The sequence below is a fragment of the Aquarana catesbeiana genome, linkage group LG09, assembly GCF_042186555.1.
Source record: "Aquarana catesbeiana isolate 2022-GZ linkage group LG09, ASM4218655v1, whole genome shotgun sequence".
In the NCBI taxonomy this organism is placed as follows: domain Eukaryota; kingdom Metazoa; phylum Chordata; class Amphibia; order Anura; family Ranidae; genus Aquarana; species Aquarana catesbeiana.
The window spans coordinates 33,285,680-33,357,768 of record NC_133332.1 but is presented as its reverse complement, the minus strand read 5'-3'; the positions used below and the strand labels follow the sequence as shown (position 1 = coordinate 33,357,768).

At 45.0% G+C, this 72,089-nt stretch overlaps 1 long non-coding RNA gene and 1 pseudogene across 1 annotated transcript; both read left to right on the top strand.

Annotated features, from left to right (window-relative positions):
• Window positions 1-24,347: 24,347 nt before the first annotated feature.
• Window positions 24,348-47,033, top strand: LOC141108897 (HLA class II histocompatibility antigen, DQ alpha 2 chain-like; annotated as a pseudogene).
• A 12,527-nt stretch (window positions 47,034-59,560) lies between these two features.
• On the top strand, window positions 59,561-60,736 carry LOC141107148 (uncharacterized). Its single transcript, XR_012235798.1, has 3 exons — window positions 59,561-60,192; window positions 60,299-60,423; window positions 60,557-60,736. It is a non-coding gene; the product is annotated as an uncharacterized lncRNA (long non-coding RNA).
• Window positions 60,737-72,089: the final 11,353 nt, after the last annotated feature.

Sequence of the window (72,089 nt, the reverse complement as noted above, 5' to 3'; positions counted from 1 at the left end):
TGATAATAGATGTATCCTTACCAGACACGTTGGACCTCCTTTTATAGCAAGGTCTTAGAAGCATGCAGATTTAGCCCTCTGCAGGGACAGTAGATGTCAGCTCACCACACAGCTGGAGATGGTTCCGACACTTCCGCATTGATGTAAACACTCCCTCGTTTGGACTCGTAGGTAAAGAAGGGGAGAAAGAAAAAACTCCAATGGTATAGTATGTAAAAAATGGGGGAATTTTATTGCCTCAGACAAACAATCTTTAAAACATAAAAACATAAAAGCCGGCAAAATATAAAAACAACAGAGACGCCCGTGCTAGGTTACATGGGGCTCTATGGCGATCTGGCGTACACTGCGTAGCCACACCACCAATTTTCTTCAGGTAGCTTTAGGTGCACACTGTGCAGAGGACACAGTACACTAACTGTAAATACTGCAGCTGCCTGCCTGTGGTACTAATAGGATCAGAACAACAGAAATTGTCTTCAGGTAGCTTTAGGTGCATACTGTGCAGAGGACACAGTACACTAACTGTAAATACTGCAGCTGCCTGTAAAAACGCCTGCCTGTCAGTAGGAAGAGAATAACAGGAATGGATCTAGCTAAACTGAATACAGTGTATATATATGCACCTAGGATGCATATATATACACAATACACTGTAAGTGCAGCTAACTGACTCGCCTGCCTACTCTATCTAACTTAATTAAAATAACACTGTCTCTTTGTCTATCTCTCCGCCGCCTCAACAGACTACGCAAGGCCGCAATGCAGGCGGCCTTATATAGTGTGGGGCGTGTACTACACCTCCTGAGCCATAATTGGCCAAAGCCACCCTGGCTGTGGCCAATTACGGCTCTCTGTACAGACGGCGCTGTGATTGGCCAAGCATGCGGGTCATAGTGCATTCTTGGCCAATCATCAGCCAGCAATGCATTGTGATGCCGCAGTGAATTATGGGCTGTAACGCGCCACTCAAATTTGGCGCGAACGGCCCATAACGTTCGCAATTCGACGAACAGATGAACAGGCGATGTTCGAGTCCAACATGGGTTCGAATCGAACTTGAAGTTCATCCCTAGTCCAAAGTACAAACACGAATGCTCAAAAGCAAGGGCGAGCCAGAAGCGGTCGGTCTTGTAAACTAGCGTTCGTAATGCAGAATTAACATTTGTGACGTGGCAAATTATGAAATCTCGAAATGCAGCGCACAATTCTCTTCTTCTTTAATGGGATAATAATGAAGCTGCTTTGCTGGTCATACTGATGGAGTTCTGCCAAAGGTACTTTAAAAGGCTTTTATTTTCTAGTAATATCAACAATAATATTATTATGCTTGTTTTTTTTTTTTTTTGGTTACCACAACACCATTATCCCGTAGTTTTTAAGATCAAAGATACAACTATGTTGGTGTCCCTTGTTAATTTTACATTGTATTTTTTTAATGTAAATGCCTACTCCCAAACTGTCATTTGAAGTAAAACACGCATCCAAATATTATTCTCCTCCACAATTTTTTTATTGTGCATTAAAAAAAGAAAACAAATAAAATTAGACATGCTATCTGCCAATATAACTTAAAAAGTGCATTCTATGCATCCAAAATTATAGAAAATATACCAAATCAAATCATTATTCAACCAAAAAATAAAATAAAAGCCTCATGCATGTGTCCTGCTTCCTAATATAGGGGGTCAGCAATGCCAAGAATTGGTGAAAACAGGGGTCAGTCATCTGGAGATAATTCCAAAAATCATCTGGAATATTCTCCTGGAGCTCCCGCAGCAAAGGCATATGACATAATTGATCACGATTAATAAAGCAACCAATTTTTGGTCCAAGAAATCCTCCTCTCCTGTTCCTGGACTGGACTTGGGTCAAAGCAATAACTCCAAGGCCAATAATAAATAACATGTTATCTCCTCCGATTCCGCAACATGGCCGGTTGACGAACGGCCATTCAGAAACGAACTGAAAAGCATAAAATGCGCGGAGCAACACTCACCAAACTTCTACTAACAGGAAATTAGCAGAAGGAGCCCAAAGGGTGGTGCCTGACAATAAAACTTCCTCTTTTTCGGCTCGTAGTACGTCTAGTATGTCACTATGTTCGTGTTTGTTGGCCGACAATTGGGTACCGTTTGTATGCAAGACAAAATCCAGGCACACACCTTCGGAGAAAAGTCCAAGGTTTTGTCTGTGGAAAATCCGATCGTGTGTACGAGGCTTTAGGCTTAATGTACACAGGACATTTTACAACCTCTCCTGAACAAATTAACTTGACAGATAGTAACCGACATTTAAAAAAGTCAGTTTTGCCGCGTTTACATGCCGTGTTTAGCCGCGTTTAGCTGCGTTTGCGCTTAGAAGTTTTTTTCCTCAAATAGTCAAAATTTTAAAACGCCTGTAAACAAAAAACACGGCTAAACGCGAGTTACCGCATTTACAAGCTGTTACAGGCATTTGGTGTTTCAAATGCCTCTGAACATCCGTCCTGAATGCATTTTTTTGCTTTCCAAAAAATGCTTCTAAACTCAACTGCCTAGAAATTACTATAAACAACCCTGTGTACATGTACTGATAAGCTAACATAGAGGAGAGTACAGGGGCAGCTGAAAAAAAAAAACGCTCCTAAATGTCCATTTACCAGCAGCAGTGTACATGAGGCATACAGTATAGCTCTTCTTCATTGTTATGTTTAATTGCTGACTTTGTCCCCATTGGAGAGATTATCCCTAATTTTCTTTCACATCATCAATATTATCACTAGGATAGGAAGTAAGGGGAAATTTATCCAACAAGGTCACAGATGGCAATAAAAAGCTGAAGGGTTCTAACCCTTCTACACCTTATTCCAAATGTAAAAATAGTTTTGGCTTCAATTACACTTAAAGTGAAACTTCATCCGGCAATTAGACTTTAGGTCCATGACTCTAATGCCCCGTACACACGGTCGGACTTTGTTCGGACATTCCGACAACAAAATCCTAGGATTTTTTCCGACGGATGTTGGCTCAAACTTGTTTTGCGTACACACGGTCGCACAAAGTTGTCGGAATTTCCGATCGCCAACAACGCGGTGACGTCAAGCACGTACGACGAGACTAGAAAAGGCCAGTTCAGAACCAAGCGCGGCACCCTTTGGGCTCCTTTTGCTAATCTCGTGTTAGTAAAAGTTTGGTGAGAGACGATTCGCGCTTTTTCAGACTCGTGGCTTTCAGATCGTTTTCTGCCGTTCAGTTTGTGCTTGTGAGTTTGTATCTGCTCTTCAGTGCGTGCAAGCAAGTTCCGCGTGACTTTAATTAGTCATTGTATTCTTGTTTGTTCGTTACTGTTTTTCAGGTCGCTCTTCACAGGCCTTGCTGTTTTTCAGTGCGTTCTGTTACTTCGTTCTGAGCCGCCGACCATTTTCTAGCCATGTTGCGTATGCGTACTCCTCGTAGAGTTCGTGCTGTGCGGGGGCTTGGTGTTGGGGTCCTGACCTTGACACAAGTTCAGTCCATGAACAGGGTGGGGAGGAGTTCATGGACCAAGAATTGGTTGCTTCAGCGTGACCAGTTCTCTCATATGCCTTTGCTCCGTGAGATCCGTGAGAATAATCCTGATGATTTCAGGAACTTCCTCAGGATGACGGACCCCGTGTTTCACCGTCTGTTGGCTTTGCTGACCCCTTATATTAGCAGGCAGGATACCTGCATGAGGCAAGCCATCACTCCGGAGCAGAGGTTGGTCGCTACCCTGCGGTATTTGGCGACAGGGAGAAGCCTGCAGGACTTGAAGTTCTCGACAGGCATCTCCCCCCAGGCTCTGGGGATCATTATCCCAGAGACCTGTTCTGCCATCATCCAGGTCCTGCAGAAGGAGTATATGAAGGTAAGATTATTATCCTTTAATATCACATTTTATTGTATTTAATGTGTGCTAATATATTGTATTTCTTTCCTCATTCCCTAATTACCATGATTGGAATATGCTGTGAATGTCCCCTTTGTCCTCATGCAAGCTGGATTTTTATGTAATTATTTTTTTAGGTCCTTCATACAGATTGTCCTTCAATAACCTCCCCAGCATGTTCTCTCCTGGCCCTATATTCACCTCATGTAGTCACTTAACAATGTATTTTATCAGCTCCATAGTAGTGCTTTACCCCAAACACCCCCTAAAATGTTTAGAAATGTTATTTTAGCTTTAAATTCTGGCAGAGTGGCAGAGGCTTATTTTTTGTGGTGTCCCCAAATCATTTTAAGTAACCCTCCCTCCCCCAACTGCTAAGTCAGCTGATCCCAATTCTCTATCTATCCTCAATCATCTATCTGCTGACTTTGCCAAACCCATACACACTATACCCATCTCTTTTGTGCTCTGATTTATGGATGAATTCCCCAAAGCATGTAGTGCAACGGCCTGCCTGTGTACTTTCTAATGGTACTGTTCAAAGTTTTTGTATCCTATTATTATCTTGACAGGTAATAGCAGAATGTCCAAATGTCCAAATGTGTACAATGTGTATTTATATCTTTGTATTATGACACTTCTTACCTGTCCAGTGGGCTGCCAATAGTGTAACTAAGGAGGGGCTGTTCCAAGTAATACCCTGTATTTAGGCATTCATCTCTCAATGAAGTGAAGAGGGTTACCTGTCCAAGATTTCCACACACCCCATAATGTTAGAAATGGCCCATGAGAGGGGGGGGGATATGATAGGTGTACCTTATACTTTGGTGTTAAATTCCCCTTAATAAATGCTATCTGGAGGTTGCCCAGAATGTTTGTGTATAATCTGCTTGCCATGTTTATGTGCAAAAATAGTAAATTTTGTTTTTTTTCCTCTACAGTTTCCTTCCACGCCACAGGAATGGCAGACTGTGGCCTCCCACTTTGCCCAGCGGTGGGACTTTCCTAACTGCGGAGGGGCAATTGATGGGAAACACGTCCACATCGTCCCACCACCCAACTCAGGGTCGTACTATTTCAACTATAAGGGGTTCAATAGTATAGTGATGTTGGCGGTGGTGTCGGCTAATTACGACTTCTTGTATGTGGATGTGGGGAAGAATGGCCGGATGTCCGATGGTGGAGTCATCGCCCAGATGGAGTTCTACAGGCGTCTCCAGAATGGCAGCTTGGACTTGCCAGCTCCAGAGGACAATGTGGAAGGACTCCCATTCGTGTTCGTTGCTGATGAAGCGTTTGCGCTGGGGGACCACCTGATGCGGCCATTCCCGATGAGGACACTCACCCCGGAACAGAGGGTTTTTAATTACTGGCTGGCCAGAGCCCGAAGAGTGGTGGGGAACACATTTGGAATCCTGGCCAGCCGGTTCCGCCTATTTCTGACACCTATCCATATGGCGGAGTATAAACTGAACCATATTATACTAGCGTGCTGTATTCTCCATAACTTTTTAAGGAAACATTCGGCCAACTATGCTGGCTCAGTTGGGCCTGAGGCCGGAATGATACATGAAACCACACTAACGGCGATTGAAAGCGGCCGTCCTGGCATGCCCTCCCTGAGTGCCCGTGATGTCCGGTTACGATACCCCCATTTTCTCTGAAAACAGCAATGACATCACCCCAAAAGTGTTGTAGCGTTGAGACAATAATCCACACATTCTTGATGAACAATCTTTTTAATACCTGCACAATCACATGTGCATTTAGTAAAGGTTTTTCCAACAAACCAACATGTTTGTTGTATAACAATTTTTGGGGTAGCATTATCAAAAATAGAAATATCCATTTACGATAAAACAGGCATGTGTAAAACCAACAAGAAAGACACAAATCTTGAACTTACAAAGTTCACATTTGGTTGAACTTGAAGGCAATATCAGACATGAGTATTTAGGAACTGTGTTTGATATTGCGTTCAGATGGGGTGAAGTCACCCCTTGAAAAGCCAAATTTGGAAGATGCACAGCAATTTACGAATTTCAACATGTGCAACCTGCCATCGCGGGGGATCAAGGGACGTGTTTGGGATGAGAAGCCCCTTCCTCTCAGCTACTTTATTATTGAGGAAGGGGTTGCACCCCCAAAACGCATCCATTGATCTCCCGTGATGGCAGATAGCACATGTTGACACACTGTGTGCATCCTCCAAATTTGGCTTTGTGAAAAATCACAAAAACATTTTGCACATTGTAGCACACCAAAAAACAAAGGGATTTGGAGGGGGCTTTAAACTCGCCCCAAAACATCAATGATGTTTTTATTTTTTGGAATAACATCATTGATGTTTTTCTTGATGTTTTCCAATTGTAAATTACACCCCATGATCTCCCCGATCAGGATCTGGGCACTTTCTGATGTGAAAGGATCTGGATCCACAACATCACGATCACCTAAAAAGAGAGGAACCCCCCAAAAAAATTAGGTGTCAAAAATATGCCGCCATCCATTTCTTACCTGAGCCTGTGGTCGCAGACACTCACCTGTTGTGGTGACTAGTTCCACCACGTCTTCTTCCTCCTGCTCAGCTTGTGTTGGGGGGATTTCCCCTTCTTCCAGAGGGGTGTGGGCTCTGGTCTCCTCGGATGAGGGGTGTCCTCCGAGTCTTTTCTCCCCTATGTAAAACAAAAAGGTATTATTAGCACACAGATATTTGATGGCAGAACTATAAATAGGAAACATTGCTTGGAAGTGGGGTACAATTGGCAATTTTAGCAGAGTTCCAAAATGTAGCATTTTCAGTGTCCTTTGTCAACCTGCAATACTTTACCTGTTTGGTACAAGCTTCACAGATGTAGCCCCCCTATAGTATACACTGGAGCACCTGTGTGGCCCCCTAATAAAAATGGTGTTCTTGTGTCTCACACTAGTGCTCCAGCGTCCAGATGTGTAAACAGCTGCTGAGTGTCCTCTCCTTACACAGAATCTAGTTTGCATTTCATTCTAGTAACAAAGCCATCTACACAACCAAATTCTTTTAAGACAAGTATAGGGCGTAAAAATGGTGGCCAAATGCATATGGCCTAAACAATGGTATTTTATAGTCCGAAAGAAAAATGTTTGATACGAACGAATATTGTGCCCATGAACATGAAAGTTGCCATTTTAAATTGTACAACAGTTCCTAAAAGCACATGGAGCAGCACGAACGTAATAAACATCAAAAGAATAGTAACACAGCACAACTACTTACTTTTTTGCAGCACTCTCCGGATCTTCCTGTACTGCTCATGTTCTCTTAATTTGAGGTCCAACCACCGCTTCCTGAGCTGATCTTTCGATCGTCGTACCCCAAAATTCCGGTGCAGACTCCTGACCACTTTCGCCATGATCTTGGCCTTTCTGACATTGGGGTTGGGGTAAGGTCCATACTTTCCATCATAGTCGGCCTTCTTCAGGATGTCCACCATCTCCAACATCTCCCCAAAGGACATATTTGAGGCCTTAAATCTCCTTCTGGATCGGGACGTTTCCGGATCCGTGCTTTCCTCCTCCTCCTCCTCCTCCTCGTTGCTACAATTATCACGATCCTGCTGTGTATCTGCCATTTGCATAAAGCGTAACACGCGTGCGTCTTACGTACGATCTGTGAGCGGAGGAAGGAGCATCGGAAGCGCCGATCCTGATAACGAAGGTAGGATCTAAACTTGGGCCTATACTGCTTCGAAATGGAAGCCTATATTGTAACAAGATTAGGGGAGTTTGGCCTGAGATTAGGGTTTGTCTTGTGTTGTGTCTTGCAGAGAAAATGGATGGGTTCAACAACCACAATTTCCTCCTCCTGTTCATAGACAAGTACAGGGAGCTGCCCTGTCTGTGGCAGGTGAGACATCCACATTACAATAATAAACAGAAGAGGCAGGCAGCGCTGGAGAAACTGCTGGAGTTGGTGAAGCCGGTGGTCCCCACAGCAACCATCCCCTATTTAAAAACCTGGTGGCCTGAGGAGCACTTATCTTAGGGAGCGCAAGAAGGTCACAGATTCCCAGAGGTCCAGAGCTGCAGCAGATGACATTTATGTCCCCAGGCTGTGGTACTATGAGAGACTGCGATTTCTGTCAGACCACACTGAAGTCAGGGAATCCCTCTCCACTCTTCCTTCCACTCTTCCTTCCATCCCAGCTGAGGCTTCCGATGTCCAACCTGGGCCTTCCAGCCAGGAAGAAGTGGAGGAGCCCAGCTTGAGTCAGGTATAGCATTCTTCTACAGATTTCTGGGCAATAAATAAATTATGTTTATTAGATGTTATTATTGATCACTAATTGCTGATTGTAAAAAGTGTTTTACATATCAATAGACAGTAGTGGGCACCCAAAATTGGGACAAGAATGAAAAATGCTGGGCTCAGAATGATAGTCTGTTATATTTGTTAACATTCAATTTGCAACAGTCAGGAGGTGAAAATTGTGTGTGATTGATGACTAAAAAACTAAAACTATGTCCCTTTTTCATACACAGGAAGACCTCAGCCAGGAGGAGGTTGTGGAATGTGGCAGTCAGGAGGAGGCGGGGATTAGTGGCAGCCAGGAGGAGGCGGGGCTAAGTGTCAGCCAGGAGAAGCCTGGGACCAGTCGCAGCCTGACTGAATCTCAGGTTCCTCCCCGCCGCCTTCCATATAAAAGAGCCAGGAAGACGACTCCTGTGCATGATTCTGCGCTCAGGCTGATTCAGGAGGCTTCTGCGTCCCTCCGAGCCTTCCCCAGTCCTGAAGAGGCCTTTGCCTGCATGGCTGCCACAAAACTGCAGGGCATGCAGGAGGGTCAACGCAGGCTCTGTGAGGACCTTCTGTATAAAGTCCTACGTAAGGGGGTGAGTGGGGAACTAACACCCAAGACCGACGTCATTGAGTTGGACCATCCTCCTCCTCCTGCTGCCATAACTCCACCACCAGAGCCACCGCGTGGAAGGAAGCGTGGAAGGAAGACCAGAGAGTGATGGCCCTGGGTTCAGTCTGGTCTGACAAAAGATGCAGTCTCTCGTATGACCACAGCCTGGGGACACAGATGTCATCTGCTGCTTTCCGGATCTCTGGGACTTCTGGACCAGACTGCCCTCCCTTAGATAAGGACTCCTCAGGCCACCAATTTTGCTTTAAAATTATTGATGTCTGCCCTGGGGGTCTAAGGCTTCAACCACTTCTGCTGTTTCTCCAGCGTTGCCTCCCTCTTTGTTTAGTTGTGAGCCCTTAATAAAATTTATTTTGGGAAAATTCTACTCTCCTGTGTGTGTTTGAATCCAAAAAGGACAGTTTGTTGGTGACGATTCAGGTACATTTCTAAAATACAATGTAAAATTAACAAGGGACAACAACACCAAACAATCTCCTACAGATTAAATAGAACATCATATCAATGGTGTTGTGGTAACTTGACACAAAAAACACACACAAACATTTTCGGGAGTACAAATAAAAATCCAAAAAAAAAAAATAACACCCTTCAAAAAAATACAAACACAAAAAAAGAATCTACATTAAAGCCAAAAAAAATACAACTAAATTATGCTGTCAGATGTGAGAAATCAAAATATATTGAGGGAATCCCGATAAATAGTAACGAAATAAGTTTGTGAGAAGTGTGTGTGAATATGAGCAGCAAAACTACTTTATTCTTGTCACATTATAAAGAAGAAGAGAGTGCGCTGTATTAAACCATTTTTAACATTGCAGCGTGTCGAAAGTGCTGTATCCATTGCGAACGCTAAGTTTACCAGAACGAGCTGTTCCGTGTCGGAATTTCTTCTGAGCATGCGTGGCACTTTGTGCGTCGGAACAGGCCACACACGGTCGGAATTGACGCGATCGAATTTTGTTGTCGGAAAATTTTATCTCCTGCTCTCCAACTTTGTGTGTCGGAAAATCCGATGGAAAATGTCTGATGGAGCCCACACACGGTCGGAATTTCCGACAACACGCTCCGATCGGACATTTTCCATCGGAAAATCCAACCGTGTGTACGGGGCATAAGCCCTTCCACAATAATAGCATTTATAGCAATCTTTTTTTTTTTTTTTTTTTAGAGACCAATTTTTTTCCTAGCAGCTCTGCCCTCACCATTCTCGCCTAACTGAGAATTACAGCATCTCACAAAAGTGAGTATGCCCCTCACATTTTTAAAATTATTTTATTATATAATTTGTGACAACATTGAAGAAATGACACTTTGCTACAATGTAAAGTAATGACAGTGTGGCACTGGAGGGTGGGAGGAAGCAGAATAGCAGTTCTACTTTTGGGTGGAACTCTGTTTTAAGGTAAAAAATGTTTAGGCTTTACAAGCACTTTAATCAGTGTTAATAAACCACAATGCTCCAGACACAATTATACAAATATACAAAGTTACATATTGCTACTTTTGTATCTTTCTGTTTATTCATCTGCAGATCAAAGGGATGAACTTAGACTTGCAAATTATGTCAGTTAAAGCAACCTGACATGTAAAAAAAGTTTTTTGTTTTTTTTTAACCCTCTGTTGTTATAGTTTACTATAATCAGTGCTAATTAACTCCCTAGTCTCCTCCTTGTTTCAATTAGTATTTTCCTGCTGACTTTTTTGCTTGTTCCTATTTTATTAACTATTCATATTTAAACTTTTTTCGATTTTGTTTTGTTTGTTAATATATTTACACATTTAAGATATATTTACACATTTCCCATTTAAAAAAGTGAAAAATTAAAAAAAAAAAATTAATTTATGAATAACTTTGCAATGCTTCGTACTAGAGGCATACTTTTATTGTGTTTTTAAACAGGACAAGTTACAGAATAAAATGTGCACATTTTATGTGCAGTAACACTATTTTTATACTAATACTGCTAAAAAAAATGTGTTTTGTTTAGTTTTGTTGTGTTTTTTATTGTCTAAGGATTGTGGGGAAAAAAATCATTGTTGCATCATGATATCATGAAAAGAAAGCCTTGTTTGTCCTTAAAAAGAAAAAATACTACGGGGTTCTTTACATAAGGCAAATCCACTTTGCACTAAAAGTGCACTGAAAGTGCACTTGGAAGTGCAGTCGCTCTAAATCTAAGGGGTAGATCTGAAATGAGTGGAAGCTCTGCTGATTTTATCATCCAATCATGTGCAAGCTAAAATGCTGTTTTTTATTTTCTTTGCATGTCCCCCTCGGATCTACAGCGACTGCACCTTCAAGTGCGCTTGCAGTGCAAAGTGGATTTTCCTTTAGTAAATAACCCCCTATATGTATTACCCTTGTTACCTTTAGTAATGACGAAGTTATTGCTGAAAAAACAGGGGAAGTGGTTAAAGGGAGCATGCTGGAAATAATTGAAAGATTATGTGGAAATAAATATATATGATTTAAAATTTTGACCATAGATACACTTTAAAAATTACAGCAGAGAGTACATTGTTCTGTGTTTTGGTATTAGTAGTAGTTTTAGCGATATCATCCATAATGGTGCTAAATTATTGCTTTCATGGATAAGCAGTACAAATGCAGTTTAAGAAAAAGAAGCTTTACCTAGTAACAGTGAAAAGTATTTTTTTTTTGTCTGATTGGCTGGTAAAGAGTCATTTTAGTTTCTACCTTTCCCTATTGTCAACAGAAAGACAGAACTAGCAAGATACTAAGATACTTACTCAATACTTATTTGCATCTCATTAACTGGATTGCTTTGGATGAGAAGCGTTTGCTCCGTGACCAGTGGACCGGTCACAGAGCAAACGCTCTGTGAACTGAAAAATTCAGAAGAAAACCCATCAATTGCAGCCTCACTGTGCCATCAAACGCAGCCACTGTGCCATCCATTGCAGCCACTGTGCCCATCAATTGCAGCCACTGTGCCCATCAAACGCAGCCACTGTGCCCATCAAACGCTGCCACTGTGCCCATCAAACGCTGCCACTGTGCCCATCAAGCGCTGCCACTGTGCCCATCAAATTCAGCCACTGTGCCCATCAAATTCAGCCACTGTGCCCATCAAATTCAGCCACTGTGCCCATCAAATGCTGCCACTGTGCCCATCAAATGCTGCCACTGTGCCATCAAATGCTGCCACTGTGCCATCAAATGCTGCCACTGTGCCCATCGAATGCCGCCACTGTGACATCAAATGCTGCCACTGTGTTTATCGAATGCCACCACTGTGCCCGTCGAATGCCGCCACTGTGCCATCAAATGCTGCCACTGTGCTATTGAATGCCGCCACTGTGACCCCCCCCATGGCAGCAAGCAGTGTTCTCCATGCATCTCCTCCCCTCCTCTGCTCCCGTCCTCTCCTCCTGATAGGTGTCCAATCAGAGCGCCTGTCATTTCAGCCAATCAGGTGATAGGTAACAGACCCATGCACCTGATTGGTGGAGAGGCGGTTCAGATTTTAGGAACACACCTGGTTGGACTGCGAGCACCAAGCATGGCGCTCGCAGGTCACCTTTTTTGACGCCTATTAGAGCCCATTGGTCATAGAGGGGGGTGGCTGGAGGGGGGGTGGCGCCCATGCGCCCTTATGGACACACTGCCACTGTCTGTGACCATGATTGTCCTGTGTTTGTCCAGTTTGCTGTTGGTTGATAGGATTAAGCTGTCAATCAGTTGAAGGTAGTGTGCATTTTTATTCATAATAAATGTAGTAATGAAGTAGGAACGGGGGTCAGTTTATATGGCCATAGTTATGTGTGTAGTAAGACTGATTTAGAATTTCAGCTAAGAATCATATTTCTTGTATTTCATGTTGAAGCTATTTGTGACTTCCCCATTACAGGAATCTGCTACATTCCTCTTTCTGTGCAAAAAGCTTGCTTGCTGACATCATTTAGGACAGATGAAGGAACCGCAATAGCATATTGCAGAGAGACGAGTTTTGTATAAAGCTAAAAATATATATGGTTTTGCGGAACTTATCTGGTTTTAGGATGCATAGGTTGATTTTTAAAAGGTTAGAATGTCTGTTAAAACAGAAGTGTACCTCCTGTTTGCTTGTGACGCAATATGCTGAAAATATATATCTACACTGTATTCACTGTATCTGACATTCTTGACGTGTAGACACGAGTCGGGTCAGGAGTGTCCATTCTTTTCTGGCCATAAAGATGGAATAAAATCTCCCATACCAGAGTTCTTTGTCCAACTGTCATTTACCGATATTCTGCTACTTTATTTGGTGCATTTGGCCGTGAGGGGGGAATATCGGTGTGACCTGTTGAGGCAGGTGGCACTGTTTTCCACCAGACCTACAAGGAGTGGTCCGAGAGGCCAGCCCTGCGGGCTATATCGTAGTCTCAAAAGGCCCCTTCTAGAACTGTTATCTAGGAGACTGCGCTGTGTCCCATTTGGTGGCCTGCTGTGGACGACCTTGGTAGCGTCAAAAGGACCTGGGAATCTGAGAAATAGATAGCTGGAGCTCCAACGGGAACAGGTGAGAGTCTTTTTACTTCTGTTTTTGGATAACAGTCAGACAGCCAGCCAGCCTCTCGACGGATCGAGAGAAGGGAAGCCTGATCACCTTCCAAGAGAGACGTCCATTCAGATGATTGTGCATCTTTCGGATGAATCCTCAGTCAATCAGTAATTTTTGGGTGGGATTGTCTGGTATGATTGATGTGTGTATGAGACATCACTTTGTGGTGAGGTGACCGTGGTCCTCTTCTAAGTGCGTTTCCTGGCTGGGAGACCGCGCCCAGGCCACTGACCGAGGGAAGCGTTGTCTATTGTCCCTACTTGTGTCGAGGATTCAGACCCCTTACTGAATTCTCATCATTTACCCTACCCTCTGTGTCTGTCTTGGTGTCTTTTAGGTTATAAGTATGGGTGGGAAATATAGTGTTGAATCTCCCCTACAATCCATGATCTCCAATTTTAGGAAGGGATTTGCTAAGAACTGCAATTTAAAACTTAGCCCTGAGAAATTGATAACATTGTTTGAGAAAGATTGGCCCCGCTATGGAGCGCAGTGGCCCCCACAGGGAACCCTTGACTTAGAGACCATTGACTGATTATTTGAGAATATTATGTCAGACTCACAGAAACATGACCAAGACGCACCTTCCAGGAGGACTGTTCGTTCGGATGATTGTGCATCCCTTGAATAAATCCTCAGCCGGTCAGGAGGAATATCCGTCCAGATGATTGTGCACCTCTCGGATAAATCCTCAGCCAGTCAGTCAGGAGGAATGTTCGTCTAGATGATTGTGCATCTTTCGGACAAATCCTCAGTCAGTCAGCTAGGGGAAAACATCCGTCTGGATGATTGTGCATCCTTTGGACAAATGGGAGATAAAGACCTGCAGTGGATAGAAGCCACAAAAAGAGGAACAGTGTAGAATTATGGTTATGACAAGAGTAGTACCACTAACAAAACAAACAAAACACATATATTCTCAACCCGAAGAGACAGATCAGCCTCCCCCCGTATGTAGATGAACGGACCTCAGATAGAGACAGGTCAGAGCCATGTCCAAATGCCCCGTCCAGTAAACAAGGGGACTCAAGTTGTTGTCCACCTACATCAGATTCAGCAAGTTTGTCAATGCCAAATCTCAATAAATATACTCCGAACCGTAACACTCTGTGTATAGGCAGGACAGAAATAGGGAACTCAGTAGTAGTCAATGGGCTCCCCAATCAAGTGTCCAATTCCACTCCGAGAAAGCCTGATGCAAGCAGCCGGACCCTTGCCCCGTCTTTCAACATACCTCTGCAAATGCCCCTAAGAAAACAGGCGGTGGAGGAACATCGGACTCTAGTTTACACCCCTTTTTACCACAACAGATTTACTGAACTGGAAGATTCATAACCCTGCCTACTCTGAGAAGCCCCAAGCCATCACAGATTTGCTCCGGTCAATAACTCAGACCCATAACCCCACTTGTTCGGACTGCCAGCAACTTTTAATGACACTTTTTAATACTGAGGAGAGACACAGAATTAACCAAGCAGTGCAGAAGTATAAAGGCAAAAGACCCTTCCTATTAGAAAGACTGTAGTTTTGGGGGGGCATCAAGTCCAACATCAGTTCCTGTACATGCTGGATTCCCCTATTCCCTTGCTGGGCAGAGACTTACTTGCTAAACTCAGAGCATACATATACTTCCAATCTGACGGACAGGCTATCCTAAAATTGCCCCATCCCTTTGAAGCCCGCATACTGCAAGACATCCCGGGACTATGGGCAGAAGACAACCCACCAGGATTAGCCAGACACATTTCCCCAATCCTTATTGAATTAAAATCAGGAGCCACTCCAGTCAGCCTGAAACAGTACCCAGTCCCTTTAAAAGCCCTAGTAGGAATACAAAAGTAGTTAAACGAATTCCTATACTATGGAATTCTAAAACCCTGTCAGTCTCCCTGGAATACACATCTACTCCCAGTACAGAAACCCGAAACAGCTCACTGTCGTCCTGTTCAAGACCTCAGAGCGGTCAGTCAGGCTGTAATGACCATGCACCCAGCGGTCACTAATTAACTGTTACAATTACTGTGGGAGGCAGGTTATAAGGTGTCCCGGAGAAAGGTGCAATTGTGACAAGAGACTGTAAAGTACCTGGGATTCAGAGTATCACAAGGACAGAGACAATTGGGAGAAGGCAGGAAAGAAGCTGTTTGTCAGATTCCCACCCCGACTACCAGACGGCAAGTACGTGAATTCCTGGGGGTGGCAGGTTTCTGCTGAATCTGGATACCGGACTTTGCCACAAAAGCCAGACCCCTCTATGAATCCACAAAGGGGGGGAGAAAAGGAACCCTTTCAATGGGGACAACAACAAAACAGAGCATTAAGACATTAAGGTCTCCCTAATGCAGGCTCCTGCACTAGGCTTGCCAGATAGCCAAAAAGTCCTCTATTTATATGTCAGTGAAAAACAAGGAATGGCAGTAGGAGTCCTGACACAATACTCTGGGTCTTGGCAGCGCCCTGTAGCATACCTTTCAAAACAACTGGACACTGTAGCTGAGGGATGGTCATCCTGCCTGCGGGCCATCGCAGCAACAGCCCTCCTTGTGGCCGAAGCTGACAAGTTGTCATTAGGTCAGGAGACTTATGTCCGAGTCCCACACCAAGTACAGGCATTAATGGATTACAAGGGAAATCACTGGTTTACTAACAGTCAAATGGTTAAATATCAAGCTATGCTGTGTGAAAATCCTCGTATCCACTTAGAGATTGTAAACACTTTAAACCCAGCCACTCTGCTCCCAACCTCACAGGAACCCCTAACTCATGACAGTCTCCAGGTAATGGATATGCAAGCCGACCAGACTTGAAAGACAGCCCCTTGGAAAATCCAAACGTTGAGTACTTTACTGACGGAAGCAGTTTTGTAAAAGATGTTTATCCCCAGATATAGGCTCAGACAATGGCCCTGCTTTTGTCCACAAGTGCCTCCAGGAATTAGCAACAGCCTTTAAGACTACTTGGAAACTACACACTGCATATAGGCCCCAAAGCTCTGGAAAAGTTGAATGAATGAACCGCACGCTCAAGTCACAACTGGCCAAGCTCTGTCAGGAAACCCAAATGAAATGGACCTTGATGTTGCCCATTGCTTTACTGAGAATTCGGAGTACCCCAACAAAGAGGACAAATCTGTCCCCTTTAAGGTACTGTATGGTAGGCCCCCACCCATCATTAGAGGGATAAGAGGAGACTTGCATCAGATAGGAGGGGTAGTTAACCGTGAACTGATATAGGGACTTGGGGAGAGTAAGCAAGATATAGGGAAATGGGTTCAAGAGAAACTTCTCATAAGCTTGTCGAACCCAGTACACCCCTTCAAACCAGGAGACACAGTGTGGGTAAAGGAGTGGAACTTAACCCCACTAGGGCCAAAATGGAGAGGTCCTTACACTGTTCTGCTATCTACCCCAACAGTCATTAAGGCAGCTGAGGTGACACCCTGGATACACCACTCCAGGGTAAAACGAGCTGCTGACCTCACAGACTCCTGGCACAGTACAGTAGATCCCCAAGATCCTTTGAGACTGAGATTGACCAGAGAAATCAGAAGGAGAAGTGGCTGAATTTGATCAGCACACTCCTGGAAGCTGCTGAATTTACGCACGGCAGAAGATAGACAGACTGCAGCCCTGCGGCCAACACACTCCTGGAAGCTGCTGGCTCAACGCACGGCGGAAGATAAAGGATATCTACTAAGCTCTGCTCCAACCACACCCCGGACGCTGGTTGGTCTACGCACAAGCTGAAGCCTGAGGATATTAATCGGTGTAATGTTTACTAAAATCTTTATAACGAGACTGTTGATAGTCATAGCAGTGATACTGGCCGAGCTAAAAAGGGGGAGGGTAATTCATGTGACCCTTGTATAAGGACCACCAGAGTAGGATCCATAGCTACCAAGATGTTACTGTGGCACTCTCATTATCAATGCAAGGGCACAGAGACTGGTACTTGCATACATAATGGGACTACCTATTCAATGTGCTCCGTTGAAAATCAGATGCTTCATATAAAACTTGGCTAACCATTCAGAGCTTTAGCTCCACAGGTAAGCTGGTAAACCATACCCTGATCACCAACTCAAGTATTGCAGAGACAAGTTTTAATTATTTTCTGATTCTCCATATAGTGTATGGAGTGCTAATATTTTTACTCTTTTTGCATTCTTATTGTTACCATGGGCCAAGGGTCACTATCCCAGTGTTTTATAAGTTAATGAGAGACCCGGCTGGAACCGACAATGGGGAATAATCTCGGTAGAAGAATGTTTTGTGCCTGCTAGAGAGGTCACCATAGAAAAGAAAAAAAAACAAAACTGTATGTTATCTAGTAATGCTTAATCTCGCTCATATTAATCGCTATGATTATGATCAAAGGGGGGAATGAAGTAGGAACGGGGGTCAGTTTATATGGCCATAGTTATGTGTGTAGTAAGACTGATTTAGAATTTCAGCTAAGAATCATATTTCTTGTATTTCATGTTGAAGCTATTTGTGACTTCCCCATTACAGGAATCTGCTACATTCCTCTTTCTGTGCAAAAAGCTTGCTTGCTGACATCATTTAGGACAAATGAAGGAACCGCAATAGCATATTGCAGAGAGACGAGTTTTGTATAAAGCTAAAAATATATATGGTTTTGCGGAACTTATCTGGTTTTAGGATGCATAGGTTGATTTTTAAAAGGTTAGAATGTCTGTTAAAACAGAAGTGTACCGCCTGTTCGCTTGTGACGCAATATGCTGAAAATATATATCTACACTGTATTCACTGTATCTGACACTCTTGACGTGTAGACACTAGTCGGGTCAGGAGCTTCCATTCTTTTCTGGCCAGAAAGATGGAATAAAATCTCCCATACCAGAGTTCTTTGTCCAACTGTCATTTACCGATATTTTGCTACTTTAGTAACATCATTTAGCCAGATCTGATACTTTAACCACTTAAGGACAGAGCTTCGTCTGAGATTTGGTGTTTACAAGTTAAAATCATTTTTATTGCTAGAAAACTACTTAGAACTCCCAAACATATTTTTTTTTCAGACACCCTAGAGAATAAAATTGCGGTCATTGCAATACTTTATGTCACACTGTATTTGCGCAACGGTCTTACAAGCGTAATTTTTTGGGGGAAAGAATACACTTTTTTAAATAAAAAATAAGAGAACAGTAAAGTTAGCCCAATTTTTTTCTATATTGTGAAAGATAATGTTACACCAAGTAAATTGATATCCAACATGTCACGCTTCAAAATTGTGCCCAGTCGTGGAATGGCGACAAACTTTGGCACTTCACTTAAAAGTCTCCATTGGCGACGTTTAAAAATGTCTACAGTTTACCAGTTTTAAATTACGGAGGGGATCTAGTGGTAGAATTATTGCTGTCGTGCTACCGATCGTGGTAATACTGCACGTGTGGTTTAAACACCGCTTTCATATGCGGGCGCGACTGCGTGCAAGCTCTTTGGGATGGGGCACTTTAATTTTTTTTTTATACTTATTTCGTTTTACTTTTTTTTTTTCACACTGTCCTTAAAATAAAAAAAAATTGGGTCACTTTTATTCCTATTACAAGAAATGTAAACATCCCTTGTAATAGAAAGAAGCATGACAGGACCACTTAAATGTAAGATTTGGGGTCAAAAAGACCTCAAATCTCATATTTACACTAAAATGCAATAAAAAAAAAATGTCATTTTTATTTTTGAAAAAAAAAAAAAAAAATTCCCTTTAAGACCATTGGGCGGAAGTGACGTTTGACATCGCTTCTGCCATCTAATGTTATGGAGTCGAGTGGGGGCCATCTTTCCCTCACTCGGCATCCAGACTCAGAGGGGAAAGGGTGCGATCGTCTCCGCTGCTACTGACGGCTCTGGTAAGCGGCAGAGTTGACCGGAGCGAGGCGGGAGGAGGGCTTCACTCGCCCCCAATAAAAGTGATCTCGCGGCGAATCCACCGTAGAGACTACTTTTATCATAAAGAGAACCGCACGCCGTTTCTGAAAATACAGTTAGTGTCAAAGTACCGACGTACAGATACAGCGACTTGCGTGAAGTGGTTAATTGAATAAGCTGAAGTTAGAAGCTGAATTGCCACCATGCACAGTTGCACCAAATTTTGCACTCTCTTTAGTTTTAGTAAATCAACCCCTGTGTTAATTAGATTGCGACAATCTGTGCTGGAAGCTCCGAGTCTCAAACTAACGGTTGGGGAATGTGAAAACCCACCAAAAGCTGTTTCTTGTCTGTGTTGGCGAAAAGTTACATTGTAAATTTTTCTCCTTATTAGAGGAGAAGGTTGTGAATAAAATCTATTGAAATAATAAATAGATCAGGGCTTGATCTAGTTTAGTGAGTCAGTTAGTGTCAGTGGCAGTAACAGGGTAAGTGTGTTTTAGGTAGGAAAAAAAAGTTTTTCTCATTTAGTGTTTTAAGACTGAAAAAAAGCAACATGCATACTATTGTTAGACCAAAAAACACATGCAGCATCTCACAAAAGTGAGTCCATCCCTCACATTTTTGTAAATATTTTATTCTTTCATTTCATGTGACAACACTGAAGAAATTACACTTTGCTACAATGTAAAGTAGTGAGTGTACAGCTTGTATAACAGTGTAAATTTGCTGTCCCCTCAAAATAACTCAACACACAGCCATTAATGTCTAAACCGCTTGCAACAGAAGTGAGTACACCCCTAAGTGAAAATGTCCAAATTGGGCCCAAAGTGTCAATATTTTGTGTGGCCACCATTATTTTCCAGCACTACCTTAACCCTCTTCCACCTTCCGTTTGAGGATGCCTCACAGGTTCTCAATAGGGTTTAGGTCTGGGGACATGCTTGGCCAGTCCATCACCTTTACCCTCACCTTCTTTAGCAAGGCAGTGGTCGTCCTGGAGGTGTGTTTGGGGTCATTATCATGTTGGAATACTGCCCTGCGGCCCAGTCTCTGAAGGGAGGGGATCATGCTCTGCTTCAGTATGTCACAGTACATGTTGGCATTCATGGTTCCCTCAATGGCCTGTAGCTCCCCAATGCCGGCAGCACTCATGCAGCCCCAGACCATGACACTCCCACCACCATGCTTGACTTTAGGCAAGACACACTTGTCTTTGTACTCCTCACCTGGTTGCCGCCACACACGCTTGACACCATCTGAACTAAATAAGTTTATATTGGTCTAATCAGACCACAGGACATGGTTCCAGCAATCCATGTCCTTAGTCTGCTTGTCTTCAGCACACTGTTTACGGGACTTCTTGTGCATCATCTTTCGAAAAGGCTTCCCTTTGGGACAACAGCCTTGCAGACCAATTTGATGCAGTGTGCAGCGTATGGTCTGAACACTGACGGGCTGACCCCCCCACCCCTTCAACCTCTGCAGCAATTCTGTTATACATGTTTTCTATGGATAACCCCACTATTGGGAAAATTGTTAGGGCTTGGGGGTTCTCTTTTTTTTTGGGGGGGGGGGATGTTGGTTTATTTTTGGGAACCCTATAAAACTTTTAATAAAAACTGATCCAAACAAATATTGTAGGGTAGGAACACAGGAGTAGGAGGTGTTTGGTGTAGTTCTCCAAATTGGCCACTACATGTGACCATATATAAGGCTGTGAGTAGACAGTATACAGTAAGTTCCTAGGTAACCGCTAGGGATGAGCTTTGAGTTCGAGTTGAACTCATGTTCGACTCGAACATCGGCTGTTTGCCAGTTTGCCGAACAGCGAACATTTTGGGGTGTTCGCGGCAAATTCTAAAGCCGCGGAACACCCTTTAAAAGTCTATGGGAGAAATCAAAAGTGCTAATTTTAAAGGCTTATATGCATGGTATTGTCATAAAAAGTGTTTGGGGACCTGGGTCCTGCCCCAGGGGACATGGATCAATGCAAAAAAAAGTTTTAAAAACGGCAGTTTTTTCGGGAGCAGTGATTTTAATAATGCTTAAAGTAAAACAATAAAAGTGTAATATTCCTTTAAATTTCATACCTGGGGGGTGTCTATAGTATGCCTGTAAAGGGGCACATGTTTCCCGTGTTTAGAACAGTCTGACAGCAAAATGACATTTCAAAGGAAAAAATGTCATTTAAAACTACTCGCGGCTATTAACGCATTGCCGGTCCGACAATACACATAGAAGTTCATTGATAAAAACAGCATGGGAATTTCCCACAGGGGAACCCCGAACCAAAATTAAAAAAAAAATGACGTGGGGGTCCCCCTAAGTTCCATACCAGGCCCTTCAGGTCTGGTATGGATTTTAAGGGGAACCCCGTGCCAAAAAAAAAAAATGGCATGGGGTCCCCCCAAAAATCCATACCAGACCCTTATCTGAGCACACAACCTGGCAGGCCACAGGAAAAGAGGGGGGGACGAGAGAGCGCCCCCCCTCCTGAACCGTACCAGGCCACATGCCCTCAACATTGGGAGGGTGCTTTGGGGTAGCCCCCCAAAGCACCTTGTCCCCATGTTGATAGGGACAAGGGCCTCATCCCCACAACCCTTACCCGGTGGTTGTGGGGGTCTGCGGGTGGGGGGCTTATCGGAATCTGGAAGCCACCTTTAACAAGGGGACCCCCATATCCTGCCCCCCCTGTATGAAATGGTAAGGGGGTACCCCTACCATTTCACAAAAAAACTGTCAAAAATGTCAAAAATGACAAGAGACAGTTTTTGACAATTCCTTTATTTAAAGTTTTCTTTTCCATCTTATTTCTTCTATCTTCTTTCTTCTATGTTCCTTTGGTTTCTTCCTCCATCTTCTTCTTCCTCTGGTTCTTCCTCCGATCCTCTGCTTCTTGCTCCGGTGTTCTCGTCTTTCTCCGCGGCGTCTTCTTCCCTTCTTCGTTCTCAGGCCACTCCGCATCCATGATGGGAGGCTCCAGCTGTGTGACGCTTCTCGTCTTCTGACGGTTCTTAAATAAAGGATAAATTACATAACGGGTGACCCCCCTCTGACGTCACAGGGAATGCCACAGGGAAGTCCCCATCAAGTCTCCGTGCTTGAGAGGGGGGCGGGGTCACCGGGTGGCACCGCCCTCTGTAATTTAAGAAGTGTCAGAAGACGAGAAGTGCCACACAGTGGGAGCCTCCCATCATGGATGCGGAGCAGCCCCAGAACGAAGAAGGGAAGAAGACGCCTCGGAGGAAGATGCCGGACGAGAACACCGGAGCAAGAAGCAGAGGATCGGAGGAAGAACCAGAGGAAGAAGAAGATGGAGGAAGAAACCGAAGGAACATAGAAGAAAGAAGACAGAAGAAATAAGATGGAAAAGAAGAAGACTTCTGTACAGAATGCTCTGCAAAATATGAAAGTAGGAAGCCACAACTTGGATATAAAGGAATTGTCAAAAACTGTCTCTTGTCATTTTTGACAGTTTTTCTGTGGAGGAAGAAACCAAAGGAACATAGAAGAAAGATGATAGAAGAAATAAGATAGAAAAGAAGAAGACTTTAAATAAAGGAATTGTCAAAAACTGTCTCTTGTCATTTTTAACATTTTTGACAGTTTTTTTGTGAAATGGGGCAAAGGGTTGTGGGTATGAGGCTCTTGTACCCATCAACATGGGGACAAGGTGCTTTGGGGGGCTACCCCAAAGCACCCTCCCAATGTTGAGGGCATGTGGCCTGGTATGGTTCAGGAGGGGGGCGCTCTCTCGTCCCCCCTCTTTTCCTGCAGCCTGCCAGGTTGCGTGCTCGGATAAGGGTCTGGTGTGGATTTTTGGGGGACCTGAAGGGTCTGGTATAGATTTTGAGGGGGACCCCCACGCCATTTTTTTTATAAATTTTGGCCGGGGTTCCCTTTAATATCCATACCAGACCTGAAGGGCCTGGTATGGAATTTAGGGGGACCCCCACGCCATTTTTTTTTTAAATTTTGGTTTGGGGTTCCCCTGTGGGGAATTCCCATGCTGTTTTTATCAATTAACTTTTATGTGTTTTGTCGGACCAGCAATTCATTAATAGCCACGAGTAGTTTTAAATGACTTTTTTCCTTTGAAATGTAATTTTGCTGTCAGACTGTTCTAAACACGGGAAACATGCGCCCCTTTACAGGCATAATATAGACACCACCCAGGTATGAAATTTAAAGGAATATTACACTTTTATTGTTTTACTTTAAGCATTATTAAAATCACTGCTCCCGAAAAAACTGCCGTTTTTAAAACTTTTTTTGCATTGATCCATGTCCCCTGGGGCAGGACCCAGGTCACCAAACACTTTTTATGACAATAACTTGCATATAAGCCTTTAAAATTAGCACTTTTGATTATTCATGTTCGAGTCCCATAGACTTTAATGGTGTTCGCATGTTCTGGTACAAACCGAACATGTGGGGTGTTCGGCTCATCCCTAGTAACTGCTAGAGGTCCCACTAGTAGTAAGTGGGATGTACCATAGATATATAGGAAGGGCCAGCCCTGCCCCTGCCAGTGTGGGGCAATTTAGATAAGAGGGCTCTATTTACTGTGTGTAGTCAGGTGTGAGTCTGCCCTGGGTAGAGTTGGTCATGGGAAGCAGTGCAAGGAAGGTTCGCATAGGATTAGTGCACAGATCCTAAATAAATACACAAAGCATGCTGAGTTGCAGGTACATTCTTCTTATATTTAGACAATATCAGTGAGTCTTGCAGGTTGGGTGTTTAGATCATGCATAGGTGTGTGACATGCCTAAGGAAGAAGGACAGAGGAGAGCAGCCAGGCAAGCCCGGCACCATCCTAATCGCAGGAGGAGTTTGGCAGAGTAGGCACAAAATCCAATGTGGTGGATCACTTAATTCCCAAGGAAAGGTCATTGGCGGTGTCTACTCCAACTCATAGGCATGATGATTTTTATCGGTTTGGTACTCCATAGGAGTATGCATATATATATATATATATATATATATATATATATATATATATATATATATATATACTCATGGGAGTATAGTTTGTTGGTGAATGCCTTACTTTTCATGTCTCATGTATTTCTGTTGTTTCTCTTTCAGTGGATTACTTTGAATTTGCTGCCCTCATGGTCCAGACTCAGAAGCCAACAGGGGAATATGTATTTGATTACAGTGGCAATGAGCTGTACCATGTGGATCTGAATAGTAAGCAGGTAGTATGGACTCTCCCTGGCTAAGAGAAATGCATGACATATGATGTACAGAATGCTCTGCAAAATATGAAAGTAGGAAGCCACAACTTGGATATAATAATGGTGCGCTCAAACCACACGCCAGCAATCAGCGGCAAGGACTGCTTTTTTTGCAATTTTCAGCAAATATTTGGAATGTTCTCCTTTTTTTTATTACAAGTATTTATATAGTGCCGACAATTTATGTAGTGATTTACATATATATTGTACATTCACATCAGTCCCTGCCCTCAAGGAGCCTAAGGATACCTCACATTCATACATACACATCAGTGGCGGCTGGTGTCTTTTTTTTTTTGGAGGGACAGCAAACAACCACCCCCCTCGGTCGGTCGGTGGCACCCCCCCATGCTCGGGTCACCCCCCGGGGGTCTTGTGGTCGGTCGGTCAGTCGGTCACCCAGCACTTACCCCATCTAGGTTCCGGGTGGGCAGCGCCTACATTTGACAGGCGGGCGCCTCCTCCTCCTCTGCATCATGACGGCTTTCCCTCCTCCTCCTAGGTGTCCAATAGGATCACCTGTCCTTTCAGCCAACCCAGTGACGGGTCTCACGACACACTTCCTGATTGGCCCGGGAGGAGGATCAGTGTGAGAATAGTGAATATTTATTTGCTATGGTCACACAACTGGGTGGGCTCAGAGTGCTCCTTTTTTGAAGCCTATTAGAGTCTCTGACTCTAATCACATGCTTCAAAACCCCCCCATTGGAGTCCATGTATCCGGTACCCCGAATGTAGATTAGGGGGCCAGAGGCATGGATAGGGGGCGGCGCCCTTGCGCCCCTAATGGGCGGGGCACCACTGATACACATACTAGGGCCAGTTTAGACAGAAGCCAGAGGAAATTGTAGTACCCGGAGGAAACCCACACAGGCACAGGGAGAACATGCAATCTCCGGGCAAGTAGTGTCCTCCTGGTTGGGATTTGAACCGATGACCTCAGTGCTGCCAGGCTGAAGCGCCCCTCTGACTTGTGCATAATATTGTGTTTGTCATTGTTTGCTTTGTATGTGTGGTTTACCTAGAAATTATCACCAAATAATAAACAAAAAGAATACTAATGGGGTTAGGATTTGAAATATACAGTATTTATGGGTATTAAACAAAATAACTGTACAGTCTACATAAATTATGTAATCACCTTCACTAAAATGTCCCAGATCTAAATTCAGTCCTAACTGTGTTATTGTATATAAAATATGACTTTTTTTGTCGCCAAACTAAATTATCAGTAAGATGCATCTCAGATGCATTTATGAAAAGTTTATACATTTATAAAAATTACTTTTTATGTAATTATTTTTTTTCCAGAACATCGTTATTTTACAAATACACTTTTCATCCAGGATGTATTTGGGACACTTAATTTGCAAAGCATGATGGGCTTTCTGGTAAGGAAGCTCAGCACTGCCTGCATACATGTTGTCAATCTGTGTATAACTGACTAATTCAGATCTCTTCTAGGAGAGAGGTTGGGGGGGGTCCCCCCCTCCGTATCTAACTGCAGTCTATGTAATATTATATCTTCTCCAATTTACACCTGTTTCACAGGAGGCTGTATTATGGACTTACAGAAAGTTGATCTTCTGAGCTCACCACAAGTGCCAAATAGGGAATATTGATAGACCTTCACCTGACTGAAAATAACATACACATATCTCATTTAAACTGTCATTTTAGAGGGAAACCCAGGAAAGCTCCCCCATAGATCCCTGGATAATGGAGAATTAAACATGATAATAATCTAAAACCTGTAACCAGCATACTGAGCTTGGAGCAATGCCAGTATGTACTGTATATACGGTAAGTCATATCATATAAGGATTGTATTTTAAAATAAACGAGTAACATTGCAGATTACTTTTTTTTTCATTAACCACATCCCTCCTGGCCATTGTATATAGTTGGCAGGAACTTTTTTGACCTATCAGGATGTACATACGTTCCACCACGGGGCGCAAGGGCATGACCTGCGATCACCGTGTCCCTTGGAAATTAGGGTACAGAGCCAACAAAAATTGGCTCTGTACCATGTGATCACTGTGACCAATCACAGTGATCACAGAGCTAAACAAAGGTTGTGTGTTGCGGCAATCAGCTCTCCTTCCTCTCAAACAGAGAGCATGTATGAGAGGAAGAGGAGCCGATCTGTGAGAGTACTGTGATTTTGCACTTAAAATACCAGTGTCACACACAAGTGCAGCCATCTACAGTGCTCTGATTGCTATCCGCACCAGTGTAACCTGCCACATACCAGTGCAACCATCCACTGTGTCCCTGATTGCTAGCCACAGCTGTACCAGTGTCACCAGTGCAACCATCAACATCTGTACCTCATCATCATCACATTAGTAACCTATCAACATCACACTGGTACAGTGTCGTCTGTGCAGCCATCAAAATCTGTACCTGAACATCATCACACCAGTCATTAATCACCTTCACACCAGTACAGTGTCACCAGTGCAACCAGCAACATCTGTGCCTGATCTCCTTCACACCAGTACAGTGTCACCAGTGCATCCAGCAACATCTGTGCCTGATCACCTTCACACCAGTACAGTGTCACCAGTGCAACCAGCAACATCTGTGCCTGATCACCTTCACACCAGTACAGTGTCACCAGTGCATCCAGCAACATCTGTGCCTGATCACCTTCACACCAGTACAGTGTCACCAGTGCAACCAGCAACATCTGTACCAGTGTCACCAGTGAAGCCAGCAACATCTGTACCAGATTATTGCCACACCAATACTTTATATAACCACCACGCCAGTACATTTTTACTGGTGCAGCCAGCAACATCTGTACCATGGTCACCAGTGCATCCAGCAACATCTGTACCAGATTACTGCCGCACCAGTACCTGATAACCACCACACCAGTACAGTGTCACTGGTGCAGCCAGAAACAGCTGTACCATTGTCGTCAGCAACATCTTTACCTGATCACTGACACACCAGTACAGTGACACCATGCAGCCAGGAACATCTGTACCAGTGTGACCAGTGCAGCCAGTAACATCTGTACCGGATTGCTGCCACACCAGTACCTGATAACCACCAGTACAGTGTCACTGGTGCAGCCAGCAACCACCACACCAGTACAGTGTCACTGGTGCAGCCAGAAACATCTATATCATTGTCACCAGTGCAGCCAGCAACATCTTTACCTGATCACTGACACACCAGTACCTGATCACTGTCACACCAGTACAGTGTCATCATTGCAGCCAGCAACATCTGTACCAGTGTCACCATTGCAGCAAGCCACATCTGTACTAGTGCAGCAAGCAACATCTGTACCAGTATCAGACCAGTGTACAACAGCAACTGTGCTACCATTATGGATACCATCTCTGTGGACAATTTCCTAGCCTGCCATTATCTTGATATATTAGTTTGCAGCAAACTGTAGCTTGTGGTACAGTGCGAGCAAATCACAAGGCCTTCCCACAAAGTCTGTGGTCACCACAAAGATGAAAAGGGGGAGTCAGAAAGTTTTTGCAACAAAGAAATTCCTAAATGGAAGGAAGTTCTCTGTCCTCTCCTCCATTCACAAAGACACCTCAGTGGAAATCTAGGGAAGGCAAAGTCTGCTCCAAAAACCACTTTGTGTGCATGACTACAATAAATTCATGGTAGGTGTAGATTATAATGGCCAAATGAGGCAACCAGATGATCCACCCACTGGTATAAAAAAGTGTCCATCTACCCTTCCATGGGGCCACAGGAAGTGCTAGCTCCTTTCTAAATTACCAAGAAAAGTTTATAACCCTTAGCCCTTATTTACCAGCAACATTTAAACATTTGCTCTGATGCAGTCAGCAGATTGTATGAGAGACACTTCCCTACTATGTTCCCTTTGTACCAAAAAAAGGCTGAACCCCCTACAAATTCTGTGTATGCACCAAAGATGGAGTAAGACATGACACACTTTACTATTGTTCCCAATGTCCCTCTCAACCTGGCCTCTGCATAGTAGACTACTTCTGTTGCTACCATACCTCACTACGGTCTTAGTGAAGGTATAGTGAAGGTGTTTCTCCTATGTCTAACTACCTGCATTTTGCCTGTATCCAATGTCATGTGTACTGACCATTTGCCTGTTTTATCAACCATGTTTCTGCCTGCTGCCTGGACAGACCATTTTGCCTGTATCCTGAACTTGTCTCTGCCTGCCACCTGAATTGAAACTGGCCTGTTAATCAACCACGTTTCTGCCTACCACCTGGACTGATACTTTACTTGCATACTAACCATGTCCCTGCGTTCCACCTAAACTGACCCCGTTTTTTTTTAACAACCACGTATTTGCTTGCCACCTGCACTGACCTTTTTCTTGCATACTAACAACACCTCTGCCTGCCCCCTGAACTGACCCCAGTCTGTTAATTGACCATGTTTTTTGTGTGCTGCCTGGACCAATCTTTTGTCTATTTGCTGTCCAGACCTCCGCCTGCTGCCTGTGCTGACCCTGGCCTGTTTATCAACCGTGTTCTTGCCTGCTGCCTGGATTAATCCTGGATAAATCCTATGCCTATTTTCTGAACACATCTGTCTAGCACCAGTACTGATGTTGGCAACTTCCAAACAATTATCATATCCTGAGGGCCAGTGTAGACGAGCTTTGATGGGCAAATGGAACGTGCTTTTGTCATCAGTTTGAGAAACTTCTGAGATTAGTCAGAATTCATTGCAAGCACAATTGACCCATAGCTCTCAACTGTCCCTAATTTTGAGAGACTGTCCCTGATTTGGAACAATGTCCCTCTGTTCCTCTTTCTTCCTCCTTTGTCCCTCATTTCGGTCTGATCTATATAGTTGTATATAAAATGCACTTTTTATCTTTCAAAAAGTGTTTCCCAGTGCTAAATATTTCATACAATTTCTACATTTCTGCATTTGTATATTTTAAAAGTCAGTATGAAGGAATAGTAGTGGTAAAAAAAAAAAGCGCTTGTGGGTTTAACTAATCCCACACCAGATTTTGCGCACTCCAGTTTTAGTACATCAACCCCAATGTCTTAACCCCAAAAACTATATGGAAGTCTTGCCATGCAGATGTTTCAAACGTAGAAGAAGGATTCGATCGTCCAGGTTAATCATTTTTGTGTCAAGGTCACTGACTAGTTGTAGCGCCACACTGGCTGAGCCGTTTCATTGGGACAGCACTTTCCTCTGAGGAGGTAGTCATTGCAGGGGATTTATGGAAAAATAGACTGCAGTCAGCTTTAATTAAAAAACATTTGAACTCAACTTTTCAAATTGCATTAACATTTGAAAGCTTTCATGAGATTTTAGTGATTGGGTTTAGATTTACCTTAAGCATATTCTTACTTAATTTACATTACTACAACTAATTTTTATTTGCACACTATTGACATTGAAGCTCAGTTAATTAAATGTCTATACCATGGGGTGTCCAATCTTTTGACCTTCCTGGACCACATTGAACGAAGAGGATTTGTCATGAGCTGCACATAAAATACACTTACAGGACTGTGTGTAGGCTCCATCACACATTTTCCATCGGATTTTCCGACACACAAAGTATGAGAGCAGGCTATAAAATTTTCCGACAACAAAATCCGCTGTCGGAATTTCTGATCGTGTGTACACAAATCCGATGCACAAAGTGCCACGCATGCTCAGAATAAATAAAGAGATGAAAGCTATTGGCTACTGCCCCGTTTATAGTCCTGACTTACGTGTTTTACGTCACCACATTCAGAATGATCGGATTTTCCGACAACTTTGTGTGACCGTGTGTATGCAAGAAAAGTTTGAGCTAACATCCGTCGGAAAAAATCCATGGATTTTGTTGTCGGAATGTCCGATCAAGGTGCTCATCTGATATTTTGGTACTAATTTTGCACTTCCCATGTTTCATCCTTGAAAATAATTGCTCACAAAGGTGAGCTGCTGAAAACTGATAACATGAATAAGGTGTGATTGTAAAGAATGGGATGTTTTTCTTTGGGAAGATAAAACCATATAAATTCCAGTAAAGACACACTGACAAATTTCTCTTTGGAAGCATGTGTTCGCTAAGTGTAAACACATTTTTACAAAAAATTCCCCCCAAAAATCTGCATTTTTAAGTAAGTTTACAATTTTGTGTGGGGCTGCATTTATAGCCGTCTTGGGCCACATGTGGCCCGTGGGCCCCGCAGGTTGAAAACCCCAGGTCGACACTGTTATTAACAAAGCCTACTGATTTTTTTTTTGAAACTTCACACACAGCAAAATATTATTGACTGTCTCATGCTTGGTACCACTATTACTGTACCTGCCTGTTGAAGACTTTTGTAGCACAGAGCTCCATATGCTCTCTTATTCTCCTCTGCGAAATAGATATGCAGATATCAGACCTTGTTCACTGAAATTCATAGCTACATGCTGATCAGGCTGCCTACAGCTGCTGCTTCTTCCTGGAAGCTGGTAACCCTGGGGCAATTCCTGGATCCAGACTATAATGGCGAGCTCAGTTGATGAGTGGCAGTGGCAGTTTTTTTACTTATCATGCATGTCACTAACATGTTATTTAAAAGAAATACATACATACTAACCTAGATACATACTAACCTAAATACATACATACTAACCTAGGTGGATGCAGCATCAGTCTGATGCTGCATCTGTCCCCTTTTACCTCTAAGACCAAGAACTGAGTGATCAAAGACCACTGATTGCTCATTTCTCAGTCTTCAGTGAGCAGAGGGTGGTGACTGTCCACCTGCCCTCTGCTCTGCCCCATCCAGCACTCACTGGAGCGCTGAGCTGTAAAGGGGGCTACAGTGGCTGCCTCAGGCTCTTAGTGGTGCACTGAGAAGCTAAGCCAGCTTCCAGTCAGGCATCTAGGTGAATCCTGACATTAAAGCAGGAATCCCTCCAGAGTCTGGACCGGCTGAATATGGATCACAAGAGTACAGAACTATGTGCACCCCTGTGACCTAAAGGACAAGTATGATCTATGAAACACAAAATACAAAAAAGTGTTGTGATGGCCATTTTAATTTGGTTAATACAGCAAGTACTGACAACAAAGAATTTGGGACATGGACTTAAATCCAAAGATGAAAATAGGAAACAGTGCCAATAACAGAGGACAGTGTACAATACAATTACATCACAGGCAACAGTAATACAATAGCACAAAGATGTTGGTTGTGTGAGATCCTGACGCGTTTCGACCCCAATGGGTCTTCTTCAGAGGATAGGTATGTATAAAAACTGTAAAAATGTAGACATGTGTCAAGCAATTTCAAGCCAAAACAAAAAGAAAGAGTATATAAACAATTCCATATGGTGTATCTTTACCAGTCACGATGTACTCGATGGTTGCAAGTGGCCATAATGTGAAAGAATATCCCTCTTGGTGTATCCCCGATATCCTAGCGGGTGGGCCAGTCACAAGGGGAGCGAGTGCCACCCACACGTCTTACAAGGAATCACACACTATGTAACCCCAAAGGGGCGGAGGGAGAGAAGGGGGTACACACTGCACCTGCGATAAAATTACAATGTATATATTTATTAAGTGGCGGGTTCCAAAATAGGATTTGTACGGCAAAAGAGTCAAAAGAAAAATGTGTCTATTTGCTATTACAATTTCGAGGGTTCTAGCTGGATAACGGGCGTGGTGGGATGACGAAGCCATGCAAGAGGGAAGACAACAAGGATAGCAGGTGTGAGGGAAAAAAGTGAGGGAAGAAGAGTGAAGGAAAAGAAAGGAAGGAAAAGATAAGTGATGAGCAGGGATGGAATGGAGGGGAAGGGAAGGAAGGGGAAGGAACGGCGGGGAAGGTATGGTATGGTAAGGAAAACACATATATAATGCATGGGTCGGCTCCCAAATCACGTCCGTATATGTAAGGAACCTGAGAACACAGAGAGAAAGTGTAGCGACCAGTGAGTGTAGGAGAGGCCCATCAAGGGGCCAGAAAAAGTGAAAAGTGAAAAAACCAAGAATAGTCGTAAACCAAACAAAACAAAGAAAAAGCCCCCAAACAGGTATGAGTATGTGAGTGACATGTGAGAAGAACAGAGTGAATGAGGGGGGCATGGAATTAAGTGTGAGATTGATGAGGTTACCGATAAGATAATCGAAAATAGTCCATGATATCACGGATTGTGGAACGGGTAAATCAGAATTGCAAACAGAATCGCTCTTTCCTCATGGGGGAATGAATGGAGGGGGAGGGACACCTGCACCTGCGGGATACTTTGGCAAATAAGTTCTTCTATAAATTAGGTTGGCAATAGGGAAGGTCCAGTTGGATTATTTGTTTCCACTGGACGCTTCTGTGCTGCCTTATCATCCCATTTGGTGGTAAGTACATATTCTATACTGATTCATACACCTTCTTACTGCGTTCACCATGCTCGGTTCACACCACTAATGTGATATATTTTCTTTCATCTTGTTTGCAATTCTGATTTACCCGTTCCACAATCCGTGATATCATGGACTATTTTCGATTATCTTATCGGTAACCTCATCAATCTCACACTTAATTCCATGCCCCCCTCATTCACTCTGTTCTTCTCACATGTCACTCACATACTCATACCTGTTTGGGGGCTTTTTCTTTGTTTTGTTTGGTTTACGACTATTCTTGGTTTTTTCACTTTTCACTTTTTCTGGCCCCTTGATGGGCCTCTCCTACACTCACTGGTCGCTACACTTTCTCTCTGTGTTCTCAGGTTCCTTACATATACGGACGTGATTTGGGAGCCGACCCATGCATTATATATGTGTTTTCCTTACCATACCATACCTTCCCCGCCGTTCCTTCCCCTTCCTTCCCTTCCCCTCCATTCCATCCCTGCTCATCACTTATCTTTTCCTTCCTTTCTTTTCCTTCACTCTTCTTCCCTCACTTTTTTCCCTCACACCTGCTATCCTTGTTGTCTTCCCTCTTGCATGGCTTCGTCATCCCACCACGCCTGTTATCCAGCTAGAACCCTCGAAATTGTAATAGCAAATAGACACATTTTTCTTTTGACTCTTTTGCCGTACAAATCCTATTTTGGAACCCGCCACTTAATAAATATATACATTGTAATTTTATCGCAGGTGCAGTGTGTACCCCCTTCTCTCCCTCCGCCCCTTTGGGGTTACATAGTGTGTGATTCCTTGTAAGACGTGTGGGTGGCACTCGCTCCCCTTGTGACTGGCCCACCCGCTAGGATATCGGGGATACACCAAGAGGGATATTCTTTCACATTATGGCCACTTGCAACCATCGAGTACATCGTGACTGGTAAAGATACACCATATGGAATTGTTTATATACTCTTTCTTTTTGTTTTGGCTTGAAATTGCTTGACACATGTCTACATTTTTACAGTTTTTATACATACCTATCCTCTGAAGAAGACCCATTGGGGTCGAAACGCGTCAGGATCTCACACAACCAACATCTTTGTGCTATTGTATTACTGTTGCCTGTGATGTAATTGTATTGTACACTGTCCTCTGTTATTGGCACTGTTTCCTATTTTCATCTTTGGATTTAAGTCCATGTCCCAAATTCTTTGTTGTCAGTACTTGCTGTATTAACCAAATTAAAATGGCCATCACAACACTTTTTTGTATTTTGTGTTTCATATACCATTGGCTGCATTAAAGCCCCATTAGGGGGATTTTCTGTTTTTTAATTCTATATTCGGGGTGTGCAGCCTCCCTGTCCGTACTCAAGAGTGTCCCTTTTTTCTTAGGACAAGTATGATCAAAATAGCTTTGGCTATACTTCTCCTTAAATAAACATAGTATGTCTATGTTTGCTACTATTGACTACAGAGTGGCCAGACCACGTATGGCAATCTACCTGTAATGATGGAAAACATGTAGGTAGGCCAATGTGTAGCCAGCCGGCATCTGTGCTGTATGCCATACATGACTTTGTCTAATTCTTCCCAGTTATACCCAGAGTGAGAATATACACAGAACATCCTGTAGTGCTTGGAGAGCCAAACATCTTGATCTGCTCAGTGACAAACATCTTTTCTCCGGTAATAAACATGACTTGGCTGAAAAATGGAGAGGAGATAGACCAGGGGGTTACTGAAACCCTCTTCTTACCACATCAGGAGGATCACTCTTTCTTCAAGTTTCTCTATCTGGCTTTCTTTCCAAGTAAGAATGACATTTATGCCCCGTACACATGGTCGGACTTTGTTCGGACATTCCGACAACAAAATCCTAGGATTTTTTCCGACGGATGTTGGCTCAAAAATGTCTTGCATACACACGGTCACACAAGGTTGTCGGAAAATCCGATTGTTCTAAACGCGGTGACATAAAACACGTACCTCGGGACTATAAACGGGGCAGTGGCCAATAGCTTTCATCTCTTTATTTATTCTGAGCATGCGTGGCACTTTGTGCGTCGGATTTGTGTACACACGATCGGAATTTCCGACAACGGATTTTGTTGTCTGAAAATTTTATATCTTGCTCTCAGACTTTGTGTGTTGGAAAATCCGATGGAAAATGTGTGATGGAGCCTACACATGGTCGGAATTTCCGACAACAAGGTCCTATCACACATTTTCCATCGGAAAATCCGACCGTGTGTACAGGGCATTACACATATGAAGTGAAGCACTGAGGCCTGGATAAAGCACAAAGGATCTTCTGGGGTAAGTCTAGGGACAAAGATGTAAATATGGTGGATGTATTATGTGCTTTCCATAAGAATGTGTGAAATGATATAATCAATTGACAAAATTATTCAAAAATGTTTTATATTTATGAATCTGTATTTTCTCCACTTTGCCTATAAATCCTTCAAATACTCTATGGAACGTCTAGATAGTTAAAAGGTAAGGAATAAAGATTTTGGCATTTCCTGAGCTGTGAAGATTCACAAGCCTACCTACTGCACCTTCAGAGGGAATGTGGAGAATTGCTAACACTAAAAAATGTGACCATATGAGTGGAAACATCGGTACATGTGACTAAAAAGGGAACAGTGCACATAAATAAGCGAACTGGTGACTGAAAGAAACCAGTACACACAAAAAATAATGTGCTGAAAATACAATCAAACACACAAGTTGAGTGTGAAAAATATGAATAAATATGACTCGAACTGTGTTGGTGAAACACAGTAAATAACACGAATAGTGTATCAATGTCCAAACGCGTGTGTAGAAATAGAAAAGTTCTTTCTCCCCAGTTTCCGAGTTTGGACATAAGATCCGGATGGACTGGTTAGTACGCCTGTAGACAATTCAAAGGAATTCACAAATAAGAAGTTGGGTACTCTCACCAGATAAGATGGACACACATGCCATACTGCAGTGAGTCAAACAAACTCATAATCCTTGATTCCTGGTAGTGCGAAGAGGCCACGCTGGATACGCTGATCAGTTGGCGGCTCCGGATCATGTGGCCAAACAGCAATAAAACCCCGACAGCCAAGCCAATCCAAGGAATGATGGTGTGAGAGAATGGTCACCAGTGCCCAAATATAAAATGAAAGAGAAAAATGGGCTCCATATGGCGCAGGTCAACCAAATATGGTTTATTGAAGTGAAATGAAATGAACAAATAAAAGCAATGTGAAAGCAAGGAGATGCTGGCCCAGCATCTCCTTGCTTCTCACATTGCTTTTATTTGTTCATTTCATTTTTGTGATCACTTTTACATCCTATATCCTGCTATATCTCGCTGTAAGATATTTTATACTTCATTAAACCATATTTGGTTGACCTGCGCCATATGGAGCCCATTTTTCCCTTTCATTTTATATTTGGGTACTGGTGACCATTCTCTCACACCATCATTCCTTGGATTGGCTTGGCTGTCGGGGTTTTATTGCTGTTTGGCCACATGATCCGGAGTCGTCAACTGATCAGCGTATCCAGCGTGGCATCTTCGCACTACCAGGAACCAAGGATTATGAGCTTGTTTCACTCACTGCCGTATGGCATGTGTTTCCATCTTATCTGGTAAGAGTACCCAACTTCTTATTTGTGAATTCCTTTGAAGTGTCTACAGGCGTACTAACCAGTCCATCCGGATCTTATGTCCAAACTCTATTTGGAAACTGGGGAGAAAGAACTTTTCTATTTCTATGCATGTGTTTGGACATTGATACACTATTCGTGTTATTTACTATGTTTCACCAGCACAGTTCCTGTCATATTTATTCATATTTTTACACACTCAACTTACGTGTTTGATTGTATTTTCAGCACATTATTTTTTATGTGTACTGGTTTCTTTCAGTCACCAGTTCGCTTATTTATGTGCACTGTTCCCTTTTTAGTCACATGTACAGCTGTTTCCACTCATATGGTCACATTTTTTAGCGCTACACTAATTTTTTGCATATTGATTTGGACCTTGTTTGTTTGAGTGTTAGCGGCTATTTGTATTTTATTTTTGGTTTAGCGCAGTATTTTCCCCTTCCTTTTCACGAGAATTGCTAACACACTGTACATTGCTTTTGCCAGTTGTCAACCTTCTTGATAATGTGGCTCCTGGCATCACCAAATGACCACGGTAATAATAGGTATATAATTCTAATAAAACAAACATTCAACAGGTGATAAAAACAAAAGAAAAAAGGGGGTGCACCAGACAAAATATACTGGATCATACATGCATAATTGAACCAAGAAATAAACCACAATCTGTGAAAAATATGATTTACTCTCAATAGCCATAATCAATGATTAAATACAATTATTTAAAACATGAGATTGGTGAAACCCTTCTGGGGTCCAAGCTTGGCTTTTATCCCATCCGCACAACGATTTCTTCTTTGTCCCCATTCACTTCCCCTCCCCTTTACTTTTTTCTGTCTACTTCCTCTACTAGCAAACTTTTTCTCTAGCCCATTTAACTTCCACTTTTAACTTATCCACTTACACCTGGATATCCAGCCATGATGGTAATTTCCTCCTTTTAGGGAAGGAGCAGAAGCAGCCCATTCCGATGCTGGCTACTTAATGCACTACAAGACCCACATGGAGAACCCTGTGACACACTCGATGTGAAATTCTGGAAACCAGGATCTACCATGTCCACCCTCCACAGGTGCCAGATAAATATTATAGGTCTCCTTTTTATACTGTTCTACTCTACACGAGGAGTGATCTCACCTTCCTGATCTTCACACTGGGAATGTTTTCTGGAATTTACATGATGTAGTCTTTTTTATGTCTGTACCAGTGGCGGCTGGTGCTCAAAACAAACTAAAGAATTCTGAAAAATCAACTGCAGCCTCACTGTGCTCATCAATTGCAGCCACTGTGCCCATCAAACATCGCCAGTGTGCCCATCAAATGCTGCCACTGTGACCCCCCCGCCCACTCGCCGCCTGCCCGGCACTTACCCTATCTCAGTGAGGCAGCGGGTCTAGCGGTGTAATCCATGCGTCTCCTCCCGTCCTCTCCTCCTGATAGGCGTCCAATCACAGCACCTGTCATTTCAGCCAATTGGGTGACGGGTAACAGACCCACGCACCTGATTGGGGAGAGACGGTTCAGTATTAGGAAAGCGAATATTCATTTGTTTTTCTAACACACCTGGGTGGACTGCAAGCACAATGCTTTGCGCTCGCAGTTCACCTTTTTTGAAGCCTATTGGAGCCTATGGCTCTAATCAGGCGCTTCAAAAACACCTCCCGCTGCTGTAATTCAGGCGCCCAGCCCTTTAGTAGTTATTAACGGACTCAGTTACATATACTAATACAATTTTTTGTTACAGTTGTTATGCTGCATATGGCCAATGGGGGACTTCAGGGGACACTCTCTTTTCACACATTTTTCTGCCATGTTCGCCCTCCGCCTGGTCTCTGGATGTGTTGGGTCCTGCTTCTTCAGCTCCCGGTTGGAATGCCTTTCGCTGCTGCCGTGTGGGGGGTAACACTCGGACCCAATCTTCCGATGTAAGTATGGGATGTCCTAGTAGGCCCTCTGCTTTTTGTCTGACCACAACCAATTTTGTATGCCCTATCTCGTTGATATTTATGTTACAGACAAATTTGCATAAACAGACATCAACTCCTGAAGAAGCAAGCTGAGCTCACAAAATGCGTTGAGTATACAGATGTACATGCACATGTTTTGTATTTTTTGTTTACAACTTGCACTATGAGTTTACTATTCATATCTATGTATATATTTTTTACGCCAATAAATTCTGAGATTTTACTTGCTCAACTTACTCCATTTACTCCATTTAATTTGACCATTAAAGTCCCATGGACAACATTTTGTTGTATTGCATGTTATTTGGGGATGGAGGTGTGTCATAACAAAGAGAAAGCTTTCAGGCTGCTTCTTTTCTAATTAGTAAATAAAGTTCACCTGAGTGTAAGTTATTCTCCGTATAAATACAACTGTTCTGTGAAGCCCTCAGAGGTTTGCTAGAGAACCTTACTGAACAAAGAGCAACATAAAGGCCAAGGAACACACCAGACAGTTCAGGGATAAAGTTGTGGAGAAGTTTAAACAAGGTTAGGTTATTATGGCTTTCTTTCAACAATGACTTTCTTCTTGTCACTCTTCCATAAAGGCCAGATATGTGGAGAGCTCGACTAATAGTTGTCCTGTGGACAGATTCTCCCACCTGAGCTGTGGATCTCTGCAGCTCCTCCAGAGTTACCATGGGCCTCTTGGCTGCTTCGCTGAATAATGCTCTCCTTGCCCAGCCTATCAGTTTAGGTGGACGGCCATCTTGGTAGGTTTGCAGTTGTTCCTTACTTTGAACAAGCTTTGAACATCTCACGGAGCTCTGTTCAATCCATCATCCAAAAATGGAAAGAGTATGGGCACAACTGCAAACCTACCAAGACATGGCCGTCCACCTAAACTGACAGGCTGGGCAAGGAGAGCATTATTCAGCGAAGCAGACAAGAGGCCCATGGTAACTCTGGAGGAGCTGCAGAGATCCACAGCTCAGGTGGGAGAAACTGTCCACAGGACAACTATTAGTCGAGCACTCCACAAATCTGGCCTTTATGGAAGAGTGACAAGAAGAAAGTCATTGTTGAAAGAAAGCCATAAGAAGTTCTGTTTGCAGTTTGCAAGAAGCCGTCTGGGGGACACAGCAAACTTTAACTTTTTGGCCTAAAAGTAAACCGCTATGTGTGGTGGAAAACTAACACTGCACATCACCCTGAACACACCAATGGTTTAGATCAGGGGTCCTCAAACTTTTTAGACAGGGGGCCAGTTCACGGTCCCTCAGACTGTTGGGGGGCCGCACTATAGTTAAAAAAAATATGAACCAATTCCTAAATTCCTATGCACACATCTTTTTTGTAGTGCACAAGAATAAAAGAATGAATAATAAATAATATATATAGGGGATGGACAGGGGGACAGAGGGATGGACAGGGGGACAGTGGGATGGACAGAGGGGTGGACAGGGAGACAGGGGGACAGAGGGACAGAGGGGGGGCAGGGGGACAGAAGGGTGGACAGGGGGACAGTGGGATGGACAGGGGGACAGTGGGATGGACAGGGGGACAGAGGGGGGGGCAGGGGGACAGAGGGGGGGACAGGGGGACAGAGGGGGGGACAGGGGGATAGTGGGGTGGACAGGGGGACAGAGGGGGGGACAGTGGGGTGGACAGGGGGACAGAGGGGGGGACAGGGGGACAGAGGGGGGGGACAGGGGGACAGTGGGGTGGACAGGGGGACAGTGGGGTGGACAGGGGGACAGTGGGACAGTGGGGTGGACAGGGGGACAGTGGGATGGACAGGGGGACAGTGGGGTGGACAGGGGGACAGTGGGGTGGACAGGGGGACAGTGGGGTGGACAGGGGGACAGAGGGGTGGACAGGGGGACAGTGGGATGGACAGGGGGACAGAGGGGTGGACAGGGGGACAGAGGGGGGGACAGGGGGACAGTGGGGTGGACAGTGGGGTGGACAGGGGGACAGTGGGATGGACAGTGGGGTGGACAGGGGGACAGTGGGATGGACAGGGGGACAGTGGGATGGACAGGGGGACAGTGGGGGACAGTGGGGTGGACAGGGGGACAGAGGGGGGGACAGGGGGACAGAGGGGGGGGGACAGGGGGACAGTGGGGTGGACAGGGGGACAGTGGGGTGGACAGGGGGACAGTGGGATGGACAGTGGGGTGGACAGGGGGACAGTGGGATGGACAGTGGGGTGGACAGGGGGACAGTGGGATGGACAGGGGGACAGTGGGATGGACAGGGGGACAGTGGGGTGGACAGGGGGACAGAGGGGTGGACAGGGGGACAGTGGGGTGGACAGGGGGATGGACAGAGGGGTGGACAGGGGGACAGTGGGGTGGACAGGGGGACAGTGGGGTGGACAGGGGGACAGTGGGATGGACAGTGGGGTGGACAGGGGGACAGTGGGATGGACAGTGGGGTGGACAGGGGGACAGTGGGATGGACAGGGGGACAGTGGGATGGACAGGGGGACAGTGGGTGGACAGGGGGACAGAGGGGTGGACAGGGGGACAGAGGGGTGGACAGGGGGACAGTGGGGTGGACAGGGGGATGGACAGTGGGGTGGACAGGGGGACAGTGGGGTGGACAGGGGGACAGTGGGGTGGACAGGGGGACAGTGGGATGGACAGGGGGACAGTGGGGTGGACAGGGGGACAGTGGGATGGACAGGGGGACAGTGGGATGGACAGGGGGACAGAGGGGTGGACAGGGGGACAGTGGGGTGGACAGGGGGTCAGAGGGGTGGACAGAGGGGGGGACAGGGGGACAGAGGGGTGGACAGTGGGGTGGACAGGGGGACAGTGGGGTGGACAGGAGGACAGAGGGGTGGACAGGGGGACAGAGGGGGGGGACAGGGGGACAGAGGGGGGGACAGAGGGGTGGACAGGGGGACAGAGGGGGGGGCAGTGGGGTGGACAGGGGGACAGAGGGGTGGACAGGGGGACAGAGGGGTGGACAGGGGGACAGTGGGACAGTGGGGCGGACAGTGGGACAGACAGGGGACAGGGGGACAGAGGGGTGGACAGGGGGACAGAGGGGTGGACAGAGGGGTGGACAGGGGGACAGAGGGGTGGACAGGGGGACGACAGGGGGACAGAGGGGGGACAGGGGGACAGTGGGGTGGACAGGGGGACAGAGGGGTGTACAAGGGGACAGAGGGGTGGACAGGGGGACAGTGGGGTGGACAGGGGGACAGAGGGGTGGACAGGGGGACAGTGGGATGGACAGGGGGACAGAGGGGTGGACAGGGGGACAGAGGGGTGGACAGGGGGACAGTGGGATGGACAGGGGGACAGAGGGGTGGACAGGGGGACAGTGGGGTGGACAGTGGGACAGTGGGACAGACAGGGGGACAGGGGGACAGAGGGGTGGACAGGGGGACAGTGGGGTGGACAGGGGGACAGAGGGGTGGACAGGGGGACAGAGGGGGGACAGGGGGACAGAGGGGTGGACAGGGGGACAGAGGGGTGGACAGGGGGACGACAGGGGGAAAGTGGGGTGGACAGGGGGACAGTGGGGTGGACAGGGGGACTGAGGGGGGGACAGAGGGGGGGACAGGGGGACAGTGGGGTGGACAGGGGGATGGACAGAGGGGTGGACAGGGGGACAGTGGGGTGGACAGGGGGACAGAGGGGTGGACAGGGGGACAGAGGGGTGGACAGAGGGATAGAGGGGTGGACAGGGGGACAGAGGGGTGGACAGAGGGATAGAGGGGTGGACAGGGGGACAGTGGGGTCCTCACTTGTTCGTAGGCTGTTGCTTGAAGCCTCCGATCTCTCTGTCACTCTTCGCGCCTCCTGTCTCCTCCTGTCTCCGTGCGGGACTGTGCTGGGAACTACACTTCCCAGCATGCAGCGCGGCACATGGAGCCCTCCATTACTGGTGTGGGGGAGGCGGCTTGAGCGGAGCGGAGCGGATATGCTCCCTGCCGAAGCCGAGCCGACCTGGCCCCGGCCCGAGCCTGGATTGTCGGGAATCCGGCCCTGGATGGATTGGGCCGGATAAATGTCCTCGGCGGGCCGCATGTGGCCCGCGGGCCGTAGTTTGAGGACCCCTGGTTTAGATCAAAGCATATTCATGTGTTAGAATGGCCCAGTCAAAGTCCAGACCTAAATCCAATTGAGAATCTGTGGCAAGACTTGAAAATTGCTGTTCACAGATGCTTTCCATCCAATCTGACAGAGCTTGAGATATTTTGCAAAGAAGAATGGGCAAATATTTCACTCTAGATGTGCAATGCTGGTAGAGACATCCCCAAAAAGACTTGCAGCTGCAATTGCAGTGAAAGGAGGTTCTACAAAGTATTGACTCAGGGGGGCTGAATACAAATGTACCCCCCACACTTTTCACATATTTACATTTTGAAAACCATTTATCATTTTCCTTCCACTTCCCAATTATGTGCCACTTTGTGTTGGTCTATCACAAAAAATTGCAATAAAATACTTTTTACTGCATTTTTGGTTGTAACATGACAAAATTTGGAAAATTTCAAGGGGTGTGAAAACTTTTTCAAGGCACTGTATATTAATGGCACAGTGCTATTTTTCACTACCAGGGGGGTGATTTATCCATGTTTTCACCCAAGATTCACAAAGATGTCCTAGAACTGCGGGAGCGAATGGGCCAACTTTCTGGGCTCGCAGTGGACCATCTGAAGGCTGCCCAAACCCACCAAAAGACGTGGTATGACTGCAAAGCTCTAACCCACAAGTTTGCCGAGAGCCAACAGGTCCTTATGATACTCCCAAATCCCCAAAACAAATTACTGATGAGAAGTTTGAATACACCTGACCTGTGTGTCTGTTGTTATTGGACAGTGTACCCCACCCTGAAGCCACGGGAGGGGGGGGGGGAGTGTCCCTGAGTTGTATATCTGTGGTTACATGTGTTTGAATAAAGAGTCTGATGTTTTTCACCCTACACTGAGTTACGTGGGTGGGCTAAAGGGTCTTGGATCATGTGGTACCGGACAGAGGAAGCATTTACAGCGAACATAGTCCTGTTGAGGACGGAGGGCCATTACAGCGACTTTGGCCAATCATAACAATACAGGGTGTGAAACATATTATTGAACTTACAAAACCCTCGGAAGTCACAAACGAATGAAAGTAATAAATACAAACCAATTTGTTCCTTTCATTATCATTTATTTCAGATTCATTGAAATTCATTACGTTTGTGATTCGGATACATCTAAATCTCCAAATAACGAAAATTTCATCCGAATTTCCATTCGTAACAAAAGAAATCACACTTGTCTAGTTAAATGCTCATTAAGCCCCTGTTCACATCGATGTGACTTTGAAATCACGCTATTACAGGGCCGCACATCAGTGTGATTTTAACATCCGATTTTACTGCAGCTTGTGACATCATTTAACCCCTTAAGGGCCGCCCCATGCAGTTATACTGTGGCAGGGCGGCCCTCCTGCGTGAAATCTTATAGCTGTATGTGATTTTGTGCACTGGGTCTGGGGTGTGCACGCACGCCGCCGGTGACTCACTCCCTCTATGATTGGACACAGCGGGAGCTAATCAGCGGGTCCGGTGAAAACTGCAGAGGTGATCAAATACCACCAAAAGAAAGCTCTATTTGTGGGAAAAATAGGACATAAATTTTATTTGGGTACAGCATCGCACGACAGCGCAATTGTCAGTTAAAGTAACACAGTGCTGTATCGCAAAAAATGGCCTGGTCATGAAGGGTGTAAAACCTTCAGGGGCTGAAGAGGTTAACATAAGTCAATGCAAGTCACAGTGAATTTGGAAAAAAGTACTGAAGAAACCTTTTTCAAAGTTGCGGCTATTTGAACGGTTCCGTTGCCAGCAATGAGGTGCAACTTGCCATGTGATTTAGAACTGCAAAATTGCAGGACAAATCACACCGGTGTGAACAGGGGCTTAGGAGTAGGGGTCTGGAACAGCAGTTTTACTTACCTGAACCTCCAGTGTGGAGTGTAGGTACAGTCCACCGTACGAGCGTACCTTAGACCTGAACAAGCATTTGACCCTTGTAGTGCAGGGGCAGACCCACTGCAAGGGACGTTTTTTCCTTTTCCCAGAGATAAGACAACACTGCCTGCCTGAAGTTTGCATGTTCTCCCTGTGCCTGTGTGGGTTTCCTCAAACACTCCAAAGACATACTGGTAGGTTAGTTGTCTTCTGTCTAAATTGGCTCCAGTATGTGTATGTATGAATGTGAGATATGCCGCGTACACACGATCTGACTTTCTGGCATACTTGGTCCGGCACACTTTCCGACGGACTTTGTCCGCCAGGTGCGCCGGACTTTAAAACTGACGGACTTGCCCACACACGACCGGACTTTCCGGCGGGCTAAGTCCGCTCGTCTTTCCGACGAACTTTCGCTGGAGTTACGGCGGACTTTCAGAATGAACGGACTTGCCCACACATGGACAAGTCCGTCCATTTTGAACGTGACTCAGGTGCGACGGGACTAGAAAAGGAGGTCAATCTTGCCGCTTTTATCGGCGAGATTGACACCTTGCGAGCCCCGTCGCTGGTCATACCAGGCCCTTAGGTCTAGTATGGATTATAAAGGGAAGCCCCTACGCCGATAAAACGGTGTGGGGTCCCCCCTAAAATCCATACCAGACCCCGATCCGAGCACGCAGCCCGGCCGGTCAGGAAAGGGGGTGGGGACAAGTGAGCCCCCCCCTCCTGAACCATACCAGGCCGTATGCCTTCAACATGGGGAGTGGGTGCTTTGGGGGAGGGGGCGCCCTGCGGGCCCCCCCACCCCAAAGCACCTTGTCCCCATGTTGATGAGGACAAGGGCTTCTTCCCGACAACCCTGGCCGTTGGTTGTCAGGGTTTGCGGGCGGGGGGGGCTTATCGTAATCCGGGAGCCCCCTATAATAAGGCCCCCCCACCCTATGTGCATGAGTATGGGGTACATGGTACCCCTACCCATTCACCTAGGGAAAAAGTGTCAATAATAAAAACACTACACAGGTTTTTAAAATAATTTATTAAACAGCTCCGGGGGGGTCTTTATCCGGCTTCGGGGGTCTTCTTCCGGCTTCGGGGGTCCCTCCGGTTCCTCTTCTCCCGGCGTCCGGTTGGTTCTTCTCCGCTCTCTTCTCCCGGTGTTCCAGTTCTTCGGCCGGCTCCTCCGCTGTCTTCAGGCCGCTCTCTTGCCAGCGGAGGTCCGGACTTCTGGGCTTCTTGTCTTCTTCCTCTTCTCTTCTCCAGATGTTGACACGACGCTCTCTCCAGCTGGACTTCTCTCTGAGGGCTCCGTTGTGACTGCCATCTGCGCTATGGCCGAATGAAGGCCACAGAGCGGGCCTTAATTCCTGGGAGGCTGTCATATGACGGCCTCCCCTGTGCATGCGCCCTGCAGGGCGCGCGCAGGCGCGCTGTGATCACCGAGTCACTGAGACTCGGCTGATCACTGATCCGAGAAAGGGGCCGGTCCCGGCCCCTTACCATGTGATCAGCTGTCAGCCAATGACAGCTGATCACATGATGTAAACAAAAGATCAGTAATCGTTTTTTTTTTACTCACGCTGACAGCGCGAGTAGAAAAAAAAGCCGATCACCGGCTCGGATGTCAGGGACATTGGTCCCCAAGTGGAAGAGGCACATCTGCCTAATCAGTGCCACCATAATAGTGCTACCTAACAGTGCCCACAGTGCCACCTAACAGTGCCCACAGTGCCACCTAACAGTGCCAACAAGTGCCACCTATCAATGCCCACAAGTGCCACCTATCAATGCCCACCTGTAATGCCAATCAGTGCCACCTGGCAGTGCTGCCCATCACTGCCACCCATCAGTGCCCATCACTGCCACCCATCAGTGCCCATCACTGCCGCCTCATCAGCATACATCAATGAAGGAGAAAAATGACCCGTTTTAAATTTTTTATAACAAAATATAAAAAAATAATTTTTTTTTTAAATGTAGCAGAATACACATTGGCCTAAATGGATGAAGAAATTTGATTTATTACATTTTTTTATTGGGTATGTATTATAGCAGAAAGTAAAAAAAATATTTTTTTTTCAAAATTGTCAGCCATTTTCTGTTTATTGCACAAAAAGTAAAAAATTGCAGAGGTGATCAAATACCACCAAAAGAAAGCTCTATTTGTGGTGAAAAAATGATAAAAATTTCATTTGAGTACAGTGTTGTATGACCGCGCAATTGTCATTCAAAGTGCGTCAGCGCTGAAAGCTGAAAATTGGTCTGGATAGGAGGGGGGTTTAAGTGCCCGGTAAGCAAGTGGTTAAGTGACATCTGCTTAAAATAGAAATAGGGAGATCTTTCTATTGCAATTTGGATTTTTTTTTATTATTACAGGAAGATAATTAAGTGCATATAGATCATAAATATTTTAGGTATCCAATTCCCCAAGGTATTTTATATAATAATTCTGAACTTTTAAACTGCTCTGACTTGCCAACTATAGATCTTTTTTAGGAAGTGTTTTAGCTAAAGATAACAGATCACCTTTGTCCAGACTTATGCAAAGTCAAAAAAAGCTCCAAATTGTTTTATATGTTTCATAATACATTTTTTTCTTTTTTCAGGTCTGGCGGTGTGGTAGGCATCGTAACTGATGATGGCTCTCTACCAGGGGACATTTTTTAAAATTTTTTAATAAAAGAATTGTCAAAAACTTCTGTTGTGTCTTTACTCACTTTTTTGGTGAATGGGTAGACGTTCTATGTACCCCATACTCATTCACATGGGGGGGGATCTGGGGGCCTCCTTGTTAAAGAGATTGCAATAAGCCCCCTGCTCGCAGACCCCACACAACCACTGCCCAGGGATGTGGGGAAGAGGCCCTTGCCCTCATCAACATGGGGACAAGGTTCTGCCCCAAACCACCCCCCTATGTTAAGGGCATGTGGCCTGGTATGGTTCAAGGGGGGGGGGGGGGCGCTCGCTCGTCTCCCCTATCCTGGCCCGCAGGGCTGCATGCTCAGATGAGGGTTTGGTATGGATTTTGGATTTTGGATTTTGCTAGTAGTGTCACCGCCCCTCAATATATAGGTAGGGACAGTTACAAAATCATTTCTATGGTGCACCACAGGCTCCTGGTGCTATATAGTACAGAGCAATGGCTGCTGGTGGGTGGGTGCCTCCAGCTAGATAGAGTTGCGCTTAACATGTTTCGCGTTACGGGAAATGCTTCTTCAGGAGCTTAAGGGGTTAGATTTGATTCTATATCGGAACAGACGTGGGTCAGGTGGAGCAGGGGGCAGAGCAGAGGGTACTTATGGCCCCCTATAGATAGACAGGTATGGGGATACACATAAAAGGTACAAATCTTTCAGTGAGAGCCTCAGAGGATAGGTAATATGATAGTATCCTGACTGGGCAGACATAGGTTCATTACTATCAAAGTTGAAGTATCCAGGATTTGTAAAGCTGATGTTAGAATATATCAGTGTGGAAGGTATACAGCCATCATCAGATATAATAAGGTATTGATTCCACACTCGGGTTGCTGAACATCCAGGGCCCTCCCTCTGGGGATTCATTGTCACCTGTATCTCTGTAACACTCCTTGCTCCTTTCCGGCACTCCAATGCTGCACCAATGAGACTGATCAGCGGATCTCAACAGGTTACCAGTTTAGAGTTACAGAGGCGGTCTAGTGATAGAAATTTTGCTCTCACTATAACGTTCACAGCAATACCTCACATGTGTGGTGCGAACGCTGTTTACAAATGTGGGCACAACCTATGTATGCGTTCACTTCTGGGTGTGAGCACGAGGGGACGGGGTGCTTTCAATTTTTTTTTTATTATTACATGATGTCGCTTCCAGCTTCCCAGAGTCATAGATTTCTGGTTTCCAGAATTCCCTCCTGCTGCATGTAAAAGCCATCCAGCGGCTAAATAGCCACTAGGATGGCTTTTACATTAGAGGGAATTACTGGCTGAAAACAAAGCTATCTGAATGATGCCTGTAGCTACAACCATCATCCAGATTTTACCATTTCAATCTAAGGACGTCATATGACATCCTACGGGCGGGTAGTGGTTAACCATGTTTCTGCCTGCTGCCTGGAATGACTCTTTGTCTGCATACTGACCAAGACTCTGCCTGCTGCCCAGTGGCTTACCAAGTGGGGGTTCCGGGAGCTACACACTGGGGGGGGTGTCAGGCTGGCACCCCCCCTCTCCCCTCCGCGACTGAAGTGGTCACAGCACCACGGGGCGGGTTTAGGCAGCGGCGTGGTGACAGGCAAGTTAGAGCATTAGAGCAGGGAGAGAGGAGAGTTGCAGTGGCATTGCAAGGGGGGGCGGGGGTGCAGAGTGACGCCACTGCACCAACCATCCCCTTCTCTCGTGGCCATGGGCTGTCTGAGCAGTCCCGGATGTCACACAGCCGAGCAGAGTGAAGCCACCTCCCCCTCCTCTCTGTTTATGTGTAAACAGGGGGGGGACCTGCATGTGCCACGCTGATCTGAAGTTCTGAAGGGAGGGGTCTGCACTGAAGGGAGGGAGTCTGCACTGAAGGGAGGGAGTCTGCACTGAAGGGAGGGAGTCTGCACTGAAGGGAGGGGGTCTGCACTGAAGGGAGGGGTCTGCACTGAAGGGAGGGGTCTGCACTGAAGGTGGGGGTCTGTGTAACATGCAGGGGGTCCAGAGCTGTGGGGGGCTGTATAATGTAAAGTGGTCCAGAGGTGCAGGGTGCTATGTATATAAAGGGGTGCAGGGTGCTGTGTAATGTAAAGGGGTACAGAGATGCAGGGTGCTGTGTAATGTAGAGGGGTTCAGAGGTGCAGGGTGCTGTGTAATGTAAAGGGGTCCAGAGATGCAGGGTGCTGTGTAATATAAGGGGGTTCAGAGATGCAGGGTGCTGTGTAATGTAAAGGGGTCCAGTGATGCAGGGTGCTGTGTAATGTAAAGGGGTCCAGAGATGCAGGGGGATGTGTAATGTAAAGGGGTCCAGAGATGCAGGGGGATGTGTAATGTAAAGGGGTGCAGGGTTCTGTGAAATGTAAAGGGGCCCAGAAATGCAGAGCACTGTGTAATGTAAAGGGGTCCAGTGGTGCAGGGTGCTGTGTAATGTAAAGGGGTCTAGTGGTGCAGGGTGCTGTGTAATGTAAAGGGGTCCAGTGATGCAGGGTGCTGTGTAATGTAAAAGGGTCTAGTGGTGCAGGGTGCTGTGTAATGTAAAGGGGTCCAGAGGTGCAGGGTGCTGTGTAATGTAAAGGGGTCTAGTGGTGTAGGGTGCTGTGTAATGTAAAGGGGTCCAGAGGTGCAGGGTGCTGTGTAATGTAAAGGGGTGCAGGGTGCTGTGTAATGTAAAGGGGTCCAGAGGTGCAGGGTGCTGTGTAATGTAAAGGGGTCCAGAGGTGCAGTTGTGGAGAGGGGATACACAGTAGTGACAAAGAGATATTAAAGGATGCAGAGGTATGCAGGGGGCACAGTGGGGCGTTTTTACATTTTAACTTGGAGGGGTGCCAGATATAGGATCCGCCCTGGGTGCCAAATGCTTTAGGTACGCCCCTGCTGCTGCCTGGAATGACCCTAGCCTGTTAATTGACCCATGTTTCTCCTTACCACCTGGACTGGTCTTTTGCCTGCATACTGACCACATCTCTGCCTGCTGCCTGAACTGACCCCAGCCTGTTTATCAACCATTCTTTTGACTGCCACCTGGACTGATCTGCTCAAATGTGGCAAAATACACTTTGCCCTAAACTTGGGAAGAAATATTATTTATATACATTTTTTTAAACAGAAACAAAGCAAAACCTTTTTAAAAAAATATATATATATTTTCATTATATAGCAAGAAACCCCAGTAGAAAGCTATGGCTGTCTCAAAAAATGTATAAATTAATTTGGATACAACATTGCTTGACTGAGCAGTTGTCACTCAAAGTGTGACAGTGCTGAAATCTGAAAAACAGCCTGGGCAGGAAGGAGGTGAGGCAGGAATAGTTTGGTTTTCGGTCTTGCAGTCGTTTAAAACCTAAAAAATGGCATGGGGATTTCCCCACAATCCATACAATGTCCTTTGAATCTGATAAGAGTTTTAAGAGGGACCCCAAACCAAAAAAAAACTAAATGAAATGGCATGAGGTCTCCACAAAATACCAGACCTTTATATGAGCATGCTGCCTGGCAGGCCAGGAAAGGGAGGACAAGCATGCAGTCCTGAACCATACCAGACCACATGCCCTCAACATGGGGGGGGGGGGATACTTTGCCAAAGCACCTTGTCCCCATGTTGATGAAGACAAGAGCCTCTTCGCCACAACCCTGGTCTGGTGGTTATAGAGATCTGTAGGTAGGGGGCTTATCAAAATCTCAAAATCCCCTTTAACAATAAGGCCCCCCCCCAGATACTGCCCTATTTGAATGAGTAAGGGGTACAAGGTTAAATGTTTGTCATATAGAAAAAAAAATAGTGGTACAGTAAAACCTTGTTTTGAGAGTAACTTGGTTTGAGAGCGTTTTGCAAGAAAGCAAAAATTTTTAATACATTTTGACTTGATATACAAGCGATGTCTTGATATACAAGTAGCTTTATGTCACAACTTTGTATAAAAGATAAGAAAGGCGCCTCTAAGTGTAGCAATATGGTTACATTTAATGAAGATACAACATTTAGTAACATATTGCTACACTTAGAGGCGCCTCTCTTCTTTTTATACTCTGTAGCTCCTGCTGGATTTTGTAATCCCCTTGTGGAGGCTTCCATTTGTGGTTGGACATTTTATGGTTACACAATTTATCACATTGCTATAATCTTTTTATATGGACTATAAACTGAAGGACCTTTCAATAAATGGTTGTGGAACGAATGATTTGAGTTTCCATTATTTCTCATGGGGAAATTTGCTTTGATATACAAGTGCTTTGGATTACAAGCATGTTTCTGGAACGAATTATGCTCACAATCCAAGGTTTTACTTGTATTGAGAAATACTACATTATGGCCACTAGATGAAGCTGATGATCATAGTTCAACACTTATTTCCTTTGATCTTCAGCTATATCTAGTGGTAATAATGCTGTACTAGTGCCATCTGGTGGGCATATTACGGTACCACTTTCTAAACTACTCAGTCAGCAGGCTAGTTCCTCTTAGGATCTAAAGTTGTTTATTCACAAAAAAATCGATTTCCCTCATTCACACTTAACAAATGCACTAGCAGTTTCTCTAAGCAAAGAGCTATGCAAATTTTCTATAAAAATACCATTAGGTGTGTGCAGCCATGCCACTTGTTCTAATTTTTTAGTTTATTTTAGTAGTGGGACTACTTATGTGTACTGCATTTTGTTGGATTTAATACTTTGTTTTAGGCCTCTTGCACCCAGGGCAGACTCCACCAGAAGCCTACCTGCTCAGTGGGGAATCTGTCCACTGATCCCTCCTTCTCTTTTATGGACAATCAGATGTAAACGTACAACCTGTCCATTTACACCTGACTGCCATCTGATCCACTAGATCAGCCATCAATAAATGGCCGACCGCGGTCCGAACACAGACTAAGTGATGCTCCTGTCCGGACCATCAGGCCACCTGTGTAGTGTCACATCTCTGCCACTTAGCAGTCATTTTTGTTGCGTGTGCGCTCCACCCCCTGCTGTTGACTGCCTTGCGGCTCTCAACTCTTATGCCCCGTACACAGGGTCGGATTTTCTGCCGGAAAAAGTGCAATCGGATTGTGTTGTCGGAAATTCTGACCGTGTGTGGGCTCTATCGGACTTTTTCCGTCGGAACTTCCGACACACAAAGTTTGAGAGCAGGCTATAAAATTTTCCGACAACAAAATCTGATCGGTTAAATTCCGAACGTGTGTACACAAATCTGACGCACAATGTGCCACGCATGCTCAGAATGAATTAAGAGACGAAAGCTATTGGCTACTGCCCCGTTTATAGTCCAGACGTACGTGTTTTACGTCACCGCGTTCAGAACGATTGGATTTTCCGACAACTTTGTGCGACCGTGTGTATGCAAGACAAGTTTGAGCCAACATCCATTGGAAAAAATCCATGGATTTTGTTGTCGGAATGTCCGAATAATGTCCAACCGTGTGTACAGGGCATTACTCTATGCTGGGCTGGAGTTAAGGTGTGATATCATGTGCATGCCCCGCCCCCTGCTGCTCGCTATCTCACGGGTCCCGGCTCTCACTCCTAGCTGGCCACGAGGTATGGTATCTCACAGCTCCCGCACCATGCAGCTTGCCATCTCTGCCAGCTTTTATCTTTAGGGTATATGGGGTGTGACAGGGGCACACTTTTTGTTAAGGGGAACACTGATGGGCACATTTTATGTTAAGAGGCATGCTGATGGGCACATTTTATGTTAAGGAGTAGGCTGATGGGCACATTTTGTTGTGCCCATCAGTGTTCCCCTAAACATAAAATGTTGCCATCAAAGTGCCCCTTAACATAAAATGTGCCCATCAGTGTGCCCCTTAACTTAAAATGTGCCCATCAGCGTGCCCCTTATTTTATGTTAAGGGGCACACTGACGGGCATATTTTATTTTAAGGGGCACGCTGATTGGCATGTTTAAGTTAAAGGGGCACGTTGATGGGCACATTTTATGTTAAGGAGTAGGCTGATGGGCACATTTTGTTGTGGCCATCAGCATTCCCCTTAACATAAAATGTGCCCATCAGCATGCCCCTTATTTTATGTTAGCATCACACAGTCGGGAGCTACATATAACAGGCATTCGCCTGTTCAATGATGGTCTGGATTTTCGGTCCCCGGGATTGTGTGCCTCAGCTAGCTCTTCGTAAGTTATTGGGGATAATCAGCTTCACCATTACCATTTTGCAGTTCCTTACTTCAAGGCACTGGCATTGTTGTTTTTTACCTGATACCGCTTCTGTTCCCTATAGGTGCTCCAGGCATGGGTGGATATGCCCTATCATGCCTCCACCCTCTGCCCGTAGTCCCTAGTACTATCCATGCTAGCCACACCATGGCACTGGCTCTTCGAGTGGTGCCTCCCCCGGGAACCCTTAAAACTCCTATATTAGCACCAGGTATCACTGTGCCTCCTACTCACTTCACATTTTACACCTCATCTTATCATTCTTCTCCCTTCCTCCTTTCCCTTTTTTCCCCCTCTTCTCTTCTACCCCCCACCCACCCCTGTTTCCCCTAGTTTTTCCTTCCCCCCTTCCCATTTACCCGCTGCCATGCCCCCCCCCCCCAGTTGTCCTCCCTCACCTCAATTTGTCACCTACTCATTTTTTGCACTATTTATATATTTTTTTCACATTTTGTCACACCTTTTCCATTTTTTTCACCATTTTCACAATTTCTTCCCTCACCTTCTTCCCATTGTGCACATATTTCTATCACTATTTCACCATTTTATTTTTAGTATCTCCTCTACTATCTGACGCCTAACGGGTTCACTTGTCTTTAGTGTGGCAACCCCAGTATACCTAATTCCTTTTATTTTATCTACCCAGATTACTTTCCATCATCTTTGCAGCTCCCCCAGGTCTACAGATTCCCTCCTGATGAAGAGGCCAGTGTCCGCGAAACTAGTCAAGGAACATGATATTTGAGATCAATTGTCCTACTGTATATTTCCCCCTTCGGGGTCAATGACTTCACTGGTGATATACCTGTATTGCTACCATGTTTTATTGTGTAACTGATGATTTGTTTTCGGCATCAATAAAATCCACTGTATGATTTTTACATTATTGTTATATCATTTCTATTGTAATATTTTTCACTGTAGCGCAATAGTCCAAATGCCCTCATTTCCTTCAGGCAGCCTGATTGGGGATCAGGCTCCCAACTTTACTAATTCTAGATTCCTGGATGATGGTACAAGTCTCTAACAATGCCTACTTTAGTAACCTACCATAGAGACCACTTGTTTGTTCAAGAAAAATATCACAATGAATTCCTTAGACCAGTGGTCTCCATACTGTGGCCCAGGGGCTGGATCTGGCCCTTTGCTTGCCTTTATCTGGCCCTTAAGGCAATATTCCCACGACCAATACAAGGCAGTATTCCTCCCACTGACACCAATGATGGGGCACTATTCCCCCTACTGACACCAGTGATGGGTCACTATTCCCCCCATTGACACCAATGATGGGGCACTATTTCTCCCACTGATACCAATGATGAGGCACTATTCCTCCTACTGATACCAATAATAGGGCACTATTCCCCCCACTGACACCAATGATGGGCCACTATTCCTCCTATTGACACCAATGATGGGGCACTATTTCTCCCACTGATACCAATGATGGGGAATTATTCCCCCCACTGACGGTGCACTATTTCTCCCACTGATACCAACAATAGGGCACCATTCCTTCCACTGATGTCAATAACATTTACTCCCAGGCCATTTTCTACACACATTGGCCACAGTCTGGCCTCCCTTTATAGTCGGAAGAACGGTAAACAGGCACTTTGTTTGGAAAGTTTGCAGGCCCCTGCCTTAGTCAAATGAGTCAAAGGAGTATCATCATAAAGTACAAGGGGAAAAAGCATAGGTTTAAATTGAACCTCTATTTTACCCACCTGACAATCACTCACAATAAATATATAGCAAGTGGGTGGCAGGTGAAGGCATGGCAATGTATATAAACGTTACCTGCCTTTTTCCTGGGTTTGGGGCACGCATGTATGTGCCCCCCTGCCAACCTGTGCTGTGATTGGACACAGCATGAGTTTGGCAGCAGATTTCAGCTAATGATTTTGGCTGAAACCTACTGATCGGCTGTGTCCAATCACACACAATCACACTTTGTTTACAAGCACATAGAACTCTGTGTGCACTGAACAGCAATCTGGCTGTTTCTTCTCCATTAAAATCAGGGAGAAAAAACAGCCAGATTAGTAAGTAAAAGCAGCACAAATTACACACAGTACACTTGTTAGACACAGTTAACCCCTTAATCACCCTAGATGTTAAGCCCTTCCCAGCCAGTGTCATTAGTACAGTGACAGTGTAGAGTATTGTCACTAATCACTGTATTAGTGTCACTAGAGACATCAGGGTCAGTGTCCCTCCCAGCCAGTATCTTTTAGCGCCTGATTGCCCGCCACCCTATTACAGTCCCACTACAAGTCACTGATCATGGCCATTACAGTATAGCTGCGTAAATTCCAGTATATATACATACCATGTGGTGACCATTCCATCTGCCACTAGCATAGGTGTGCGCAGCCTCTTGCATTAGGGTGTGCACCCCAAAGCTCAAATACATATGCATGTGTATATGTACTGATGTGTCAGTAGGGCAGTGGACAGTGTAATTTTGTTTATTTTCTTTTCCAAAAAAATATTTTCTTTTGTAACATTTTTTTGGGGGATGAAATATCAGTGGTCTAAACAGGGGGGAATATGCACCACACAAGGTGATTAGGGTGTGCCCAGGCACACCTGGCACACCCTGTGGGCACGCCTATGGCCGCTAGGATGTCTGGGATTTGTAGGCCAGGCAGTGCCGCATATCAGCGCATGCGCGGTAGGTGTCCCTTGTCCGTGCTCGCACCGTGACGTCTGACGCTGAGCGAGCGGGGGGTATTTAATGCCGGCTCAAACCGGCAAACACTCGAGAGCTGGCACACGGGAGCACTGGAGTTAGGTATATTATTGCGTTACAAAAATAACTTTATCTGTGAATTCTTCACATTTTCTCCTGTCCTTTCTCTGCTTTAGTCCTTCCTCTGTGTATGTGGCATGTAAGGGTCCTTTCTGTTCCCCTTTGATATATCCTAGAGTATGGTGGAATAAGACCATAAAGTTAATATTTTAACAACTGTGTTACATATCGAGCGATGACCCCCCCTTAGCTTACATGTCCACACATGCGATTTCTTGGATATTTTCAGTCGCAATCCTTTTAATAACAAATAAATGGTGTAGCGCTAAACAAATGTGACTAAGTGAAAAAATGGCAACAAAGCCACCTCAAAAAAGCTAAGATTAAACTAAAATAAATCAAAATAGCCTATAAACTAAAAAGGAATATAAGTGACATAAAACAAAGTATATGGAGTAATTGTAATAAAACTACAATAGTCCAATAACAAAAATGTCCACATGTGTAGTATCCAATAAATGGAAAGCTTACTCTTCAATCTTCAACTGAAGTAGAAAACGTGGTCAAGATGGATGGATCAGAGCTTGATGTTCGAGCATCGATGGCTATCCTCTGATTATCACCCATTGTGTGGATCGGTTCTTCTGCTGTCTCCTTTGAATGGAATCATCCTCTTGGGACTATTATCCAACCGTGAGCGGATTGGAGTCAGTCGTTGTATTACCATCCAGCTTGGCATCATCTCATCACTGGGGATCCAGTATTACAAGCGCATTAGATGCACTGCTGTATGGTATGTGCGTCCACCTGGTGTGGTAAGAGTACCCATCCTCACATTTGAGTATTTTTCAGATGTTTACCATTGTATACTTGATCCATCTGTATCTCTGATCCATCCATCTTGACCATATGTTTTCTACTTCAGTTGAAGATTGAAGAGAAAGCTTTCCATTTATTGGACACTTTTGTTATTGGACTATTGTAGTTCATTACAATTACTCCATAAACTGTGTTTTATGTCACTTATATTCATTTTTTAGTTTATAGCAGGGGTGTCCAATCTTTTTTCCAAGAGGGCCAGATTTGATGAATAGAACATGCTTGAGGGCCGACCATTTTGCCTGACATTCTTAAACCATTAAAATTTGGTCTAAGTGTGTCCATCCGAGCACTAATACACGGCCCAACAAGAATTCTCTTGCCTTTGTGCTGTGTGTGGTGAATAGATGAGCTTGGGCGTGTTATTTGGATATACCGGATTTAATCTGCTTATAACACGCACCTTCACTTTAAAAATGAAGTTTCAGGAAAAAAAATCTTAAATTTTAAATAAAGAACTGTGAAGCAAAATAAGGGTCAGTGCCCATCAATGCAGCCTAATCAGTGCCCATCTGCGGCCCCCACTCCATTGCCATGAATGTGGCCCCCACTGTATTGACATGAATGCAGCCCCCACCGTATTGACATGAATGCAGCCCCCACCGTATTGACATGAATGCAGCCCCCACCACATTAACATGAATGCAGCCCCCACCACATTAACATGAATGCAGCCCCCACCGTATTGACATGAATGCAGCCCCCACCGTATTGACATGAATGCAGCCCCCACCACATTCACATGAATGCAGCCCCCACCACATTCACATGAATGCAGCCCCCACCACATTCACATGAATGCAGCCCCCACCGTATTGACATGAATGCAGCCCCCACCGTATTGACATGAATGCAGCCCCCACCGTATTGACATGAATGCAGCCCCCACCACATTGACATGAATGCAGCCCCCACCACATTGACATGAATGCAGCCCCCACCGTATTGACATGAATGCAGCCCCCACCGTATTGACATGAATGCAGCCCCCACCGTATTGACATGAATGCAGCCCCCACCGTATTGACATGAATGCAGCCCCCACCGTATTGACATGAATGCAGCCCCCACCGTATTGACATGAATGCAGCCCCCACCGTATTGACATGAATGCAGCCCCCACCGTATTGACATGAATGCAGCCCCCACCACATTCACATGAATGCAGCCCCCACCGTATTGACATGAATGCAGCCCCCACCGTATTGACATGAATGCAGCCCCCACCGTATTGACATGAATGCAGCCCCCACCGTATTGACATGAATGCAGCCCCCACCGTATTGACATGAATGCAGCCCCCACCGTATTGACATGAATGCAGCCCCCACCGTATTGACATGAATGCAGCCCCCACCGTATTGACATGAATGCAGCCCCCACCGTATTGACATGAATGCAGCCCCCACCGTATTGACATGAATGCAGCCCCCACCGTATTGACATGAATGCAGCCCCCACCGTATTGACATGAATGCAGCCCCCACCGTATTGACATGAATGCAGCCCCCACCGTATTGACATGAATGCAGCCCCCACCACATTCACATGAATGCAGCCCCCACCGTATTGACATGAATGCAGCCCCCACCGTATTGACATGAATGCAGCCCCCACCGTATTGACATGAATGCAGCCCCCACCGTATTGACATGAATGCAGCCCCCACCGTATTGACATGAATGCAGCCCCCACCGTATTGACATGAATGCAGCCCCCACCGTATTGACATGAATGCAGCCCCCACCACATTCACATGAATGCAGCCCCCACCGTATTGACATGAATGCAGCCCCCACCGTATTGACATGAATGCAGCCCCCACCGTATTGACATGAATGCAGCCCCCACCGTATTGACATGAATGCAGCCCCCACCGTATTGACATGAATGCAGCCCCCACCGTATTGACATGAATGCAGCCCCCACCGTATTGACATGAATGCAGCCCCCACCGTATTGACATGAATGCAGCCCCCACCGTATTGACATGAATGCAGCCCCCACCGTATTGACATGAATGCAGCCCCCACCGTATTGACATGAATGCAGCCCCCACCGTATTGACATGAATGCAGCCCCCACCACATTGACATGAATGCAGCCCCCACCGTATTGACATGAATGCAGCCCCCACCGTATTGACATGAATGCAGCCCCCACCACATTCACATGAATGCAGCCCCCACCGTATTGACATGAATGCAGCCCCCACCGTATTGACATGAATGCAGCCCCCACCACATTCACATGAATGCAGCCCCCACATTGACATGAATGCAGCCCCCACCACATTCACATGAATGCAGCCCCCACATTGACATGAATGCAGCCCCCACCACATTCACATGAATGCAGCCCCCACCACATTGACATAAATACGGCAGCCCCCACCACATTGACATGAATGCAGACTCACCATTGCTGTCAGTGCAGCCTGATTCATGTCCATCTGCAGCCTTGGAGGAGACAGGGAGGGGGCGGGACGAGCGCCAACAGATATACAGGAGAAATTCCTGTTTACACGGCGGCCTCTTTAATTGAAAGTCCCGCCTCCTATGATGGACAAAACAATTGTCCAATGGCAGCGCAGGAGACGGCACTTCCTTTTACACAGGACGCCGTGTAAACAGGAAATTCTCCTGTATCCTGTACGGCGCTTGTCCCGCCCCCTCCAAGGCAGCCAGCATATCTATCTTTTATGGCCCCCGGCGCTCGGGGATTCGTTGGGGGCCACAAAAGATATATATGTCAAAATTACCAGGCGGGCCGTCCGAAACCGGACCGCGGGCCGCGATTGGCCCGCGGGCCGGACTTTGGACATGCCTGGTTTATAGGCTATTTTGATTTATTTTAGTGTAATCTTAGCTTTTTTGAGGTGGCTTTGTTGCCATTTTTTCACTTAGTCACATTTGTTTAGCGCTACACTATTTATTTGTTATTGTTATTTGGACTTTGTTTGTTCGTGTGTTAGCAGCTTCCTATCATTATTTGTGCACTTCTTTTCACGTTGGGTTTAGCGCAGTATTTTCACCCCTTCCTTTATGCAATCCTTTTAATCCCCATCCCCTACATTAGAAGGATCGGGATCATAGGCTGCTTTGCCATTCCTTTTCATTAAATTCTTTACAATTTTCTTTCCTTTATGTTTTTCAATATTGGGATTTTTGTTTTTTATCTTTCTATTTTTCAGTGTCCAGTGTTCTGAGAGGTTCTCACTGGACTGACTGAGACTTTTTGCTGTGTCTCTTCGAAAACATAACTCCATGGTCGCCTCACAATTTTCTTTCATGTAGCTTCGAGCATAGTAAGTTGCCTTTTGAGCCATGATGGCCCCATTTATTGGACTTTATTATGTCCGTTTTACTTCCAGTTTTGTGCCTAGTAATAAATCTATGCTTGCTTTCTTATAGCCTGGTCTTTATCTACCCCCTGTGGCGGGGCATGGCCCTTTTCATCGAACCTTGACCTTTGGACCTCTTTTTCCACTCTTGTGAGATACCTCATACATTTGCCCTTCGTCCCGGCTGAGTTGAAGGTGGGTACTCGGTTTCTTTTCACAGGCCATGGCAGGGATATATATGCTACCACAAAAAACTTCCTGTCTATGTTTTCATATATGACTTTTGTTATCTTAACTCTTGCTAATATGTTTTTGTAACTTATGCCAGAGCTGGGTTACGGACTCGTGGTCCCAGAAAAAATCCCCTGAGGAAGCCACATTTGGCGAAACATGCTGGGACAAGACATTCTCCTGTGACCACCACTTTTAGAATATTGGGTGACCAGCGACCCATCATTTCCAATATATGCTCTGTTAACCTATTTTAATTGAACCCTTTTGTATATGTCTGTACTAATAAAATAAATATATATTTTTATGTATATTGTCTACATGTACTATTTGTATCTAGCACCGCTACAATCTCATTATCTTTCCCTTGCTATTAATTAATTAAAACCAGGATGAGGTGCGTACTTAGAATCACTCGGATCCTCTCTACTTGATATACATACCATAGTTTGTAGGCGCAATAACTTTTGCATAAACCACTTAATATACAATTATTGGGATATTTATTCACCAAAGACATGTAGCAGAATACATTTTGGTGTATGAAGTAATTAGATGTATTTTTTTATTTTTATTGGATATGTTTTATAACAGAAAATATCTTTTTTTTTTAATTTTTAATTTTTTTGTTTATATAGTAAAAAAAAACCCAGTGGTGATCAAATACCACCAAAAGAAAGCTCTATTTGTGTGAAAAAAAAACAATATCAATTTCATTTGGGTACAGTGTTGCATGACTGCGCAATTGCCAATTAAAGTAGCGCAGTGCTAAATAGGAAAAAATGGCCTGGTCGTGAAGGGGGTAGAACCTACCGGAGGTCATGTGGTTAAATATTTAAATGTAAATGTCTTGCTTAACCACTTCCCTACCCGGCTATTGTCAAATGACGTCCACAGATGGGATCTCCCATCCTGGGTGGACGTCATATGACGGCCTGGGCTTCCCGGCCGCCTAGGGGGCGCGCGCGCCTGCCCGCCGCATTGCTCGGGACCCGGTGCGTGTGCCCGGCGGCCGCGATGTCCGCCGGGCACCCGCAATTGCCCGTTAACCGGGCCGGACCGTGGATCTGTGTGTGTAAACACACAGATCCACGTCCTGTCAGTTGAGAAGAGACCGATCTGTGTTCCCAGTACAGAGGAACACTGATCCGTCTCCTCCACTTGTACGTCCCCTCCCCCTACAGTTAGAATCATTCCCTAGGAAACACATTTAACCCCTTGTGTCCCCCTAGTGGTTAACCCCTTCACTGCCTGTCACATTTACACAGTAATCAATGCAATTTTATAGCATTGATCGCTGTATACATGTGAATGGTCCCAAAAATGTGTCAAAAGTGTCCGATGTGTCCTCCATAATGTCAGTCATGAAAAAAAATCGTGATCGCCACTATTACTAGTAAAAAAAAAAAAAATTTTTTTAAAAAATGCCATAAATCTATCCCGTATTTTGTAGACGCTATAACTTTTGCGCAAACCAATCAATATACGCTTATTGCGATTTTTTTTTACCAAAAATATGTAGAAGAATACGTATCAGCCGAAACTGAGGAAAAAATTAGTTTTTTTTAAAAAAATTGGATATTTATTATAGCAAAAAGTAAAAAATATTGTGTTTTTTTCAAAATTGTTGCTCTTCTTTTGTTTATAGCGCAAAAAATAAAAAACACAGAGGTGATCAAATACCACCAAAAGAAAGCTCTATTTGTGGGGAAAAAAGGACGTCAATTTTTTTGGGTACAAGGTCGCACGACCTCGCAATTGTCATTTAAAGTGCGACAGCGCTGAAAACTAAAAATTTGCCTGGGAAGGAAGGGGGTGAAAATGCCCTGTATTGAACCGGTTAATAGCAGATACCACAAAATACCTGCTGTTACATTTATTAGCCCAAAGACACTTTCCTGTGCTCATCTATAGTGGAATCTTGTTACTGGGGACATGGATAAGGGTCACCATAAATAATACAATGTACGAGGGTAATCTGAAAAGATCGCGAAAGCAGTGAACACACAGACATGAAACTTTATCACTACAACAAGCCACTCTTGCAGATGTTCAGCGCTGAAAATGGCACATGCACGCTATACAGTTTTCATGCACTCAAACAGTTGGCATCCCCTGTAGTCAAGTTGGAAATGGTGAAAGTGGAAGAAGATAAGGAAGAGAAGGTGCCACCATCTAAGTGTATCTATTTATTTAGGGTATAAAACCAAGCTTTGGTTTGACAAAGGAGCAGAATCACTCTGAAACATGTTACCACCTGTGGCGGCTAGTGCTAATACATTTTGGGGGGATGCAAACAAACCCCTCCAGATCCTTACCTGCAAACAGAGCCTCCAGCCTGGGCTGTCAAAGCTCAGATCAGCTATTCTTTGGTTGCGCTAAGGATTTTTATTATTTAGCCACTTCAGCCCCGGAAGGATTTACCCCCTTCCTGACCAGAGCACTTTTTACAATTTGGCACTGCGTCGCTTTAACTGCTAATTGCGCGGTCATGCAATGCTGTACCCAAACGAAATTTGCGTCCTTTTCTTCCCACAAATAGAGCTTTCTTTTGATGGTATTTGATCACCTCTGCCGTTTTTATTTTTTGTGCTATACACGGAAAAAGACCGAAAATTTTGAAAAAAAATGATATTTTCTACTTTTTGTTCTAAAAAAATCCAATAAACTCAATTTTAGTCATACATTTAGGCCAAAATGTATTCGGCCACATGTTTTTGGTAAAAAAAATGTCAATAAGTGTATATTTATTGATTTGCGCAAAAGTTATAGCGCCTACAAACTAGAGTGCATTTTCTGGAATTTACACAGCCTTTAATTTATGACTGCCTATGTCGTTTCTTGAGGTGCTAAAATGGCAGGGCAGTACAAAACCTCCCAAATGACCCCATTTTGAAAAGTAGACACCCCAAGGAAATTGCTGAGAGGCATGTTGAGTCCATTGAATATTCATTTTTTTTGTCCCAAGTGATTGAATAATGACAAAAAAAAAAAAAAATTACAAAAAGTTGTCACTAAATGATATATTGCTCACACAGGCCATGGGCATATGTGGAATTGCACCCCAAAATACATTTAGCTGCTTCTCCTGAGTATGGGGATACCACATGTGTGGGACTTTTTGGGAGCCTAGCTGCGTACGGGGCCCCCGAAAACCAATCACCGCCTTCAGGATTTCTAAGGGTGTAAATTTTTGATTTCACTCTTCACTGCCTATCACAGTTTCGGAGGCCATGGAATGCCCAGGTGGCACAAACCCCCCCAAATGACCCCATTTTGGAAAGTAGACACCCTAAGCTATTTGCTGAGAGGCATGGTGAGTATTTTGCAGCTCTCATTTGTTTTTGAAAATAAAGAAAGACAAGAAAAAAATTTTTATTTTTATTTTTTCAATTTTCAAAACTTTGTGACAAAAAGTGAGGTCTGCAAAATACTCACTATACCTCTCAGCAAATAGATTGGGGTGTCTACTTTCCAAAATGGGGTAATTTGGGGGGTTTTTGTGCCACCTGGGCATTCCATGGCCTCCAAAACTGTGATAGGCAGTGAAGAGAGAAATCAAAAATTTACAGCCTTAGAAAGCCTGAAGGCGGTGCCTGGTTTTCGGGGTCCCGTACGCGGCTAGGCTCCCAAAAAGTCTCACACATGTGGTATCCCCATACTCAGGAGAAGCAACAGAATGTATTTTGGGGTGTATTTTCACATATTCCCATGGCATGTTTGAGCAATATATCATTTAGTGACACCTTTGTGCAAAAAAAAAATAAAAAAAAATTGTCTCTTTCCCGCAACTTGTGTCACAATATAAAATATTCCATGGACTCGACATGCCTCTCAGCAAATAGCATGGGGTATCTACTTTCCAAAATGGGGTCATTTGGGGGGGTTTTGAACTGTCCTGGCATTTTATGCACAACATTTAGAAGCTTATGTCACACATCACCCACTCTTCTAACCACTTGAAGACAAAGCCCCTTCTGACACTTTTTGATTACATGAAAAAATTATTTTTTTTTGCAAGAAAATTACTTTGAACTCCCAAACATTATATATTTTTTTAAAGCAAATGCCCTACAGATTAAAATGGTGGGTGTTTCATTTTTTTTTTCACACAGTATTTGCGCAGCGATTTTTCAAACGCATTTTTTTTGTGAAAAAACACACTTTTTTACATTTTAATGCACTAAAACACACTATATTGCCCAAATGTTTGATGAAATAAAAAAGATGATCTTAGGCCGAGTACATGGATACCAAACATGACATGCTTTAAAATTGCGCACAAACGTGCAGTGGCGACAAACTAAATACATTTTTAAAAGCCTTTAAAAGCCTTTACAGGTTACCACTTTAGATTTACAGAGGAGGTCTACTGCTAAAATTACTGCCCTCGATCTGACCTTCGCTGTGATGCCTCACATGCATGGCGCAATTGCTGTTTACATTTGACGCCAGACCGACGCTTGCGTTCGCCTTAGCGCGAGAGCAGGGGGGACAGGGGTGCTTTTTTTTTTTTTTTTTTTTTCTTTATTATTTTTTTGCTTTTTTATCTTATTTTTAAACTGTTCCTTTCATTTTTATTTTTTTTTAATCATTTTTATTGTTATCTCAGGGAATGTAAATATCCCCTATCATAGCAATAGGTAGTGACAGGTACTCTTTTTTGAAAAAATTGGGGTCTATTAGACCCTAGATTTCTCCTCTGCCCTCAAAGCATCTGACCACACCAAGATCGGTGTGATAAAATGCTTTCCCAATTTCCCAATGGCGCTGTTTACATCCGGCGAAATCTAAGTCATAAAATGCTCGTAGCTTCCGGTTTCTTAGGCCATAGAGATGTTTGGAGCCACTCTGGTCTCTGATCAGCTCTATGGTCAGCTGGCTGAATCACCGGCTGCATTCTCAGGTTCCCTGTTGAGACAGGAGAGCCAGAGAAAAACACGGAAGACGGTGGGGGGGGGGGGCATTCCCTCCCACTGCTTGTAAAAGCAGTCTAGAGGCTAATTAGCCGCTAGGGTTGCTTTTACATGAAAGCCGACCGCTGGCTGAAAAGAATGATACCAATATGATACCTAAACCTGCAGGCATCATTCTGGTATAACCATTCAAAGTCGTGAATTGCGTACCTGAAGACAAAAAAATGGTTAACAATAAAGCACAGTAAACGGTAAAGTATAAAAAATTGCATACCTGAAAAGCAAACATGATAAAACATAATAACAATAAAACATTGCAGAATAGAATACAGTAAAAAAGAGCAGAACAATAAAGAGAGAATAGAGAGAGAGAGAACAATAAAACGACAACTATTTTTTTTTATTTTATATTTTTGTATGTGTTTTTTTTTTTTTTTTTTTTTTTTACACTTTTTTTTGTAACTGTAACTTTTATAACTGTAACCGGTTCCAGGTTCGGGTCTCTCAAAATGCGATGGCATCTTGGGAGACCCTGTGAAAGTGTGCCTAGTCTGTGCAATGCTGTACCCTACGCTAATACTCAACTAGTGCATGGTAGCGTTCAAAACATTCACCAATGCAAAGACCAGGATTGTCAGGACAGGAGGGACAATAATAGCGGGTGTCACGTCTATATCTGCGCTTGCTGCTGACACATCTTTTTTGGGGGGGTTCGTTGGGTAGGGGTACTCGGGAGGACATAAAAATGCCTCTCATGCAGCCGACTGCATTTGGTTGGGGATGTGAATGGGGGAAGTACGGGCGCTGCAGAAGCGGTGGGTTCCCAATTAGGATTGGCGAATGCAGCAGGAAGGGTATTATGGGCACGACGGGCCTGTGTTTGTCTTTTTGGTGGCAGCGGGACACTACTTGTGCTTGCCACCTCACCACCTTGAACTGCACTTATGGGACTCGCCACGTCACCAAGTGTTACTGCAGTGCTGGTTTGACTACGACCAGGGTGTACTAGGCCGCTGGTGCTTGCCAGTTCACCAAAACGCTACCAAAAAAACTGTTAGCGATCGCAGGGATCAGGCCTGACTCTGCGAACGCTGCAGTTATGCGTTTAGTGTTTTGTAAGTGACAGTGATCGATCGATACGCTTGAGAGGGGATATGATTTCAATTTACAAATACTGTACTGGTGACCCCACAATAGGGATAAAACTTTTTCGCAGAAGAGAGTTTAATAAGACTCGTGGCCACACATTACAATTAGAAGAAAAGAGGTTTAACCTTAAACTACGTAGAGGGTTCTTTACTGTAAGAGCGGCAAGGATGTGGAATTCCCTTCCACAGGCGGTGGTCTCAGCGGGGAGCATTGATAGCTTCAAGAAACTATTAGATAATCACCTGAATGACCGCAATATACAGGGATATGTAAAGTAATACTGACACATAATCACACACATAGGTTGGACTTGATGGACTTGTGTCTTTTTTCAATCTCACCTACTATGTAACTATGATACTGCACTTGGGTGGGCTGGGCTGGGCCGGGCGGAGGGGCTAAACGCAGGTGCTAGCAGGTATCTAGGCTGATCCCGCTAACACTGCGTTTTTGGGAACCCTAAACTGCTGGGGACGCCAGTATAGATCTGATCGGATCAGATACTATACCACTAAGGGAGGTGTACGGTGCGTGCGTGGGTGTTATTGGTACTGGCACTAACCTGACGCTGCCTGGGTCTGGTGCTTGCCAGTTCACCAAAACGCTACCAAAAGAACTGTTAGCGATCGCAGGGATCAGGCCTGACTCTGCGAACGATGCAGTTATGCGTTTAGTGTTTTGTAAGTGACAGTGATCGATCGATACTGCACTTGGGTGGGCTGGGCCGGGCGGAGGGGCAAAATGCAGGTGCTAGCAGGTATCTGGGCTGATTCCACTAACACTGCATTTTTGGGAACCCTAAACTGCTGGAGACGCCAGTATAGATCTGATCGGATCAGATATTGATCCGTTCAGATACTATACCACTAAGGGAGGTGTACGGTGCGTGCGTGGGTGTTATTGGTACTGGCACTAACCTGACGCTGCCTGGGGCTGGTGCTTGCCAGTTCACCAAAACGCTACCAAGAAATCTGTTAGCGATCGCAGGGATCAGGCCTGACTCTGCGAACGCTGCAGTTATGCATTTAGTATTTTGTAAGTGACAGTGATCGATTGATACTGCACTTGGGTGGGCTGGGCTGGGCCGAGCGGAGGGGCAAAACGCAGGTGCTAGCAGGTATCTGGGCTGATCCCGCTAACACTGCGTTTTTGGGAACCCTAAACTGTTGGGGACGCTAGTATAGATCTGATCGGATCAGATATTGATGCGTTCAGATACTATACCACTAAGGGAGGTGTATGTTGCGTGCGTGGGTGTTAGCGGTACTGGCGCTAATCTGACGCTGCCTGGGGCGACGCATATCACCGCCGGGCGATCAGGGGGCTAAACCTTTATTCGGTAATAAACGGCGGGTGCCCTGACACTATAAAAAAATAAACGAACTAACCATAGTCAACCGTAACGGTTATACGGTGATCAGCGGTGAAAGGGTTAACTAGGGGGCAATCAAGGGGTTAAAACATTTATTAGGTAGTATATGGGGGTCCCTGACGCTATAAAACGCTGACGGCGAACCTAAATATTTACGTCCCTAACTAGCGTCACCAGCGACACTAATACAGCGATCAGAAAAATGATCGCTTAGTGACACTGGTGACAGGGGGTGATCAAGGGGTTAAAACTTTATTAGGGGGGGTTAGGGGGGTACCCTAGACCTACAGGGGGCTAATACTCACTGCCCTACCACATCTAACTGTCACAAACTGACACCAATGCAGTAATCAGAAAAAAAAAAAAAATACTGCTTGGTGTCAGTTTGTGACGGGGGGGAGAGGGGTGATTGGGGGGGGATCGGGGGGCGATCGGGGGGGGGGGGGTCGGGGGTGTAAAGTATGCCTGGCATGTTCTACTGTGTGTGTGTGTGTTGTACACTCACATGTCTTCTCTCCTCGGCGCCGGAACGGAAACTGCCGAGCCGAGGAGAGATGACATCACATCCTCTGCCTGTGTGTACTATACACAGGCAGGGGATGTCTCTCATTGGCTGGGAGCGATCGCGAGGGGGGGCCACGATCGGATGGCCTCCCCCTCATCACGGAACGCTCACAGTCAAATGCCGACCGCCGCTGGCACCGGGGGGGGGTCCGATTGGACCCCCCGCCCGTGGGAGGCAGATCACGTATGGGTACGTGATTCTGCCTGCCCGTGCCATTCTGCCGCAGTATATCTGCATTAGGCGGTCGGCAAGTGGTTAAAGTGGAAGAAGATGGCTTGAAGTGTTCCGCCAGCGGGCAAAGTGAAGGCAGCAGTCTTCTGCACTGCTGCTGCACACCCTCAGAATCCCTGAAGACTGGTGCCATCACTTTGCCCACTGATAGAACACTTCAAGCCTTGTTCCACTTTCTCTATTTTCAGCTTGACTACAGGGGATCCCAACTTTTTGCAGAGTGCATGGAAACGGTACAGTGCACATGTACCATTTTCAGCGCTGAACATGGCGTGGTGCAGGGCCATCTTTAATGTTGATTGGACCCTGGCAAACATTCCCCCCCCCATGCAATTTCACTCTCCACCTGCTTGCACAACATGGACTGGGGTGGTGAGGGGTCCCATCAATAAACAAAAATCTCCTAGGGATCCTAGAAAGGGATCAGTGGCAGTGCTGAGGGGAAAGGAGGGTGTGATCAATGTCACTGCTGATTTTTTTACCGACTACCAATATAAAGAGGAGTTTCAACACTGGCCACCAATGTAATAGGGGTTTACACTGACCACTAATGTAATAGAAGCATTCACAGTAACCACCAATGTAAGGAGGGGGACCTTCACACTGGCCACAAGTGTGAATAAAAGGAGTGTACAGCAAGCTCCAATGTAATGAGAAGATTTACAACGACCACCAATGTAAAGGGGATTTACACTGACCACTAATGTAATAGAAGCATTCACAGTAACCATTCATGTAATGAGGGATTTACACTGACCACCAATGTAAGGGGGACCTTAACACTGGCCACTAGTGTGAATAAAAGGATTCTACACCAAGCACCAATGTAATGATAAGATTTACACTGACCACCAATGTAACTGAGACATTTAGCCTGTGTTGACATTTGTGTGTGCCGCGAACACATGCAAAATCTCTTTCTGACATGACAGAAACGTGCTGCCCTTTAGCAGATACACAGCAGTGCCATTAATTGTCAATGACACCCTCATGCATCTGCTGACATGTGCTGTGCAACCGTGTGACTTTTAAAAAGCGTAAGGGACTATCTTCTGCATTTCTAGCGCATAGAGCAGCCCACCGAAATAATTGGGCTGCCATACACACGACCTACATTTTTATCCACCCTATCAGTACACCTTTGCATCCTAAAACCCCTGCTAACCTCTGCACCCCAAACCTCCCCCATCCTCTCCACTCCAACCCTAAACCCCTTTTACTCTACCTGCCTCCTCTGCTCATCTTTGCACCCACATTCCTTACCTCTATACATCCCCTCCTGGCTCACCTGTACACCCCAAACTGTAATTCCTTCTCTGCCTACTTCTGCACATCCCACACTACCCTCCCCCACCAATTTGCTTACCTCTGCAGAACAGGCTGATGTTAAGCTGAATGACCACAGTTGCAGGCAAGACTTTCTAACATGCCCCTTTATCTCCCCAGTGGGCAGCATTTCGTATAGGTGATGGTGAATATGACCCCAGGGGGCATGATATATATATATGAATGCCGCCTCTATTTACATATGAATGCTGCCAGTCCACGGCTATTTACATATGAATGCAGATACTATTTACATATCCATTCCGGTTATTTACATGTACACACAGGGTCTTCAGGTGAGACACCTGTACACAATAGGGAAGAGCTGGGCAGCATTAGTACCAGCACTTCACACTGAGATATCAGGACACAGCACATGACTAAAACTTCATGGGACAAGGGAATTTGGAGAAAATGGAAACATTTGTAAGCACGGATTGGCGAATTTCGATTTATCAAATTTGGAAGACTTACAAAAATCACTACCTAAAGTTAAAATCCACAGTACTCACATGCTTCAGAGAAGCCTATCCTGCCTCCACCTAACAACTGTACTTTCACTGTCTGCCCAACACTGTTGGCGCTATATAAAAACTGTATATAGAAAAACTATAATAAAAAATTAATAATAATACATGATGTACCTACAGATCAAACAATTGTTCATACATCCACTAGGGGGTGACATTCTATCACTTTACTACAATCAGAAGAAGATATCTTGAGAACAAATAGTGTTGTTTGAAGCAAGCAGTGTGTTTATAAATGAGCATAACCTCCTGTGAAATGAGCCAGAACCGGTACTGTTTGGATATTCTTTGCGGAGTTGTTTGTAAATGATACATGAATAAAAAGTGATATGTTATATTATGGTCAAACTATTTAAGCTGTGTTGTGTATAGCTTAAAACTTAGTTGAACTCCAAGTATGGATTTTGCTATATAGTTACATTGCTTCTGCCTGGACCAATCTATGGTGCCCAAGAGCGGCAGAAGAGCGGCAGGTTCCATGGTGGGGGTCTGGTGGGGTGGGGTGGCACCTTGCAGTGTGTGGAAGTAATCAGATGGCTTCACAGCTGCCCACAGCACTTCCCCTAGAAAGCCGACAATCGACTAAAAACATGTAAACACACTAATGGATGCTATAGCAGTCAGGAGTCAGTTTACAGGGCTGTGCTGCCACAGATGTAGTACTTACATCCACAACAGTGAAAGGGGTTAAATCCAGTGGGGGCCCATCCATTAGGGGTGTAGGGGCGCCGCCCCCCCCTAATCCATGTGCTCGGCCCCTAATCTACATGCAGGGCACCAGACACATGGATTTCAATGGGTTTTTTCTTTTCTTGAAGCACGTGATTTGAGCCTGAGGTTCTAATAGGCTTTAAAAAACGGTGAGCTTGAGGCACAGAGCACTTGTTTGCCACCCTCCAAAAATATTGAGCACCAGCCACCACTGGTTTAATCCTTCATCAACTTTGGGGGGGGGGGGGGCACAATCTCTCAACAAACCCGGTGGGCAGGCACCCAGTAGGGAACACACACACAGCAATATCAGCAATATGTATCAGAGCAGGTCTGGATGTGCTGATAGGGTAAGGTGACCAGATTTTTTAAATTAAATCCGGGGACATATTTTTCTTTTTATTGGCAAATGGTAAACTATTCTATAAGCATATTTTCCTCCAATGATATATGCAGTGTATGTGGAATGTGTTTATGGAATGATTGTATGATATATACGTTATTTCTTACATTTCTTCCATGAGATAAAAAAAAGATACTTAGATTTTGTTTGGGATATGACTACCAAATGTTAAGAAGCAGCGTGGTTAAACAAAATGGGTCATATGCAGAAAGAGCAGTTCTGGGGCAAAGTGTGAGAAGGGGTCCCCGTCCCCAGGGGAAAAGGGGTCTGTGTCCCAAGGAGAGGAGGGGCCCCTGTGCCAACGAGAAGTGGGGTCCCTGTCCCCAGGGGTGAAGGGGTCCCCAGGGAAGGAGGGGTCCCTGTGCCCATATGAAAAAGGGTCCCTGTCCCCAGGTGAAATGGAGTCCCTGTCCCCAGGGGAGATGGG